General features: G+C 37.2%; 3 protein-coding genes and 1 long non-coding RNA gene across 9 annotated transcripts; 2 read left to right on the top strand and 2 right to left on the bottom strand.

Moving 5' to 3' along the window:
- Positions 1 to 5,421: 5,421 nt before the first annotated feature.
- On the top strand, positions 5,422 to 8,749 carry LOC136259251 (NACHT, LRR and PYD domains-containing protein 12-like). Its single transcript, XM_066052740.1, has 3 exons — positions 5,422 to 5,764; positions 5,950 to 8,509; positions 8,567 to 8,749. The coding sequence occupies exons 1-3, from the start codon at positions 5,422 to 5,424 to the stop codon at positions 8,616 to 8,618; spliced, it is 2,955 nt and encodes a 984-aa protein (XP_065908812.1). The 3' UTR covers positions 8,619 to 8,749.
- Positions 8,750 to 9,264: 515 nt separating this feature from the next.
- Positions 9,265 to 24,591, bottom strand: LOC136257503 (alpha-L-fucosidase-like). 4 transcript variants are annotated; one of them, XM_066050722.1, is made up of 10 exons: positions 24,480 to 24,591; positions 14,105 to 14,450; positions 13,394 to 13,500; positions 13,214 to 13,344; positions 13,028 to 13,161; positions 10,825 to 10,922; positions 10,635 to 10,767; positions 10,455 to 10,540; positions 9,695 to 9,779; positions 9,265 to 9,635 (listed from the first exon to the last, which is right to left on the bottom strand). In XM_066050722.1, the coding sequence occupies exons 2-10, from the start codon at positions 14,446 to 14,448 to the stop codon at positions 9,386 to 9,388; spliced, it is 1,368 nt and encodes a 455-aa protein (XP_065906794.1). In that variant the 5' UTR covers positions 14,449 to 14,450; positions 24,480 to 24,591; the 3' UTR covers positions 9,265 to 9,385. The 4 variants fall into 4 exon arrangements, with proteins under 4 accessions (XP_065906794.1, XP_065906793.1, XP_065906795.1 ...); XM_066050721.1 differs by lacking the exon at positions 24,480 to 24,591 and adding an exon at positions 18,739 to 18,887; XM_066050723.1 differs by lacking the exon at positions 24,480 to 24,591 and adding an exon at positions 18,739 to 18,872 and having other exon boundaries at positions 14,105 to 14,399.
- LOC136257504 (uncharacterized) lies at positions 18,989 to 26,490 on the top strand. Its single transcript, XR_010702036.1, has 2 exons — positions 18,989 to 19,154; positions 26,222 to 26,490. It is a non-coding gene; the product is annotated as an uncharacterized lncRNA (long non-coding RNA).
- Positions 26,491 to 27,320: 830 nt separating this feature from the next.
- Positions 27,321 to 49,986, bottom strand: LOC136257505 (alpha-L-fucosidase-like). 3 transcript variants are annotated; one of them, XM_066050725.1, is made up of 10 exons: positions 49,755 to 49,986; positions 37,738 to 38,083; positions 33,305 to 33,411; positions 31,037 to 31,167; positions 30,851 to 30,984; positions 28,907 to 29,004; positions 28,723 to 28,855; positions 27,953 to 28,038; positions 27,760 to 27,844; positions 27,321 to 27,701 (listed from the first exon to the last, which is right to left on the bottom strand). In XM_066050725.1, the coding sequence occupies exons 2-10, from the start codon at positions 38,079 to 38,081 to the stop codon at positions 27,452 to 27,454; spliced, it is 1,368 nt and encodes a 455-aa protein (XP_065906797.1). In that variant the 5' UTR covers positions 38,082 to 38,083; positions 49,755 to 49,986; the 3' UTR covers positions 27,321 to 27,451. The 3 variants fall into 3 exon arrangements, with proteins under 3 accessions (XP_065906797.1, XP_065906799.1, XP_065906798.1); XM_066050727.1 differs by lacking the exon at positions 49,755 to 49,986 and adding an exon at positions 42,856 to 43,161; XM_066050726.1 differs by lacking the exon at positions 49,755 to 49,986 and adding an exon at positions 42,847 to 43,161.
- Positions 49,987 to 50,882: the final 896 nt, after the last annotated feature.

Below are 50,882 nucleotides of genomic sequence, written 5' to 3' on the forward strand. Positions count from 1 at the left end.
TCAGCTAGAAGAAGTTACCTTGTAGGGAGTTCATGCAACTATGGAAAGGGATAGTTCAGCTAGAAAAAATCACCTTGTAGAGTTCAGCTACAAACAAACCACCATGTAGAGAGTTCAGCTACAAACATATCGCCCTGTGGAGAGATCAGCTAGAAGAAGTTACCTTGTAGAGAGTTAAACTATAAAGAAACCACCATGTAGAGAGTTCAGCTGCAAAGAAATCACCCTGTATAAAATTCTGCCACGAACAAATTGCCCTGTAGCAAGATCAGTTAGAAGAAGTTACCTTGTAGAGAGTTCAGCTACAAAGAAACCATTCTGTAAAGAGCTCAGCTGCAAACAAATCACCTGTACAGAATTCAGCTACAAACAAATCACCCTGTAGAGAGATCAGCTAGAAGAAATGACTTTGTAGAGAGTTCAGCTACAAAGAAACCACCATGTAGAGAGTTCAGCTGCAAAGAAATCACCCTGTATAAAATTCTGCCACAACAAATTGCCCTGTAGAAAGATCAGTTAGAAGAAGTTACCTTGTAGATAGTTCAGCTACAAACAGATCTCCCTGTAGAGAGATCAACTAGAAGAAATTACCTTGTAGAGAGTTCAGCTACAAAGAAACCACCATGTAGAGAGTTCAGCTGCAAAGAAATCACCCTGTAGAAAATGCAGCCACAAACAAATTGCCCTGTAGAAAGATCAGTTAGAAGAAGTTACCTTTTAGAGAGTTCTGCTACAAAGAAACCACCCTGTAGAGAGATCAGCTAGAAGAAGTTACCTTGTAGATCGTTCAGCTACAAACAAATCACCCTGTAGAGAGATCAGCTAGAAGAAGTTACCTTTTAGAGAGTTCAGCTACAAAGAAACCATCCTGTAGAGAGATCAGCTAGAAGAAGTTACCTTGTAGATCGTTCAGCTACAAACAAATCACCCTGTAGAAAGATCAGTTAGAAGAAATTACCTTGTAGAGAGTTCAGCTACAAAGAAACCACCATGTAGAGAGTTCAGCTGCAAAGAAATCACCCTGTAGAAAATTCTGCCACAAACAAATTGCCCTGTAGAAAGATCAGTTATAAGAAGTTACCTTTTAGAGAGTTCAGCTACAAAGAAACCATTCTGTAAAGAGCTCAGCTGCAAACAAATCACCTGTACAGAATTCAGCTACGAACAAATCATCCTGTAGAGAGATCAGCTAGAAGAAGTTACCTTGTAGATAGTTCAGCTACAAATAAATCTCCCTGTAGAGAGATCAGTTAGAAGAAATTACCTTGTAGAGAGTTCAGCTACAAAGAAACCATCATTTAGAAAGTTCAGCTTCAAACAAATCACCTGTAGAGAGTTCAGCTACAAACAAATCTCCCTCTAAAGAGATCAGCTAGAAGAAGTTACCTTGTAGATAGTTCAGCTACAAACAAATCTCCCTGTAGAGAGATCAGCTATAAGAAATTACCTTGTAGAGAGTTCAGCTGCAAAGAAACCATCATTTAGAAAGTTCAGCTTCAAACAAATCTCCCTGTAGAGAGATCAGCTAGAAGAAGTTACCTTGTAGAGAGTGAAGCTACAAACAAATCATCCTATTGAAAGATCAGCTAGAAGAAGTCACCTTGTAAAAAGTTCAGTTACAAAGAAACCACCATGTAGAGAGTTCAGCTACAAACTAGCCACCTTGTAGAGACATCAGCTAGAAAAGTTACCTTGTAGAGAGTTCAGCTACAAACAAATCTCCCTGTAGAGAGATCAGCTAGGAGAAATTACCTTGTAGAGAGTTCAGCTACAAAAAAACCATTCTGTAACGAGCTCAGCTGCAAACAAATCACCTGTACAGAATTCAGCTTCAAACAAATCACCCTGTAGAGAGATCAGCTAGAAGATATTACCTTGTAGATAGTTCAGCTACAAACAAATCACCCTGTAGAAAGATCAGTTAGAAGAAGTTACCTTTTAGAGAGTTCAGCTACAAAGAAACCATTCTGTAAAGAGCTCAGCTGCAAACAAATCACCTGTACAGAATTCAGCTACAAACAAATCACCTGTAGAGAGTTCAGCTACAAACAAATCTCCCTGTAGAGAGATCAGCTGCTAGAAGAAGTTACCTTGTAGAGAGTGAAGCTACAAACAAATCACCCTATTGAAAGATCAGCTAGAAGAAGTCACCTTGTAGAAAGTTCAGTTACAAAAAGAAACCACCATGTAGAGAGTTCAGCTACAAACTAGTCACCTTGTAGAGACATCAGCTAGAAAAGTTACCTTGTAGAAAGTTCAGCTACAAAGAAACTATTCTGTAAAGAGCTCAGCTGCAAACAAATCACCTGTACAGAATTCAGCTACAAACAAATCACCCTGTAGAGAGATCAGCTAGAAGAAATTACCTTGTAGATAAACAAATCACCCTGTAGAAATATCAGTTAGAAGAAGTTACTTTGTAGAGAGTTCAGCTACAAAGAAACCGTAAAGAGCTCAGCTGCAAACAAATCACCTGTACAGAAGTCAGCTACAAACAAATCACCCTGTAGAGAGATTAGCTAGAAGAAGTTACCTTGTAGATAGTTCAGCTACAAACAAATCTCCCTGTAGAGAGATCAGCTAGAAGAAATTACCTTGTAGAGAGTTCAGCTACAAAGAAACCATCATGTAGAGAGTTCAGCTGCAAAGAAATCACCACTGCCCAAATTTCAAGGCAATAGCTCTTTCCAATCTGAAGTTATCAATTGTCAAAGTTGGCAAATTGGATGTGTGGAAGGCCCCTTTTCGCAAATCCGGTCACATATGTATTATATGTGACCGGATTTACGAAAAAGGGTCTTCCACACACATCCAATTCTATGAACTTGAATGACCATACCTTTGTGCTCAAAGAAGATACTAACCTGAAATTTTGTTCATGTATTAACCTATGTTGTTACTCATCACTGTCCAAATTTCAAGGCAATACTAATTTCCTATCTGACATTATGAACTGCCAAAGTTCGTAAATTGGATGTGTGTGGAAGACCCCTTTTCGCAAATCCGGTCACATATATATAATTTGTACATTTACTGATAAAATATTTAAAGTACATCTACTTCATCTTTTCTTCTTCCTGTAGTAAAGAAAAAAAACATAGGTTAAAAAAGTCCCAAAGCTGGCCATAGGCCGGCTTTGGGGTATACAAATACAAAAAGAAATGAAATCTAATCCAAAACAGCCAAGCTGTATAAAAAGTGTGTGGCCCTCATAAAGGCTATGGTGAAAAAAGATGTGAAATCCAAGGTGGCGGCCAAGAAATGGCTGTGATGGTAGATTAATGGTAAAAATTTTAATAACAACAATTCAGGTGAATTTTTGTGCCGCTTCACAAAATTTACCTGAATTGTCATTGTTAAAATTTTTACCATTAACCTACCATCACAGCCATTTCTTGGCCGCCACCTTGGATTTCACATCTTTTTTCACCATAGCCTTCATGAGGGCCGCACACTTTTTATACAGCTTGGCTGTTTTGGATTAGATTAGATTTATCATGACATTAAATCAGTTTCAAGTTCACTCAAACAGTTATAGTCAGCAGAAATTCAACAACTGTCTGTTTAAGCATAGGCTAAGCTCCTAGCCAAGTGTGCAATCTAGGGCAGTACACAGCATAGCTATAATAGATAGCTATCTCTGTGAAACAATTATTATGGATTTTTTCTTCATATAAGGAACCTTACCTGTGTGTTAATAATAAGTTTTGTGTATTGACATCTTTCCTTATACGTGCGTTATGGATGCCACAGAGTTTATTTATAGCACTAATCAGGAGCTCACAAGTGCTGCAGGGTGTTAACTAGTGTCTAGTCTCGTGCATGGCCAGAGTACATATTCCATCCAGAACCTCACACAATGCCTATCATCAAGATATTTACTCTGGGTATCATATTAATCAGGAACTATAAACACCGCTGAGAAAGGATTTTCACCAACAGCTGGCTGGTTAGCGTATATATGCCACAGCTGGGGCTATTCATGCTGCATGATGAACGTACCAGCTAATCTATTTTCATCTTGCTTTAAGAGTTTAGTCTGTTGTCTTCTTCAAAGTGTTAATCTGGTTTACTTCAGTTTTTAACTGTCACTGTCAGTTAAATGTCCTTACAGTTGTAGAATGAACAGCTGCAGTTGGCTAGTTTAAACCTGCCATGTCTAGCATGTGACCAGCTGAGGGGTTGTAAGTTTGCAATGGTAACCTAACACACCAGGCAGCACAAAATGTAGTGATGAGTAACTTTCCAAGGTGTAGTGGCACGCATTAGTGGCATTTTTTACATTTGCTGGACTTTTTGACTCCACTTTTTAAAAAGTTGTAGTGCAGCACAGCACTGGACATATTTTTGCACTTTTGTGGACATTTTTTAGACATACTGTGAGTTACATAGTGATTTATTTTTCCAATCACACCCAATTTAACCAATCACACCCAATTAGGGCCCTAACAGTTAAAATTGCACTCATGCAACTTTAGCTGCTATTCATACACTTATTTCCTAATTGTACTCAAATGTGTGTCATTGCCTGTTCATGCTCATGGTTACTTAATAGTTATGCCATGGTTGTGAGGGATTTTGCTGCTTATATATACACCCAAAGTACGAGGGCCGCAGGCCTGAGGACTAAGGGTGTATATAACTACGTATCAACAATACCCGACGCAGTTGTAATTAAGTGATAATATATATACACTCCAGGCACACTCACCTGATAGGTGAAAGAACTACAGAGCACTCACCCTGTTCCTTTTATACATCAGTATCTGATGATCATTAGTGGTTTTAATAGTGTGGGTTAATAGCCATTATAACATTATTCATACGTCATTATGCTTTACATATAGTGCCAGAAAAATTGCGATTTTGGGATTTGTTTTTAACATTTTGTACTATATTAAGCCTACTAACTTGGCTATTGGGACAGTAAGTAAGTCAGTATATTAAGTAATCTAGTTGGCCTCTTTATGTTGTTCTGTGGTCTGTTCAATAGCTGACATGTGGTATGCAGAAATACACATCCATGCATTGCCTAAACAATTATTTTATTCACCATTCGTCTTTTAGTAACTGCCAACTAAATGAAACTTAACAACTACACTGAGCCAAACGTGTAAACCCAAACCCATATTTAAACTCTCCATGTCACTCGATATAACGAGTCAAAGCGTGTTGTATTTTTGACCTGGTCGGGCATCAAAGCCATGAGCAAACTGTGTTTCCATGATAAATATGCAAGTTAAACCCCAAGTGGTGCCTTTGAATTCCCAAGCTAAAGTGGTTATATAATTATGTGACAGATCTAGTGTCTACTCTTTCACAAGTGTGAGTCTATATCTAACAATAGCAAGCACATAATATAATCAGTGTGACAACATCTTGTAATGCTGGTGTAATATTGATTCTGCAGAAGCTACTGCAATGACTGCATTACAAAGCAAAGAAAAACTAGTATTCATAGATCACTACTCCAAGCTATGTGACACCATCACAGACATTGACAGCTTACTACCACATTTTGTGCAAGAAAACATCATTCCAGTAGATGACTTGGAAGATACCAGTTCACTAACAAAATTAGGAAAAGTTAAAAAGTTACTATCACACATTTCTGGTCCTCTGAAGGCCAATAACTTGGCAGGATTTTATACTATGTTGAGTATAATGGAGGAACATGGTACACAAGCCACAAGAGAGTTGGCCAGTACAATAAGAAGTCTTGTCACTGCTGATCATAGTCCATCTAAACATATCATGGCAGAAGGTTAGCTAGTACACTAAGAGACTGTACAATTGCTGATTCTGGTAATCCCAGTCAACCATTGAATGATGTAATGATTGTCCTATATATATGTATGTATGTGTCCAGAACATTGATTGACTCACAATTCTAGATACACGCATGCATAGTTGCTGTCTAAAAATTACTTGTACATGTTGTATACTTAGGTACTCTGAAGCAATGCAAAGATTATCTGAAATCGTCCTATCTTAACAGACCAAAGGAATCTAACAAGTGGTCTAAGTTAGGAGGAATTTCACTTCATATAGGAGTTACTATACTAAAAGCAAAGTATCTGGCACCATCATTTTTAGAAGAGCACAGTATGGGAATAGCTAATCACAGAAATGACCATTTTACAATTGAGGAGATATTGTCTAGTGGGTATGGAAAGATCATACTGATTGAAGGAGATCCTGGTGCTGGTAAAACAACATTAACCTTTAATATCTGTAAGCAATGGGCTAACGGTAATTTATTAGTAAATGATTTTGTGTTCTGGGTACCACTTCGTCACTACCAAAATGTGGCCAGTCTTACTGAGCTATTTGATAAGCTTAACTGTTGTATGATGAAAGAGCATGCCCAGCAGAATAATGGTAAGGGATTGGTGTTTATACTAGATGGATGGGATGAGCTTCCTGACTACTTACAATCACAATCTTTCTTTCATGACATCATCTTCGAAAAGACTGCACTTACTTGTTCTACCATTATAGTAACATCTCGACCTTCTTGTTCTGATTACATAGCTGAGGCAGTGCAAGATTACCATTACCAAATACTGGGATTTACTCCTGAGAAAGCTTTTATGTACATTGATAATTACTTTGGAAATGATTTGCAGTCTGCTAAATCTTTGTTAGATTTTCTCAAAGACCGCAAGCATCTTCATCGACATTTCTACATTCCTATTACAGTTGTGATAATGTGTTTTGTGTACCATAGAAGTGGAAATCAGCTGCCAGAGACACTGTCTAAACTTTACAAGTGGTTTGTGCTACTTTGTATTCGGTCTAACATTTCTGAAAGTCAAAAACTAAACTTTACTAATGTACAAAATGTACCTGAGAAATTAAAGCCACTATTTAGTAAGCTGTGCAAAGTAGCATTTGATATGTTAAAGCTTGGTAAGCTACAATTCCTTGAAAAGGAACTAAAATTCTCCCAAGAAGATTTAGAGCCATTTGGTGCTCAGTATAATGAGAGATTTGATGGGTTTGGATTGCTTCATATTGAGCATGTTACTAATGATTTTGCTGATAGGGAAAAGTGTTATAGCTTCATTCATCGTGCAGTACAGGAACTTTTAGCAGCCATGTCAATATTGGAATCAAACAATGTAGAAGAAACAATTGATCAGTACTTTCACGAGGACTCTTATTTGATGAATGTTTTTCCATTTTTATTTGGTCTGATGCCCAAAATGCTACTGGAGTCATTGTCTGACAACCTAATACAAATACTTGTACAGTCTGGTTTTAACAGAAAGCTGCTTAGTGTTATGTTACACTGTTTGTTTGAGGCACAAGATGATGGTCTTTGCTGCAAATTTAGTTTTGCTTTCAGTGAGTTTAAAAGTATCAACATTCAGCTAAATACACATTTAGAATATCGTTATGCATTTTACTTTCTCTCTGTTTGTCAGTGGAGAAAAATGAATCTCAACCTTTTGTCACTGTTTGCATTAACAGACAGTGATGCTGAAGTGATGGCCAAGTATTTTTGTGGTTCCTCAACTGATGTTGCCTCCCTAGTATTAGCTATCCAGTTATCGCAGAAAGGAATGAAGGACTTATCTAAACTGCTTTCATATCAACATAATTTGGTATCACTGAAGCTTTACTCTTATGCATTACACTCCAGAGGTTGTGTAAAGGTCCTTTGTGACAACATCTGTCAATATTGTACAGAGCTCACTAAACTGCGATTGCCTTGTGCAGAACTCAGTGAAGAAGATTTAGACAGCCTTTCTTGCCTTCTTAGCTTATCAAAATCACTAAAAGCTTTACAGCTGCATGGATGTGTACTTGTTGAAGGAGCATCATTAAGTTGTTTCTGTGGTGCACTTTGTCAGTCGATATCCCTCACAAGTTTAAGTTTTATTGGTTGTAGCTTGTCTCAGGCTGACTGTGAGACACTTGGGAAAGCATTAAGTCAAAAAATTAACTTAAGGGAGTTAAACATATTGGAAATGCTTATTGATGATTGTTTAGACCCAATACTGAGTGGCCTAGCAACTAACGTAATATTAAAGCTGTTTAGGGTGTCACCGAAATCGCCACAGTCTACCCATCTTGTTGGTCAATGGTTGGAGAGATGTTTTGTCTCCAATCATTCGCTTACTACAGCTGACTTCACTGGTTACCCGACTAGTTTAGACAGATATATTTTGTGGTCATCTTCACAGGTATGCTCTATCTGTACTGGTTTACAATCCAACAACAGTTTAGTAACACTGGACATTTCTGGTTGCTACATAGACAAGACAGCCAGTGATGCTGTGTGTGTCATGTTGTCACTAAACACATCATTACAACATCTCTTCCTTAATCCAGTCCACATGGAAAAACCAGAAGCTGTTGCTATAATTGACACTTGTAATACCAGCACCACACTGAAAGTGTTATCATTGGTTAAGTCGATGAAATCTAAGTTTCCATTTTTTACTGATCAAGAAGTTAACAATGTCTTGAGTTTTCGACAATCAAGTCTGAATGTTATCTGGTAAGTATTCCAGAATGTAATTATCTACTTGTATGTTTCATGGTACTATTTGGACAGGGAAGTTCAAGATTATTATGCAGCCAAAGATAAAGTACACTCAACACATTGAAGTATTTATTGCTTTTATTTTAAGAGGGTCTTATTAGTACAACAAAATTGAGTACACAAGCTATAATGCATAATTTCAACAATTACATCATATCACTGAAAAAATCAATTCAGAAAACTTATCATGCACCTTCTCAAGTAATGACATATCTGCTATACATATCTACATGTGGTTGATCTTTAGCGACTATCACTATACTGCAACATACTACATGAATTTTGGAGGCTGCTGTACAAACCAAGTAAATAATGATACCATACAAATACAGTGGAACCTCAGTTATCCGAATCCCTTGGGACCAGGGATGGTCCATAAGTCTGAAAGTCCGTATCTCTAAACTGTGTATAAATAACCTTAAAATAGCAAAGATTTTTTTTTAATATCAGTATTTCAACTACCCTAATAGAACAGTCACTACTCCAATAAAACAGTCATTTCCGTAGTTCAGTTAACCAAGAATCTGGATAAGTGGGGTCCGGATAACTGAGGTTCCACTGTAGTAGGAAGGTTTGGTGGGAAGAAATCACTTATGATGAAATTTAGGATAAACCAAGCAGAGATGGTAAAAATTTAACAGGTTTTAGTTTGGAAAATCATGATTATTTTATTTTGTTTCTCAAACTTTAATCCCACCAAACTAGACAGATAATTATTAACAAGAATTAACTCATAGAAAATTGTAGACAGCAGTCATACACAGTACAGTTACTTGGAATAGTTACTACATAGCAAATATATCCATTGTTGTCTAGGCACTGGTAGGCTGGCTACAGTACAGACTGGAATTTTAAAGTCCAGGCCCATTGTAAAGGTGTGTTGGGTGGGAGGTAGGGAAGAGTTGCATTAACTCCTGGAGTACCATTGTTTGTATATGTGATCTTTATGTCACCAGAATATCCCAGTAGATTTGCCACAGTTTGGTTGGTAGGTGTTACATCACCCAACTGTAACATGAAGTCACCAGGCCAAGAAAGGGAAATAGCATAGACAATTTTCCCATTAGAATCCATTGTGTACCTACAGTATGACATGTAAATAATCTGTTTAACTGATAAGAACTACTGGTGGTAACTAACCAAACATCCTTGTTCTTAGAGTCTTGCTGGTGTTTCCATGGTTTTGACTTATAAATAGCTTCACCATTTATCTTCAACCAAGATCCTACAAGAAAACAAGTATTGTATGTCAGGACATTTATGATCATAGACGGTGGGGAGGGGGAGGGCTAGGGGGCTGAAGTCCCCCCCCCTTCGGTCGGCTGAGGGGGTGCTTAGCCCCCCCCCCCCCCCTCAGAATGATATCACGTCGAAATTATCCTTCTCGGAGTGGGGCTGAAAACCATGATAAAGATCGAGATACTCTAATAGTGCAGTCACTCTAATAAAGCAGGCACAGTGTGTAGTGAGCTATGTAAGGATTTTTATATAGTTTATCAGCTACAAGGCAGCTATTGTAAGCTGGCTGTGACATTTTTTTGTTTGGTCTCACTTTACCAAACCAGAGACAAAGTAGTGCCTCAGGTCAGCCCCCCCTCATATCAACTACTTCCTACGCCACTGTTTATGATGATGTATTTACACATGTGTATGTGCAATGCCTTGGCTTATTATAAATGCAGTTTTACTTTATTCAAAATCGCTTTATATACATTCAAAAAGTGGCTGTACAAACCTGAACTTCTAAATCAATATCTAGTTTCAAATGATATCACATGCTGGTTGGTGTTAATTACTGTTTAAATGAAAGGTATGTCTCACAAGGTATGCTTATATTTCAACTGTTCTGTCACTGTAGAAATGTTCTGATAAGAAGGTTATAATTCAATTATTAACTTACCCATTTGCAGCAGCCTCTCTTCAATAATTGGCATTATTCTTCCATCACAACTGGGTCCCACACCCATCAGTAAATTACCATTGGTACTAACAGAGCAGGATGTTATAATGACCAGTATCTCTTGCAAACATACAACCATTTGTACATGTAATACACATGCAGGTACGTATACAAACATACCTAACAGTACTGACTAGTTCATACAGCAACTCTTCAATAGTAAGATAGCCACTTATATCTGTATTACGAATGTAACCCCAAGAAGTTTTTTGAACTGTCATAGCATTCTCATACTTGTGTGGAAATAATTTACCTGAAATTATCATTATGATACAATTAACATGCAAAGACCATGTACAGATGTACTCACCAGGGTTAAATCTGTCATGACAGGTATAGAATCCTCCATGAGTACAGTGGTCTGCATTACCCCAACGATCATTAACAACCACAGAATCTTTAACTGGGCTACACATAAGTAGCAATAAAATAATTATGTTGTGTGTGTATACATAGTTTTTGAACCAAGTGTGCACCAGCAGCCAGCCTTTGGCCACCTAAGGGAATTCATCTGGTTTAAATAATTTTGATATTAAACATTATAATATTATGCAACCAAATTATTGATAATTGTTAATATGCATACGCACCAGTGAGATTCACTTTTCACCATAATCAAGACACACGGTAGTGTGTCGTGTGGCCAAGGAAGCTGGCGACCACACCGTGAGTATATTTACATTTACAGGAAAAAAGAAAAAGCTTTTTCACACATGCATAGTTCCATGGCCCCTTCTCCAAAGCACACTATTTTTGCATTATAGCTGTCCTCCAGGTAAGGCACGCCACACAGCAAATTTGATTAAATTCGCAACAGCCATTTGCGAGATATGGGCGTCCAAAATTTCGTTTGAATTTCTTCGTTTTTTTCTTCTTATGCTGTACGGGGGGCTACGGGGGCTTCGATTTATTTTCGCACTTTGCAAAAATTGCTATAAAATGCAAATGTGTAACTCGATTGCCTCAATCTTTGGCACAAATGAAGAACGTGTAACAATGGACTCACATACAAAGTTTGTTGTAAATCTGAGTAAAATTCAAGGAGTTATGGACGTTTATTCACGTAAAAACAGATCAAACTTCTGTCACGGCTACAGGGTAAACCAAGTATAGAAAATTGGTGTGTAGATAAGCTGATCATCGTAGCAGTGCCTTTTGATAGTTTGAATAGCAATAGAGTTACAGCGACAGTTATAAAGCAAAAACTAAACCAGTGTAAAATCGCGGGATCGAGATACTCTAATAGAGCAGTCACCACGGGGTAAAAAAGGTGTGCAAAAAAATGTTGAAAAAAAACTTACCAGAGTTCGAACCAGGGACCTCCATACCTAATACCTGCATCCTTAACCACTGAACCACTGCTACCTTGACTGATCACCTCACTTAATTTCTGCTTTATAAATGAAATTTCTAGTTGAAATCTGCTTATAATCAAACATTTGTAATTTCATAGATCTACCAATAGAAGTACTAGATTGTTCTAGAACATTCTGTGTATGTTCTATTAGAAGTCTTCAAAAAAATGTGCACTCTATTAGAGTATTACAATAATATTATCAAATATTGAATTAAATCATGCAATGAAATACATTTATAAGTCTGTCTTCAATAATCATCATTGTATCTACATAGAAAAGAAGAAATGTGAGTAAAAACAAACCTCAAAGTCAGCCATAGGCTGGTTTGGGGCCTTATAAAGTACAAAAAGGAGTGAAATCCACACAAAAACAGCCAAGCTGTGAAAAAATGGTGCGGCCTTAAAAAGCCTGGGTGAAAAAAGTTGTGAAATCAAAGGTGGCGGCCAAGAAATTGCTGCAATGATGTTAATGCTAATAAATTTTAACAATGCACACAGCCTGGGTGAAAAAAGTTGTGAAATTAAAGGTGGCGGCCAAGAAATGGCTGCAATGATGTTAATGCTAAAAAAATTTAATAATGGCTGAGTGCATTGTTAAAATTTATTAGCATTAACATCATTGCAGCAATTTCTTGGCCGCCACCTTTGATTTCACAACTTTTTCACCCAGGCTTTTTAAGGCCGCACCATTTTTTCACAGCTTGGCTGTTTTTGTGTGGATATTATATACATTACATATTTGCACCACAGCCATATACATGTCATTGGTTTGCTCTGGCTGTATTTCATGAGTGGATTTCTAGAGACGTGTGCCGGAATGTTCTGGTGCCTTGACTGAATGCCACTGGCAAGCTGAAACATGAGGCTAGAGACATGGACAGCCTTGCACAGTTGCCCAGATGTTTTCTATGTAAATTTCCTTCATTTTAGTAGCATATGCAAGTGGTCTTGAGAACCCAATATTAAGGCTGGAGACACTATATGACCTACTCTGCCATTTTCTGTTCATATGCCAATCTCCTACCCACCATCACGCATGGTAATGTGATGTGCTTGAGTTACAGATACTTTTGTGTAAAAGGGCATTCAAAATCATAGTTTTATCAATAGCTAGCTTTACACCACACACAGTTGCATTACATAATACTATGCATACCTTTCATTGTAAAGCCATGCTAAGAACTCAGTACTGTTCCAGTAAGTGTCACTGGCTTCCCAGTCTCCATCTGACCATACCACTTCAGGTTTGTAAGCATTCACTATTTCATACATTTGAGGAAGCATCACCTCCTAATATTTACAATCGGCAAGTTTAATAATCTCAGCTAATGGTATCACTTACTGATACATAGTCTTGTGTTTTATATTTGTTTGCCTTATCCTGAAGGTACAGTGGATGAAACCATTCAAATAAGGAATAATACAGGCCAAAATGAATATCAGTGTTGTTGCGTATTGCAGCTGCAAGATTGCCTATTGGGTGACATCATTTACAGTATGTGCACATTTTTAAAGTACTCACCAGCAACATCTCTATGTGGACCAGTATCCATACTGTTCCAGTTCCATGAGTACTTGGATGGCCAAACAGTAAAGCCACTATGATGTTTGCTGCACAAAACTATATACCTGCAAGTTACATTCAGTTGTTGATTATAGCTATAGCTATATAGCATAATTTTTTACAAAGAATGATTTTCCGTGTTAGTGTGTGCATGTGCTATTTTTGTCATGCGCAGCAACAAATCTAACTATTTATTTGCATTTTGTCAAAAACTTTTCCCTCATAAATTTTGGTATTCAAATATTCATCAAAGTTTTTCCTTGTCAAATACTTGTGGTATTTGGTAATGTTATTCAGTTACTATACGTGAAAACAATTGGGGGTAAATGAATTCACAGGAAACAGCATACCGAAGGAGAAATGGCTTTCAAGATTCTTGCAAGTGACTTTCAATAAAGGGACATATTCCATGCAAGAATCTTGCTTGCAAAACTTGCCAAATCTTGCACATCATTTCATGATCACTTTACACACGTATGTGCATATTATAAATAATTTGATGGTCTCCCTCTGCACTCTAGCTAATCACCCTGTAGTTAGTGCTAGCTAGATAGTTGTAAATCAAGATTTTAGAATTCTATGTTGGCTGTACAAATTGTATTGAAATACAATTTTATGGATGTTTATTATTCCTTTGTCCTGCATAAAGGGTACATTAAGTCAACTTACTTTACTCCTGCATCTGAGAATAACTTAGCCCATGAGTCAGGGTCAAATAATTCAGCTTTGAGCATTGGTGCAAAGTCAGCATAAGAGAATCCTGGAGGATAATTCTCTGCCATAAAGTCTACAAACTCTTTTTGTGGATTGGGTCCTTTCCACCTATACCAGAACCACTCATTTCCAAAACTAGGAACACTATACACTCCCCAACAGATCAGAAGTCCAAATTTAGCCTCATCAAACCATTGTGGTAATGGACGACTGTCCAGAGATGACCAGTTTGGTTGATACTCTCCAACTACTATGCCAAACAAAGACAACAAAATCAGTGAGAACTGTGAAATCACCATCCCTAGATACGAAGATTTATCATAATTTCTTCCATGGCTAACTTGACAAAACAGTAAGGTAATAAAGTAACCAGATTGACAGTTTGTTCATTATCAACACAAATTTTTAGAAATATAATTCAGCCTGAGATTAAACTGTATAGGGACTAGCTAGCTGAACTGCCACAAAGCTCTGACTTGCATTAATGTATTGTAAATGCTCTGTTTTAAAATTTAAAGGAGAACAATACAAATAAAGATACAAAAAAATGTGAAATATAGAAATGTAATATAACAAAACAGCCATAACTATATATATATATATATATATATATATATATATACTGTATGATGAGAAGTTGAATTAAAGCTTTACTGCACACTGAGCTACACATGCATAGCAAAAAATAGTATAACTGAAGTTAGGGATGTTTAGTAATTAATGCTGCCACAAAGTTTGATAAAAAGTATTAGCTTACATATAATATCATAATCGCTACACTCACAATTGCCATAAAATCAGCATTTTATACCCGGTACCCATTAGTAACTTTGTGTCACATCATACACAAAATCATCTTGTTTATCACTGTAATATATTCACTGATATGAAGTTTGCTATAGCAGTTTATTTTCTATCCAAACCTTCTGGCATAACCTTTGTGCCAAAATAGGAAAACAATGACAAGGAATAACTTGTTGATTATAATCAGTATGACAAGATGCTATTTAAGGATGTCCATTATAGTTTTGTACAATTTAAACGTTTACAGAAATTCAAAAGTAGCTATATGTATAGCTAAGTACTTTGTACAGTGGTGTGCAGAACATGGAAACCCATGGTCTGTAGAATCATAAAGAGAATTGCAACATGCAACATAAGGCCAGGAAAACTGTTTCTCATCACTCAATTTTGATGCAGGTAGTCATTATTCAATATGGAAGCCAACCAAAATCACTGCAAAATCAATGTATCAACTTTACCTGGCTTAAGGACATACACATACTATGAATGTAGAAATTTGTTTAATTTGCAGTGGAAAAATAATTTCAAACATTTATCACTTCACCATTCCAGTAGTCCATGCATTCCATGCAAATCACCTGAACAGGGGCACAGGAGGTTTTGGAGGCCCATGGAACCCCCTATTCAGTTGGTTGAATTAAGGATTTAAAATCAAGATAAGCTTATTGAAGGTTGTATAGAGCAGTCACTGGACTTGACAACAGTAAAGTGGACTAATGGAGTGGATACTACAGGACTCTGGTTTTCTTTATAGCTAACAGCTGTATAATAGCTATTGCTACACTGAATGGAGAATATGCTGACGGACCTATGAACTTTGTGCCACCTGTTGATTTTCAAGTGCTGCACACAACTACTATAGTACTGTATACTAGTTTTGTTCAGCAGGTATTGTCGGTTTGCTAACTAGTGTTGATTATGTGCAGATAAAAATTAATGGTCTGGCTAAAAATATCACCCTAAAACCAGCCTCACTATACTTTCATGGCATCTTGGCAATATATTGGTTAGGTATAAGTATATGTAATAGGACAGATGGCTGTGGTATTCGGGATTAATAGTGCGAGCATTGTAAACAGGAAGAAGTAAAATAGTGCGAGGCGAAGCCGAGCACTATTTCCTTCCTGTTTACAATGCGAGAACTATTAATCCCGAATACCACAGCCATCTGTCCTATTGCAAATTAATCCGACAACCATAGCAACTGTTACTAGGCAACAGAAATTCTAAAATAACCACTGCAAAAGATCAATCACACTTAGCAACCGTTTCCTGGAAACCATTGCTATGGTCTCAAAATGAGTTTTGCCTTAGCAACGGTTACCTAGCAACCGTTGCTAAGCAACCACATTGTGTTATACCTTGGGGCATCTATCACTATGGTAACAATAGTTGTCAAGTCGGACATTTACTTCTAATAGAAACACACCACACTATTCTAGCCAATCAAATTAGTATTATAGATTTTTGTTAAGGGACCTTGACAAACAAGTGTAATACTAATTCTATTGGCTAATTGCTTGACGTATATCAATATAATACATCAAGCTGCTATTGAGAGTATTATACAGTAACACATTCAGTTGTTGGATTATAATTATAATTGCTAGCTACAACACTAAAGTCATCCAATTATCCAATGTCACTGGCATGGCATGAATCTCCAGTGTGTGTTGGCTACCATGAATTATTATGTATAGTATACTGTGAACTATAATACATCCTAGCACAAGTTATGCCAAATTAAGTGGGTGAAGTTTAGTCTAACTATTTGCTATTCCATCCATTGGAAGTCAAAACAGAAACAGCTGCATCTGTGCAAAGTTGATGTCTGTCTTAGTCCGGCTAAAGGCTCGCACTTTCTCGGGTGCATGTGGGAAAATTTAAACTAGCTATAGCTACGCCTACATAATTCTATACTCTGCATTCAGTGTATGCGTAGCTATAGAAATATGGGTAGCAGTTACTTGAATATTAATTTTTGCTTAAAAGCAGGAAAACATGAGTCTAGCTCAGTCCAGAGGTCCAAGTGTCTTGCCAATCTTTTGTCCATCTGAAGGAACACCTTTTACTCTTCCATAATGAGCTGGCTACGCTGCTGTACTTAGCTTTTCACTGTTGAGGTCATCACTAATGTGTATTTATGGCTATAGGTCAAGGTCTGGACACCCTATCTTCTCCTGTGGACCTCATGATTGCTAAGTCCAGGGTGTCCACTGTATGTGATTCCTTCCCCCCCAGTAGGTCTGTAGGTCTTTGTAGGTATCTTTTTCTGTAGGCATATATCCATTTTTAGGCTAACATGTACATAAAAACTAGCTTTTTTCATAGTGATGTGTGGGTGGAAGGGAGTGCCATTATAGGGCTGGTTAATTAAACAAGCACACAGAAAAATTTAGAAAGTTCAACTAGAGTAGGGACCATAACACATCGATAAAAAGTACTAAAACAAGCTGGAGTAGTGCACGATATTAATTCACAGTAAACTATAAGAAGTGTTATATCCCTACTGTGCATTTCCATTATGGTATCTTGAGCACAGTAGGGATATAACACTTCTTATAGTTTAATATCGTGCACTACTCCAGCTTGTTTTAGTACTTTTTATCAATGTGTTATGGTCCCTACTCTAGTTGAAATTTCCAAATTTTTTCTGTGTACTTGTTTGTTAACTTTTTTTGTAATTAATAATCATGACTGGTGAACCCACGCATACCGCATCTGAAATGGCGCTGCGCGCCCCAATTATCATCTGAAAAGTGAAGTATACATTACACTTCGTTGTCAGCTATGTTCAACCCGTTACGCAGCATTTCAAATCAAGAACTGTTCGAAAAGCACCTCTGCATCCACACATACTGAAAGAAAGAAATGGTGCCACACACCCCAGTTATATCAATTATTGCCTGAAAAGTGAAGTATCCATTGTGCTTCGTTGTCGGCTATGTTCAACCTGTTACACAGCAGTATGAATCAAGAACTGTTTGAAAAGCACCTCTGTTGACAAAATAGCCACTATGACAAATACGGACGATTTCCGTTACGAAGAGAAGCCATCATGTGCTATCGCCAAATCAACACTTTTCGCTGTCAGCAAAGATGAATGGGACACAAAGGAGGACACTGGCAAGTTCATGAAGAATGCATTGTACGTACTGCGGTATGCCAAAAGGCACCTCTCGGGCTGAAGCGACGTCAAACAGTGAAACAGTCAAGCCCGTAGCCTAGACATTATTGAGTTACGCTTGTCTGAAGGCATCAGTCAGTTACTTACTTACTTATACTCAGTCAGTAGAAAATTCCGTTAAATAAATTATTTTTAAGATTCCATAGCAACTTGTTGAAAGCGTTTCGGGTTGATCTGAAAGCTTGTTTGGGCTTAGTTTCACCTAACCAATACTGCCTGATCATCGTTAGGGGAAATTGAGGCTGTTTTTTGGGTGATATTATTTCGTGGGCCATGCCTACTCCTTTGTGGTCCCTATAGTGTATGATACTATCGTAGTGTATGATAAAAAAGAAGTTCAGTCAATCCACTCCATGCAGTGATTGTATAACCTGATGTAACTTTAGTGCTCAAACCGAAGTTCAAACAACTCACATTTGTTACTCAAAGTGGAACCCCCTTTTCAAAAGCCTGCCTGCAGATACCGGGTAGCTACTATACAGCCAGCAAATTATTGGTTAGGTTAATAGCAGCTATACTCCAGGCACTGGGGGGCGTGCAGTGCATGCATCATCATCATGATGCATCAGTTGATGTCGAGCATACGGTCATTACTCACCTTTGCGCTGTCCGCAGAATCGTTGTGGCTCACTACAAGATATTTGTATCTAGTGAGGAACACTACAATAGACAGGGTAGATCAATTTTTATTGCTTGTGCCGATCATGTGATTAGGGCGAGTTCTGAATGCAGGGCGCTTAAATTCACCAAGCTATAAGCGCACTTCATGAGCTCCGCCCCCTGGTCTGCAAGGCGCCTTTTTACCTTGCATTTTTTACTTTATTAATGAAATAATAGATCACATGAGATTATTTGGAGTAAAGAAACTAAAGTCGAATAAGAACTGTTGATAGTTGGGGGCTCATTGTTCTGACTCAGGCTGCTTCAATCACGTGCATTGTTAGGCATGCGCATTGATCGCTACTGATTTGAGGGTTCATTCAGACAGAGTGGAACAGAGGAAATCTAAGCACTGTGAGTGTGTAAAGATTCATTTCCAACCAACATTGTGTGTGTGTGCGTGTGTGTGTGCGTGCGTGCGTGTGTGACTGGTGACTGTGTGTGTGTGCGTGCATGTGTGCGTGTGTGTAGCATGACTTATAGCAAGCGAAACATGAATTTTCAAATTCAAACTGCCCTATCAGCCAAGATAAGTAATGTGATAAGGTTGGATGCATAGTCTGTCTATACTGTTGTTCTGGAAAAGATCTGAGACTTCCCAGAATAATGTTCACTCAGTTGGTGAATCTGAGTGAAGAGCATCAAAATTTTTGTGTGTCATTCCAAGGGATTCTCTCAATGGTGCCAAAATCCTTTCCAGCACTGCTGAAGCCACACTGGTCATCTAATTTTGTTTAGAATGATGATAAATGATGGTTCAAAAAGCATTTGGTAGTAGTTGCAGTTGGTGTTTCTTTAGTTTCATGTGATGTAATATAGCTAGCTACCAGCAGCTTCTCCTAGCTCGAATCGATAATGAAAGATTTAGTGCTTTGATTTGGCTTGTTTTGGGATATTTTGCAACATACTGGTGATGTAGGTGATCTAGTAAAGATTTGAAGCTGCTGTGGTGAAGTCAAATTTGGACGATTTAGCTTCCTCCCATTGTACATGTTGTGCATGATTTAGAGCAAGGTGTGGAAGCTGTGGATGAAATAATACTTGACAACCGCTGCTGCCAATATCCAGGGACATCTTATGCCACAGTTTTAGGTCATAATTAATGATTGTTGTGCCTGCAGAAGTGCTGGAAATGGCTAGAAAGTGTGACACAATTCTTTAATGCTGCAGAAAATTTTGACACTCCTCATCCAGATGGTGAAAGGTCTCAGATCTTTTCAAAACCAACAGCATAGACAGACTATGCACCCAACCATTTTGAAACACTGTGAGGAAGAGTTAGCTTCTCTTTCCCTGGTGGTAAATTAAAAATTCATATTTCTTTGTCTGTTTTTTTTTCAAAGAAAGCAACCCTGTGCCATACACCCAGCAAATCATTTGCTTATTTCTGTGTGTACTTTTTAACAACAACAACTCTGGATATGATCTGGCTAAGTAGCAAGTGTCATCCGGTCCTTTGTGTGGGGCACAAAATTTTAAGAATAAATTTTGCATCTTGCGAGATACTAAAAACAATAATTATTTATTTGAAGACAACAATCATGCCTCCAGTTTTATGGTTGATCTAGAACATTCCACAATGGTACAGGGATCGATTTGTGAAGGTTGATTTTTCGGATTCCGGACCCTAGCTATAACACATTAATAATAAATAAATACTGAAATAAACATAAATAACCAAAATATAACTTCCAATTCAGTAATGTTGTGCTAATTCTAAAAGCTAGGCACCATGTAGCTAGTTAGTTACATCAAGAGTTAATAATAGTGGGGAGGGTAACTCTTGGTTATATACTGTAGCTAGCCGGAATTATTCAACAGTGTAATGTTACATTTATTTAAAGTTTCTCTTTTGTAATATTATTTATAAATCATGCAATTAGGGTGGATCATAAAGGTTTGGGGTTTTCTGACCAAAAAAATTATTCATAAACCAGCTTCACAATATCATCCTGGTGCCTTGGCAGTATTGGTACATTTAACTATATACCACTACTGATATCTGAAGCCTCTTCAAAATGTATATGATTTGCAATACTGAGTACCACCCATGACTACAGTATTTTGAGAATATCACAACTAATACCGTTTGTGCAATTTTTTGCATAACTGTTAAATAAGAAACTGTACTGCACATGACCATACCACAGAAGCTTTGAACAGGGAAGAAGGAGACACCTTTATTTAGGGGGAGCTGGGGTGTATTCAGGGGGTGGCATCTCTCAGTGTACAAAGCATGCTAATCTAGGGGGTGTGGGGGCATTCCCCCCAGGAAATTAAGCCCTCTGAGATTGAACCTGGGAGCAATTTTAATAGTTTATCAGAATACTATTAATTTTGACTGTATTAGGGTGACAGCTCTATATTACAGTATCTTGATCTTGAGGCATTTATATTAGTATCCAGTGGACCTATAAAGGGGTCTGAGGGCATATGGCGCCCTCCCTCCAGAAAATTTTTGAGATTTAGAGTCTCAAAATTAAATTTGAGAGTGATTTTAGCAGTCACCATTAATATATTTCTTGGCTGTTGTATTAGGGTGACTGCTCTAATTCAGTATATCGATCTTGATTCATATAAACACAAGTATTTGTATAGTAAGCTATTTAGTGTAATACAATCAGCACAATTATTCAACAACATGCAGTTATAGATAATTTTAGGGGAGCTAAGGCCCTCCATAATCTTTTTGACAGCAGCTACAGCCCCCTTCCTCCTCCTCCCCCCCCCCACTTCTCCACTGCTCCTGGGCTTGAATTATATATCAATGTGTTGTTTAAATACACTAAATAAATTCTATAACATGCCTAATATTTTGTTTCAAAAATACCAGAATTTGAGCATACTGTAATACAATATTTGTTAAGCTTTGCTAAGCAAATAATTTATAGTGCCGCCCTAACCCCATTAAATATTATTTTGAATTTTAATAATACATGATCTATGTATATGCTGGTGTTACCACATGACATGGCTATTATTGCATGGTCACTTTCCTGAAAACAATCGCAAGTAGAAAATACCAGTGCTGCCCAACCCTAAAAGAAATACTGTGGAGCACTCATCCTCATTACCTTGCCTCTATAATCAGCCATGTTTTATACATATATCTATGTATATAGCTAAATTCATTGTAACTGAACTGGCTGTCTAAGACAATTAGCTGGCCTATTGTGAAACCCTGTATCTGTTGCCAACAGTCTCACTGCATGCATGTATTGGTAGCTACAGCTGATTGTGACACACTTGCACTGCTATTTAAAACTAGATTTTTAGTTTAACCTCACAGTAGTCGGCAAAACTGCTCTTCCCTACTAGAGCACACATATAACAATAAACAAGGTACAAAACACAACCACTAGACAATCATGATACACATACAATAATATAAATTATAGAACTTTGCGTGGGCGAGATCAAAGGAAAAGGTGTACTTTAAATTTCATAAAGTACACTCTCAGCCAGCCAACAGTGCTTCATTGACCATAAAGAGTGCTTTATTCGTTCAATAAAGCACTCTTTGTGGTGCAATAAATGAATAAAGCACTCTTTGTGGGCAATAAAGCAGTTTCACATGTGCCTTAGTGCAGGTTAATAGCCTGCGGGGCTCGTGCCAGTACGACTAATCACCCAAGCCGGTGAAGGCTGATAGCCTCGCCGCGCTGAGTGATCAATCACCCCAGCCAATACGAATTCTACCACTGGATTGCTTTTATAAACATACCTAAATGCTTTGATAATGGGTGGGAGAAGGTAACGTTGCTGTTATGTTTGTTAATGTAAACGGACAAGTCCTGGAGATATCACGGAAATACTTCACCATGTGACTCACAATAGAATCAATTGTGGGTTGCGAGCAAAACCTGCAAAAATACGTGATGAACGTCTACCATGCCAAACTATGGTGAATTATGAATTATGCATGAATTACTTTGTTAAACTAGTTTGTGTGTGTTCAGGCTGCTAATAATTCATGCAACACGTGTTAATTATGAGTCCTAGTGTATGGTGAAGCTACATGACTAGAAAGTTCCATAAATCATTTAAAGCATAGCCTTGCTTGTGCCATATGAAAAATAAAGATCAGTGATTGGCCTCGATGCTAATAAAGCACTCGGCTTCGCCTTGTGCTTTATTAGAATCTCAGTTGCACGTACCTCGTGCTTTATTTTTCATATAGCACTGGCGGCTATGTTTTAACATATACATAACTATACTACACAAGTTTATTTAAGTAAAAATCCTTAACAGAGGATATAAATTCATCATAATTACAAGTATGTGTGGCATCAGTGAGAGAATTCCACCAAGAAATGGCAAATGGACGGGAAAAAAGTGGAGGAGAGATGACAAGTTTGCAGGTTAGCAAAGCTGTCCTTGCAATGTGTATGATAACTATGTTGTGGTCCAAATGAGATTGGTGGATCAAGAACCAAGCATGGCTTAGTGTTTTTGTGATAGTAACAAAACATGGCACAAGTATGTTTGAACTTAATTTGATCAGAGACAGGCAACCAGTTTAATTGTCGATGATGCCCTGAAACATGATAGTAACACGGATGTACCTGTTCTGCAATCGTTGTAGACATGCTAACTGTAAAAGCTAAGTAAATGTAGCTAGTATGGCATACTGTACCACACACACTAGTGAACTGAGGGCCCCATTGTAAATGTCTGTCAAAAATAATTCCTAAATATTTTTGTTCATCCACTTCCTTAAGCTGGTGATCATCTACTAGGATTGTAGGAAGAACTACACTAGATGCACATTTTCGAGCAAACCACATGATACTAGATTTATTGACATTAAGTTTCATTCTGCTAGATGCAATCCATGCCTGGATTCTCTGTAGGTCAGAGCACAATCTTTCTTTCACAATGTCATGATTTTATTATTTTATTTTATTATTATTATTTATTATCTAGGACTGCGTCACATACAACCAAGTACATACACCAACGTGACAGCCCCCCGGTGAGGCTATTAGGTGGTGAATGCATTATCCCCAAATCAACTCAATATGTCACAGTAGTGACAGATATAACACAATAGTGGCATCGTAACTAAAGGCCACCAGTAGATAAGTGCCAGTACATCATTGGTGTGGTAGAAATGGCACAGTGATGTGTACAGAGTATATGTATACAAAACATACAGGAGAGAACTATACATTATTGCAGTATTGTATGCAGCAATACATTATAGGCAACATCACCATGCAGATAAAAATTATTAGCCAATATACAGCAATGCATATCGACATCAACTAGAGCTAAGTAAGGTTCATCAGTGATGTAGCAATGGCACAGTGATGGGTGACACACTATAGTTATGCATACACAACTTTCAGGAGATAGCTACACAATGCTGTAGGCGTATGCAAGCCAGATGAACCAGATAAAGGAAGACAGCCAAGCCACTAGAGCCTAGTAGCTACGCCAGGTGAAGGCAAAAAAGATTAAGCACGTATTGAATTGTCTGACACCAACACAAAGAAAGTTCGCCATGCCAGCTGCACAAGACAAAATTGTTTACTTGTATTTTATATGTAACTGTAAGCTTATTGTAAAGAGCGTGGCATATGTCAGTTTAATGTTTTCTTGTATTGTTTATTTACGTGAATGAATCCACTGGCAGCTGGCATGGAGACTTGAGATGTTACAAACATAAAAACTTACTTGTAATCTTCTTGTTTACACAAGTGGCTTCTGGCTCTCCTGCACGGGCATCACTAATCTTCTTCGCGCGTAAGTAATTAAGCAAGGGTGTGGTACTGGGCGTTATATAGAATTACACGTATAGTCAGGTCATCAGCACAAACAGGAGCGACGATTATACGTTTGTGCCTTCATTCACAGGCGAATCTATCCCCGGTTGGTTCATGTCTCTAGGCCTCGTAGTTTTCTCAAACATTAATTATTTAATTATTTATTTATTTATTTATGACGTAATTTTAACCGCGTTTCGTATTATTCTTAGTACTTGGTTGTATAATAACACTTTACAGTGACCAGCACTGAAGGTCTACAGCAACATGCGCTGCAGCCTTAGGATTACCTATTTTCACCGGAACATATCGATGTAGTGTCATCAGCAAATTGTAGTAACCGCTTTAAGAGTTTAACTTGATCTAGTGAATGTAATGCCTTTCTGAGATCCAGAAAACAGTGCATAATACTTGACCAGCATCTAAGGCTTGTGTTACTGAGTCCATGGCAAATAAAAGAATCTGCTCAGTATATCTGCCTGCATGATAAGTTCCCTGATGATGAGTTGGAATTGCTCAAAATAGCTAAATACTGAGTTGGGAGGCAACTAGCTTCTCTAATATTTTAGCAAGAATAAGGACAACAGAAACTGGTCTAAAGTTGGAAGGATCACCAGATTTATGGACAGCTGTAACATTGCTCTTTTTCCAATTGCTAGGAATGATCCACTATGTAAGGATGCATTATATAGTTTAGTTAGAAGCTCAGTAATGAAACTTCCTTTAAAAAAACAAGCTGAGAGACCATCTGGTCCTGTAGACTTGTGGATATCAAGGTGTTAGAGCTTACAGTATACAGTATCAGTGTAAATGGTGGGAAACTTGAAGGGCTAGGAAAGTGATGGAATAGATGGGGTCTTGAAGTGGCCAGCTGTCTGGTGAGCCTCAGAAACTGCAATATTACAGAAAAATCAATAAGGGAATGTGGAGAAATAGTGCTGCTTATACCACCATCACAACTCTTTAAATTTGGTCTACCTATAATGTTATTGACACTACTCCATAGCTGGCTGAATAGACATGGATCACACTTTGACTGTTTCATTAGTGCTTTTAAGTGAATTGACCTAAATATTATAGGAGTAGTAATGATACAGTCAATAAGAGTGGCAGATGTTGCAGTAACTCTGGATAATTATACAGTCAGAATAGGCAGCAGTGGTGATACTAGCTGAGAGTAGCTAAGTCAATGTTTATATCTCCACCTATATGATGATGTAATTGCAAGTTCAGTAACAGCAGTCATATTGTAATTTATCTAATTTGACACAGACATCAGTAGATGGTAATCAAAATACTGAACACTACACACAATTGGCTCACAATACTTATGTCAAAATTTCCAAGTTCAATTTTAGAATTTGTAAAATTTAATATTCTTGTCAGGGAATATACAGAGCATGTCCTATAGACAGAGCATGCTGAGAGTGCATCAGCTTCACTCATTTTACTAGCTTTATTGTTGTACACATCAACCAGTTGCCACTGGCCCCAACTTATCTCTATGCACTTGAGATCTGCACTCCTGAACAACAGTACTAGCTAGAATCTCTAGGTCTATATGTAAAGAATAAATATAATGTATATAGGCTATAATATAGCCATAGCCTCTGTGCAGTTCACATGATTCTTGATAACTGTTGAATTATTTAGAAGCCAACATGATGATACAGTTGATTATATCAAAATCTGATTGATTTCAATATATACTTCCTGATATAGCTGTTAGTTATAATGAGAATTGGTTATAGCTATGGATGGAAATACTGTAATAGTGTACAGAAATCATCATAATTAACAATAAAATGTGCACGTTTAGTGTTTAATTTCTAATTTATAGTCTTCTACACCCTTGTGTGAATTATTATAATAATATTATTAATTGTAAACTTCAAAAATGGATACAATACAATAATATATCAGTCATGGATTTTATCATGGTCTTGAAACAATGTACGGAGCAATCACAATGGGGTAATTTATTCTGTTGAAACAATGTACGGAGCAATCACATGGGGGTAATTTGTTCTGTTTGCTGGAAAGAAATTAAACTTGTATGGGTTCACAGTGATTGAAAGCATTACAGATTTGATACTGTTTCCACAAGTGATTCTAGGTGCTAATGTGATGTAATCTGGTATGGGTAATTCAACAAGCTTGTTAACAATCTTGAAAAACATAATTAAATGTAATTCCTCATGCTGTCTGCTGATGGATTGCCAGTTAAACGAGTTAATCATGGCTGAGATGCTGCTTGTTTGGTGGTAGTCTGACATCACAAAATAGGCTTACAGGCAGCATGACTTTGTATGGTTTCCAATTTATGGGTGTGATGTTGGGTATATGGTGACCATACAGTAGCTGCATAATTTAAAATTGATTTGATTATTTTTAAACTTTTTTGTGACAACGCTTTAGGTTGCAGAGAAGGAATGATAGAACAGAATTCGCTTTTCGACATGTAGTATTTGTGTGTTGATAGCTTGGAATCTAACAGAACTCCTACATATTTAGCCTCACTAACAATATCCAAATTATGTCCGTGAAGTGAATATTCAGATAGTAGCTGGTTTCTTTTAAAGTGATATGAAGCACCATATACTAAGATTCATGTTCCATACTTCTTCCCAGATTTTGAGCTGCTTAAGGTCTTCTTGGAGAGCATTTACAGGGAAGTCAATATGTCTACAAAATATAGTCATCTGCATAAAGGCGACAGCTGGATATTAAATTACTCTCTACTACATTAGTATAACAATAACAATTGACAATTTATAAATTCTACTCAAGCAATTAGTATAACATACGTACATCATAGATCTTACAAGGTTCATAGTTTCTACAAAGTAGGTATATAGTCATATTCAGATGCTGCTTAGCCTGTTACAGTACAGACTGGAATTTTAATGTCCAGGCCCATTGTAAAGGTGTGTTGGGTGGGAGGTAGGGAAAAGTGGCATTAACTCCTGGAGTACCATTTTTTGTATATGTGATATTTATGTCACCAGAATATCCCAGTAGATTTACCACAGTTTGGTTGGTAGCTGTTACATCACCCAACTGTAACATAAAGTCATCAGGCCAAGAAAGTGAAATCGCGTAAACAATTTTCCCAGTAGAATCCATTGTGTACCTACAGTATAACATGAAGATAATCTGTTAATTACTAAACACTATTTGTGGTAACCAACCAAACATCCTTGTTCTTGGAGTCTTGCTGATATTTCCATGGTTTTGATTTATAAATAGCTTCACCATTTCTCTTCAACCAAGCTCCTACAAGAAAACAGGTACTGACTACAATCTTATTATTGACTAGCTACTATCTTCAGGGTACACTAAAGTTCATTTTTAAATCCAATTTCTATAGTTCAGTTAACTTACCCATCTGTAGTAGCCTCTCCTCAATGATTGGCATTATTCTTCCATCACAGCTGGGCCCCACACCCATCAGTAAATTACCATTGGTACTAAGAGGACATATGATATAACACATATACACTCACTCACACACGATTCTTATACGTGAAAAGATACATACAGGCACAAAATACTCAAGTTGATAGCACAGTAGTTTATTGTACAACAATAAAAGTACTGAAACAAAGGAGATAACTATCTGGCATGCTGAAATAAACCAGGATGGCCAAGTAAAGATAAAATTCACTTGTCAGGTGATCGCTTTGCTTCTGCACTTGTACTTCTAAAAATATTTCTAAAGCTTATAATTGTTTATCTTTTCACTTATAAATGCTATCTTTTGGTGTAACATATTTCATCATTTGTGACAGCCAAAGCAATGTATGATGACTGAAAAATCAAACCAGTATATTATACTGTTAGGCATTGTTGAGTTACACTTGTCTGAAGGATCAGTTGGTTACACTGTATTTAGTCTGTCAGTATAATTTATAGAAGCTACTGCAAGCATTTTGAGTAGCAACGAAGGCATTTTTGAGCTTGACTTTACCAAATCAATACTGCTGAGGCACCATGAAGACAATTTGAGGTTATAGTTTCTCATTGGTGTTATTTTTAAATCTTCTTACCGTTTTTCTATATGCCTTCTTGCCTCTTTCCTTTTTGAATCTTTTTTTAGTTTAGTACAATCACTATTATATTAAGTGATAAAATTATGTACCAGAGAAACATACCTAACAACACTAACTAGTTGATACAGCAACTCTTCAATAGTAAGATAACCACTAATATCAATATTACGAATGTACCCCCAAGAAGTGTTTTGAACTGTCATAGAATTCTCATACTTGTGTGGATATAGTTTACCTAAGTAGAACATGAAAGCCCATCAATTTTATAGGTACACATACCACTCACCAGGATTAAACCTGTCGTGACAAGTAAAATATCCTCCATGAGTACAGTGGTCTCCTTTACCCCAGCGATCATTGACAACCACATAATCCTTCACTGGGCTGTATACAAGTATAAGGATTTTCAAGCTGTGCATAGCTACTGGCCTTATATATGCACATTACAAAATATAAGTTAAACTGTTAATGGACAAACTTCATAATGAAAAATCCAACCGTTGCCCCTAGCAACCTAAATTTTACATTATTTGTAGGTGTCAATGTCTTAAGTCACTTCTCCAAGTTTTAAAAGGATAGCAAAAATAAGTCATGAGATATGACATTTTGAAGTTGCAATTTTCCCATACATTGTCAATGAGAGGGGCAACAATTGCCCCTTCTCAGTAATTTGAAAGTGTTACCAACTGGCACACTAGTCTTATGGGATTCAAGGTGTTGTATTTATGGTCATATCGTATGACCTATATATACTATCCATTTAAAACTTGGAGAGATTATTCTTGACATTCACATCTACAAATTATGTAAATTTGAGATATATGTACTTTTGAATTTTTGGTTTTTGCACACATTAAAATACCTCATTTTTGTGAAGGGGCAACTGTAGTCCTCTCACATAGATATGTATGGGAAAACCACAAATTTCAAAATGTCGTAATTATCTTAATATGCTATTCTTTCAAACTTGGAGAAGTAACTTTAGATGTTATCTCCTAAAAATAATGGGAAATTCAGGTTGCTAGGGGTAACGGTTATTTCTATATGTTATGAAGCCTTATTATGGAATTTGTCTATTGTGTAACTAATAATACTATACAGCTGTTATATTAGACAGTTGCTATAGCATAAAAACTTCTAGTAACATAAAAAGAGATTTTCATAATAATATATGCTCTCTGTTATACAATGTAAACTGAGCTGTGAGAAGTATGCATGCACTCTTTAAAAATATTATAAAACAAAAATTATATCACTGAAATAATTGATGTTATGAATCTAGAGGGAATTATTGTACAGTGGCTATAAGTGGCAGATCTAGGTGGGTGCCCGTGATTTCAACAGAACCCCTCTTTTAAATTTACGTAGATCAGTGGCAGTCTAACTAGCTTTCTTATGGCTGTATTACTAATTCATCTCCTACTGTACTTCAGTAGAAGGCATGCAATTACATATAGCTAATATAGTGAACACTTTACTTTCCACCTCCCAATGCATTAAAATGCTTGAGATACACTAATAGAGCAGTCAAGTAACTACTCTAATAGAATAATCAAAACTACAGCTTAGCCTTTGTGTTAAAACATTGTGATTGTTTACAAAAAGTACCATATAATAAAATCCAGCTTCTAAAATCTTGTGGAGGCTTGTCCTCTCTGTGGAGGCTTGTCCTCAGATTCTCCTTGTTAAATTTGCTTCACATTAATTTTCAGAAACTCCCTTTTAAAAATCCCAATACTACTTGTACAATTTACGTGCAAATATAGCATAAAAATTTTTAGAACTTTTTAATGCTACGAAAAAGCCAATTTATGGTTAATTAGCAGAAAATTTTGAAGGGAGATTCTTCAACACATTACATTGAACGGTAAGATATTTTGCCATGTATAAGCCTTAGCTAGCTACAATCAATCAATAATTTTATCTACCATACAATAAAATGTTGATGGGAGGAAATTTAACTCCAGGTTGAATTTGGTGGATATTACTTTGGCAAATGTTTGTGTCATTCTGCTAAATAAATTGGCTAAATAATGGACAGGAACTTTTTGGCAAATTGAAGTCAGTTTGTCAAAATTTTCCCATCACAATTTGACATCACACAGTAAATTACAAATTTCTACAGGTGGGAATTATGCAAGTTGATTACATATACATGTACACATCCAGTCAGTAGATAAGTAGACTGGAGCTACTGAGTGGAACATTGCTTAATTATATGGGACTGCACCTTTCGTTGTAGAGCCATGCTAAAAACTCAGTACTGTTCCAGTAAGTGTCATTGACTGACCAATCTCCATCTGACCATACCACTTCAGGTTTGTAAGTGTTTACTATTTCATACATTTGAGGAAGCATCACCTCCTAATATTTACAATCGGCAAGTGTGGTGATCTTAACCATTGAAGGAACTTACTGATACATAGTGTTGTGTTTTAAAATTGTTTGCCTGGTCCTGAAGAAACAGTGGATGGAACCATTCAAACAAGGAATAATACAGGCCAAAATGAATATTAGTGTTATTCCGTATTGCAGCTGCAATATCACCTATAGAGTAACATCACAATTTTATAGTGTGTGTATATAGCACAAATATATACATATGTAAGTTTACATTAATTGAGTATGGATCACAGAAACAAAAAGCCAAGAAACAAGAAAGGTTGCTAACATCTGTACAGCTTATCTACAGTGGATTTATTTATTTATGTATTTATTTATTTGATAATGGGTAGATAGATATATATAGCACTACTGATGTTGCCTAGGGACTAGCTTTGTTCCAGACTGCTAGACATAGTGTCTCTGACTAGCTATAGCTATGTGCTACAGGTATAAGTGACCTCCCTTGTTTCATGACTTTTATTTCTATAATCCCTACTCAAATATAAAATTTAAATTTTCCTTACACTGGTTTGTGTAATGATGAGTGAGCACATACCACATCAAAGCAATAAATAGCACCAGACGTACTGTAAAGTTAATTGTTTTGTTCCCCAACTGTCAATAACAAAGTGACTATTTTCAGCCATGTTCTGTCCATGCATTATACAACAAAGAAAAGTATGAGAAGTACTTCTGTAATCAATCCACTCACTAGGGAAATTATGAACAATTCTTGTGACAGATAGTACAGAAATGATTACTACATTACTCATCAATCAACACCTACACATTACACAGTAGTGAGAAAGAAACGGAGCATGAAGGAGTATGGCCATATATGATGGATTCATTGTAGCTACATCAACAGTCAAAAGGCATGCCTTGGGCATAACAACAAAAATGGGTCCATAGCATTTTATGAGTTATGTTTGGCTAAAGGAATCAGTCAGTCATTTAGTTAGTCAGTAGAAAACATGTTTTTAAATAAACAATTAAAATTGGTAGCAAGGCATTCTGAGTAAACCTGAAGACCCCTTTGGGCTTGACTAATACTGCCAAGCCATCAAAGGAAAGGCAAGGATAGTGTTTTTAGTTTTTGAGTGATATTTATGGCAGGAAAGCATACATCTTTGTGATGAAAGCAAAGCCTCTTGCAGCTACTATGCGAAACACAGCTATTGCCGCCCAGTGAACCAGCACTGGGATGTCAATACACCACTCAGGCACTTAAGTCTTGTGCAGGCAAATGCTCCTGAGGCAAGACTAGTAACCCACAGGAATACTGTACAGGTCTAGAGAACCCAAGGTACTACAACAACCCCAACACCGCTATGCAAGACAAGGACAGTTGGGCATTTGGTTCCGTCATCCAGCAGGGACCCACTATACACTAATTCACCAAGAAATTTCACATCATCTAGTCCATGCTGTACAACCTGCATGTAACCATTTATGCAGTGGCATGCTGATAAAGCAAAATGCTAAAGTAGTTCACCATCACCTGGTATAAAGTGTGCCCAGTAAACACCAGAGATACCGATTGATGTTACAACTGAGTGGGCTGCTTCCATAGTTGACACCAGGATACCAGGTACACATTATACAGTTGTAGTTGATGTGAGGGGGTGCATGACCAGAGTATAGAATATCTGGCAGCAGGGGGTCTGGGGGGTGCAGCCCCGCAGAAGTTGTAGCTTTCACAATGTCTCAAAGTTCACCAGAATTAATTTATAGGTATAATTTGAAGCATTTCAACTAAACACACCAACTTTTTAAGTCTAAAGTATTTCAAATAGGCTATTTATATCAATAAAACTCTTTTGGCACTGGTAAATGAACATAGTATAGCATTTATAAACAGTACAAAACAACCTTTCTACACCTGGAAACACTTGGTGAAGTGGTAAGACACCAAATCTTCAAGTAAGTGGTCAGTGGTTCGATTCCTGCTGTAAGCAATTTTTTCAGTTTTAATACTTAAAGGAACACATTTTTATGAAGCGATTTGACTGCTCTATTAGGGTATTTGAGCATTCTATTAGAGTATATCAATCTTTTTCACGGTTTTAGTCAGCCCAGAAGGATAATTTCAGTGAGATATCATTCTGAGGAGGGCCTAAGTCCCTATCCCCCACCACCTGTGGGATAGACTGAAGCAATCAATGTGAGTAAAGTTTGAAACAATAACAACAATTAGGCATAACCAAGCACTGATCCTGGAATCTTTCAATTACCAGGCCAATACTCTAGCCACTGCTATGCTATCTTACAAATTGATCACTATAAATATGATACTGACCAACAACATCTCTATGTGGACCAGTATCCATACTGTTCCAGTTCCATGAGTACTTGGATGGCCAAAGAGTAAAGCCACTATGATGTTTACTGCACAAGACTACATACCTGCAAATTATGATATATTATGTAGTTTCTGTACATAAAATAACATTTGTATAATTGACCTTATGTTATTATATCAACTTCATGCTCTTACTGGCTTTCTCGATCACAATACACAATCATAATTATGTATTGTTTGTGATTTTGTGATCAGGTACCTTATCTCTGGACTCATACCATAGATACCTTGTTTTTGTGCAAACAAATGGACACTATATAACCACTTTTGCTGCAGAAACTCACTCAAGGTGCTAATCCAAATTTGAGCTGAATTTACCTAGCCATCACTAAGATACAATACGCTTATCTTCATATGTACCACCTAAACTCCTTAAACATAAACATACTGAGCTTTCTTATACCCTTTTTAATGGAACGAGAGTTGAACTGAAGTTTGATTAAGTAGATACAATGCAAAGTCAAAAATATGTTAATAACAGATAAAGTCATGCTGAATACCTAATTATAAAGTGCTTATGCAACTTGCCGAATTATTTTACAGATGTATATAGATAATACAAACATTAAATTAAAAAAAAATTGTAGCGAGTGAGTAATCTATATACATTGCTACGATCCACAATCACATGTCTAAGGGGGTCTAGGTACTTTTTCATTCTTTTAAGGAGTCAGCAGTGGACCTAGTTTGTGTGGAGAGTTGCTTGAACCTGACTGGTTAATTTAATTTGTGCATTGTTTGTTGTATTATGAAGTGTATTATGCTTGTTATTAGGTTGAACCCCCTTTCCTGTAATGTCATCAATAGCTATCACAAAACTATCTTTTCAAGTATAATCAAAGCAAAAAATATAGAAGATATTATAATGTTGCTTAGTTTTGTTATTCACCTGTAAAAAAAGAAAGATATATAAAAGACCCAAAGCCAGTTTGCATAGACTGGCTTTGGAGCTTGCATTAAAAAAGAAAACAAATTAATTGACAATAACATTACTGCGCCATTTCTAGGTTATTATACCCTTTGATACATATCACATCTCTTCCATGCTAGACTGATTTTAAATTACTGTACTCTTTGTGGCTGTTTGGATTATATGTGCAGTAATTTACTACACTGTAGATAAAACACTTAACAATTATATGTGTAGTTTATGTATCCAAACAAATTTACATATTTAAAGCAAATTAGAGCTTTAAATATGCATAGACTCATTTCCACACTAGGTTTGTGTGACTAGTAGTTTCAATCAAGACACACGATAGTGTGTCGTGCGGCCCAAGAAGCCGGCGCGCCACACCATGGGTATATTAACAGGAAGAAAGAAAACGCAATTTTCACACATACAATAGCTCTGTGATCCCTTATCTGATTGGAACCAAATTTGCTAGAGTTGTGCCGCCCAGTTAGGGGAGTCTACATACCAAATTGTAAGAAAATCGCTCCAGCCATTTCCGAGATACGAGCGAACTAAATTTCGTTTTAATTTCTTCGTTTTTTTCTTCTTCATTTCGCACACTTGGCAAAATTCGCAAAATTCGCCATAAAACACGAATGCGTGCTTGGATTGGGCTGGAATTTGGCACACTTAAAGGGCTCATTAAGGCGGATCTCCGTACCAACTTCGGTAGGAATCCGATGAACATTCACGAAGTTATGACCGATTATTTCGTAAAATAAGGTCAAAGGTCTGTCACGCCTACAGGGTAAACCCCTTGGAGGAATCAGTTGAAACTTGATATGTAGATGGAGCAACCATCGTAGGAGTGCCTTTTTGTGGTTTGAAAGGAATCGGGATAAAGACCATGGAGATATGACACAAAACCCAACCTGTGTCAAAATTACGCGATCGATTTTTACGAATAAAAAAACTATTAGTTTTCGTGTCTACCAGGCAAACCGCTTAGAGCAACGAGCTGAAAATCAGTCTGTAGCTGGAATAATCATCATAGAAAGTTCTTGCAGTAGTACAGAAGAATCGGATTACAAATCACTGAGTTATGATTCGAAAGGCAACTACGTGCAGCAAATGCGAGATCGAGATACTCTAATAGAACAGTCACCCTAATAAAGCATTCAGCTGCATTTATTTATAATTTACTCAGTTATATTGCATTGCAAGTTATTCTGTAGGGAATTCAGCTACAAACAAGTCACCCTGTAGTCAGATCAGCTAGAAGAAGGTACCTAATAGAGAGTTCAGCTACAAAGAAGCCATCATGTAGAGAGTTCAGCTCAAATAAATCACCCTGTAGAGAATTCAGATACAAACAAGTCACCTGTAGTCAGATCAGCTAGAAGAAGGTACCTAATAGAGAGTTCAGCTACAAAGAAGCCATCATGTAGAAAGTTCCGCTACGAACAGATCACACTATAGAGAGTTCAGTTAGAAACAAGTTATCCTGTAGAGAGATCAGCTAGAAGAAGTCACATTGTAGAGAGTTCAGTTACAAAGAAACAATCATGCAAAGAGTTTAGCTGCAAACAAATCACCCAGTAGAAAGTTCCGCTACGAACAGATCACACTGTAGAGAGTTCAGTTAGAAACAAGTCATCCTGTAGATAGATCAGCTAGAAGAAGTCACTTTGTAGAGAGTTCAGCTACAAAGAAACCACCATGTAAGAGAGTTCAGCTGCAAACAAATCACCTGTAGAGAGTTCAGCTAGGAACAAGTCACCCTGTACAGAGATCAGCTAGAAACAAGTCATCCTGTAGAGAGTTCAGCTAGAAGAAGTTACATTGTAGAGAGTTCAGCTACAAAGAAACTACCATGTAGAGAGTTCAGCTGCAAACAAATCGCCCTGTAGAGAATTCAGCTACAAACAAATCACCCTGTAGAAAGATCAGTTACTGTAGAAGAAGTTACCTTGTAGAGAGTTCAGCTGCAAACAAATCACCCTGTAGAGGGTTCAGCTACAAACAAGTCACCCTGTAGAGAGATCAGCTAGAAACAAGTCACCCATAGAGAGTTCAGCTAGAAGAAGTTACATTGTAGAGAGTTCAGCTACAAAGAAACTACCATGTAGAGAGTTCAGCAGCAAACAAATCGCCCTATAGATAATTCAGCTACAAACAAATCACCCTGTAGAAAGATCAGCTAGAAGAAGTTACCTTGTAGAGAGTTCAGCTATAAACAAATCACCCTGTAGAGGGTTCAGCTACAAACAAGTCACCCTGTAGAGAGTTCAGCTGCAAACAAATTGCCCTGTAGAGAATTCAGCTACAAACAAATCACCCTGTAGAAAGATCAGCTAGAAGAAGTTACCTTGTATAGAGTTCAGCTACAAACAAATCACCCTGTAGAGAGTTCAGCTAGAAACAAGTCACCCTGTAGAGAGATCAGCTAGAAACAAGCCACCCGTAGAGAGTTCAGCTAGAAGAAGTTACATTGTAGAGAGTTCAGCAGTTTAGCTGCAAACAAATCGCCCTGTAGGGAATTCAGCTACAAACAAATCACCCTGTAGAAAGATCAGCTAGAAGAAGTTACATGTACCTTGTAGAGAATTCAGCTACAAACAAATCAAATCACCCTGTAGAGAGTTCAGCTACAAACAAGTCATCCGGTAGAGAGATCAGCTAGAAGGATCACCTTGCAGAGAGGTCAGCTACAAAGAAATCACCCTGCTTCATCTTTTCTTCTTCCTGTAAGTAAAGAAAAAATGACAGGTTAAAAAGCCCTAAAACTGGCCATAGGCCAGCTTTGGGGTATACAAATACAAAAAGATGTGAAATCTAATCCAAAACAACCAAACTGTAAAAAAAGAGTGTAGCCCTGAGAAAGGCTATGGTGAAAAAAGATGTGAAATCCAAGGTGGCGGCCAAGAAATGGCTGTGATGGTAGGTTAATGGTAAAAATTTTAATAACAACAATTCAGGTGAATTTGATGCCATTTCGTCTTGGCACAAAATTCGCCTGAATTGTCGTTATTAAAATTTTTACCATTAACCTACCATCACAGCTATTTCTTGGCCGCCACCTTGGATTTCACATCTTTTTTCACCATAGCCTTTTTCAGGGCCACACTCTTTTTTTACAGCTTGGCTGTTTTTGGATTAGATACTATTATGCACTATATAAATAAGATTTAAATGCACTGTACCGACTGATTTAGAACAATGGTAGTAATGCTTGCAACTCAATAGAAATCTAATTGAGCTAACAGTGTTTGATAATGGAAAGCCTGTTTGGCATAATGCAGGAAATACTAACATTCTGTTATAGAATTTTGCTTACAACATCACAGCTATTTGCAACTTTTTCTCACTGTAAACAATAACAGTTAATAATGTGATTTTTAACAAAGATCACAAATTTTTTTTATGGTTATTAACATTATTTATGCATAATATACTGTAAGTAAAATCAACTTACTTTACCCCTGCATCTGAGAATAACTTAGCCCATGAGTCAGGATCAAATAATTCACCCTTGAGCATTGGGGCAAAGTCAGCATAAGAGAATCCTGGAGGATAATTATTTGTCATAAAGTCAACATATTCTTTTTGTGGATTAGGTCCTTTCCACTTATACCAGAACCACTCATTTCCAAAACTAGGAACACTATACACTCCCCAGCAGATCAGAAGTCCAAATTTAGCCTCATCAAACCATGGTGGTAATGGACGACTATCCAGAGATGACCAGTTTGGTTGGTACTCTCCAACTACCATGCCGAACAAAGACACCAAAACCAGTGAGAACTGTGAAATCATCATCCCTATAGATTACAAAGATTTATCATGTATGAAATGTTCACTTTTAGAACTGGAACTGTAGTAAGTGGATAGTGGAAAGCCTGGTTAAGTAAGCGTTGTTTTCAACTTTATCTTAAATGCCAAAGCTTATCTATGTACACAGCTTAGTGTGTACACACAGATCTCCATAGTTTGACATGGTAAACTTGATTACTTGTTTCTCATCCACAGAATTGTGACTTTCATGTAGGAAGAAAGTCATTTTTCATTACAGTGAAACCTTTATAATGTAATGCTTGTTTGGTACTCGAATAATATTGTTTGCCGAGATGTCAGATTTATGAAGTTTCACCATATTTTTTTATTAAAAAAAATGCTGAAAAACCCAATCCATTTGCAACAGTGGACTAGCTGTTATGTACTACATATGCATTATGCAAGTAGTAGCTACTTACATTTTACTGCCTTTGTTAAATAGCAAGTGATGCTTTCTGTGGAAATAAAAGTTACCCTTCTCAACAGGCTCACATTATTGATAGCAGCAATAATAAAATTTGAAGTAGTTGGGTCCATGTAGGCAGGTTGGATAAGAAACGATTAATCAAGTTTGTTTGACCTATTAAAGGTCACAAAAGGCTGTGTTTACCTATTGTAAAAAGACTTGTATGTACTTTGTTGGCTGCATCTATGTACAGAACTATATGTATCAGCTCCATGCTACAGTCCAGCTAATTATGCCACACCTTGTGGCATATGTTATTACTTACATGCATATTGCTACAGCATTGTTTTGACAAACAGGAGCATAGGGAGGGATATCCGAGGAATTTAGTAAACCCTCTTTTAAAATTTACATTCCTAAGACTTCAAAAGTAAATAAATTTGGCAGAAGTGAGTACCAGTGTGCAGTATAGCACAACAATATATGGTAACAAAAAACTTATATCCATTTCTCAAGAATCTGCAGATAAGACGTGAGTACTCTTAAAAGTTTTGGCCTTAAGGCCAGGCCAAGTTGATTCACAGTTTATCATAAGGGATATTTGAAAAAGTCGTGCGGGCGGCAACGTCATTTTTCATATTTCATAATTTTTAACGTGGAAAAACATTTAATAAGTAGCTTCAAACACAGTAACTAGCTACATATTTTAACAATAATTGCAAGCTTATTTGATTACATCACTAATTGTACTTACTCGTTTATGCATTCTCTCTTTAGAAATCCATTGCTGAAGGTTCTAACAAGTCCAGGCTGGGAATAATCATTACATTTGTTGCACATACCATGTTTCAATATACAAAAATCAGTTTGAGAGTGTAAACAATGATTATCATGTGAGAAATAATGAATTACGAAATTATTGCTCTATTCCTAAAAACCCATGCGGGTGATGATGATAAACTGTGAATCAACTTGGCCTGGCCTAATAGAGCAGTCATATAAATCAAGACACACGATAGTATGTCGTGCGGCCCAAGAAGCTGGCACGCCACACTGTGAGTATATTAACAGGAAGAAAGAAAACGCAATTTGTGATCCCTAATCCGATTGGCACCGAATTTGCTACAGACGTGGTGGCTAGTTAGGGGAGTCTACATACCAAATTTGAAGAAAATCACTCCAGCCATTTCCAAGATACAAGCAAACAAAAATTTCATTTTAATTTCTTCGTTTTTTCTGCTACTTTATTTCGCACACTTCGCAAAATCCACCATAAAACACGAATGCATACTCCAACCGATCTGAAATTTGGCACACGTAAAGGGCTCATTAAGGCAGATCTTAGTACTAACTTTGGTAGGAATCCGATGAACATTCATTGCTATGTGGATGGAGTAACCATTGTAGGAGTGCCTTTTTGTGGTTTGAAAGGAATTGAGATCAAGACCATGGAGATATGACACAAAACCCAACCTATGTCACAATTACGCGATAGATTTTTATGAATAAAAAAACTATTAGTTTTCACGCTAGTCTCGTGCGCCCGACTCTTTAAAAAATGCATGAGACTATTTTCACACCTACCAGGCAAACCGCTTAGAGCAATGAGCTGAAAATCAGTATGTAGCTGGAATAATCATCATAAAAAGTCCTTGCAGTAGTGCCTATTATGCTGCTTCGATTGTGGGTTGCAGCATTAAACTACCTCCGAGTATTTCTTCGTCCTCTGGTGTTGTAAGACCTCAACTATACTGCTGAAATTGAAGAATTACGTCGAGAAGAAACCGCAGATGCCAGACGAGGAAGAATCTTATAGTCCCGGACATCGGACTATTCCCACCAAAACGTTTACCCTGTTGTACCATGGCTAACATCACTAACAGTACCTGTAAAGGTTCGACCATTCTAAACAATTGAACTGTGTGTTTTCTGTCGTTATTTTGCAGTCACCATGCAAAATACATGAGATGAGTACTGCAAGTCGATGTTCTAGAAAGATCAAACGGAAAAAGCCCATTCATAACACTCCTCCTAACAACAGTGTTGTTAAGAAGATTAAGAAAACGCAGGATGACAACCAGATTGAATGTTTAATTTGTGACAACATCATATTAGAGCCTAGAGAAAACACAGATGGCCACGACACTATATTCTGCGAAGGGGACTGTCAAGGGTAGACTCATAGACATTGTGCCGGCATTACTCGTCCTGTGTTTGAGAAGTTATTAAGTGAGTCCGCTCCATACTTGTGTCCACACTGCACCCTTGGCAAACAATATAATGAAATCAGTGCTTTAAAAGAGACCATAAAGACCCTAACTGACAAAATAAGCAAGCTAGAAGGGAACCAGACTAGCCATCCTAAAACTATACACCAGCAGCCAATGTTTCCTAGTAACCAATTGCCTGGTCCCCCAAACCAACCTAAAACTTCCCTCATCAATCAGCAAAGGTCATCCGACAGGAAGTGCAATGTAGTATTTTATGGTATCGCAGAATGTCCTCCAAACACATCTAAACCTGCTAGATCACAATCTGATCTTAAAAAACATCCTCTCAGCTGTACCAATATCGAAAGCTCAGCAAAGATTTACACCAACTAGGGAAATTCAAACCAAGTCAGCAATGCTCAAGACCACTTTTAGTACAGTTTCTCCATGCACTAGATGCTCAAGCTGTCCTGTGTGACAGAAGTAAGCTTTCTCCTCCTATACTTGCCAAGCATGATATGACACCTGAAAAAGAGAAACACTGAATCCTTGCTACTTAAAGAAAGATGGAAGCTAATCCAACAAGGCCATTCTTGCAAATCTATCAAGATTCGTAATGCTCACATTTATGTCAATAATTAGCCACATGGCATAGTCACCAATTCAAAGTTCAGCCAGCTTGTTCCTCTTTCCTCTGACGCTACAAGAACAAATACATCTCAGCCTGAGCCATCTCAAACTATGGACACTACTTCCACTGCTTCCCAATGACTAAATTCTGATAAATGAAATTATTGTCCTGATGATTTTACCCCTACAGAATCAATCCCTAGTCACAACATAATAGGCATAAACTGTGGTAGTTTACCCGTAAAATCCAAACGAAAATTTGCTACAAAATCTTGCAATTGTTAACTTTTGCAGCATAACAAATAAGCACGCTGAACTAGAAGTATTCTTACTTCTACATAGTATACGTTTCTTAGTTGGTACAGAATCACATTTGCATCAAGAAATTACAAATTCAGAAGTATTCCCAAAAGACTATCATGCATACAGGAATGACCGAAACAGTCATGGTGGAGGAGTGTTCATATTAGTTGACAAAATATTCCATCTAGTCAAGTGTTAAAAGATTTTCCATGTGAAGTAGTGTGGGCACAAGTACATGTACAGAACCATCCTGATATAATTTTAGGATCCTTCTACTGTCCTCCACATTCTCCAATATCAATTTGGGAAGAACTATCTGAATGTATACAACAAATTCAACAAAATTAATGTTTCCTGATGCAGTACTCATTCTTGGGGGTGATTTTAACTCCCCAGAAATTGATTGGTCTTCTGGTTGTCTAACTGAATCTTATTTGCCAGCAGCATTTAGAGAATCATTAATTTTGCTATCCCAAGACCTTTCATTAGAGCAAATACTTACCGAGCCTACTAGAGAAGAAAATATTTTAGACCTATGTTTTCTATCACATCCTAGCTATGTTTGCCAATCTAGAACTGTTTCCGGCTTAAGTGATCATAATGCAGTAATTGTTGATCTGTTAAATTGTATTCCTTGTAATAACAAACCTAGAGAGAAAATGTACTGTTTTAAAAGAGCAGACTGGGTCTTTTTCCGTGACAAAGTAAGCAGCATTTCTGCAGATTATTTTCGACTAAATGGAACCAACTCGAGATCTGTTGAAGAAAACTGGAATTATATACGTGGAAACCTCTTACAAGCTGTTGACACCTACATACTAATGAAACATATTTCTAGTCAGAAAAAACTTCCATGGATGACACCTTGCCTTAAAAGACTAAAAAGGAAAAAGCAAAGATTTTACAATAAAGCAAAGCGAACCAGGACATGTACAGCTACTGATTGGGCGCAATTTAAGAACATTCAAAAACAAGTACGCCGATCCTTCCGACTAAAACATAACAACTACCTTACCAACATTCTTAATTCAAGTAAACTGAAAGGAAACAAGCCCTTTTGGAACTTCATTAAATCTCAGAACCACTGGAATTAGTGTACTACAAACCCCTGATGGAATAGTTATTACACCAAGCAGTAAAGCTGAAATTCTCAATAGTACATTTCAATCAGTGTTTACAGTGGAAGACCAAACTTCCTTACCTACATTACCTGAATCAGTTCATCCACCCATAGAAGAGATAGCCATCACAAAAACCATCACAGAACCTGGTGTCTTTGCTCTCTTATCTCAGACAGATCCACACAAAGCAGGGGGGCCAGACAATATTCCAGCTCGAATACTTAAGGAACTTGTATATCAGTTAACACCAATGCTTACACACCTATTTCAACAATCTTTGACTACTGGCGATATACCATAGGAGTGGAAGTCTGCATTTGTAACTCCAATATTTTAAAAAAAGGCAAAAGATATGATCCAACTAACTATCATCCAGTGTCCTTAACATCAATTGTCTGTAAAACATTGGAACATATTTCAGTCAGTCAGATTATGAAACACCCGGAAACAAATAGTATATTGTGTAACAACCAGTACGGATTTAGAGCTAAATGCTCTTGTGAATCACAACTCCTGCTAACAATTTATGATTTTGCTCGTGCATTAAATAACAGGTTACAAGTCAACATTGGAATTCTGGACTATTGATAAAGTTTCACATACCAGGCTTGTGAAGAAATTAGACTATTGTGGAGTACGAGGAAAAACATTTCAGTGGATTACATCTTTTCTACACAACAGGTCACAGCAAGTAGTCATTGAGGGCACATACTCATCCCCATGTAAAGTCACTTCTGGAGTACCTCAGGGTACAGTTTTAGGACCAACACTATTTCTACTATATATTAATGATCTAATATTAAATATTCAGAGCACTGTTCGTTTATTTGCTGATGACTGTCTTATCTATCAACCAATAAATTCTCCTAACGATCATCAGTTATTACAACAAGACTTAAATACACTAAATACTTGGGCTAAAACATGGCAAATGAAATTTAATATTGACAAGTGTTGCATTCTTCAGTTTTCCAAACACCACCATAAAACAAAATTTCCATATGACATGTCAAACAAAGCCCTCAAAGTCGTTGAACAGAATTCTTACCTTGGAATAATAATAGATTACCATCTTTCTTGGGTACCACAAATTAACCATGTATGTAACAAGGCAACCAGACTAATTGTTTTTTTACAACGTAACTTAAGAAACTATTCATGTGCACTTAAAGAACTAAGCTATAAACAATTTATCTTACCTGTGCTGAAATATGCTGCTGCAATTTGGGACCCTTACCACCTAAAGGACATAAATAAAATAGAAATGATACAACATAGAACAGCTAGATTTGTCCTGAATCGACCATGGAGAAGGAATATGCGAGATAGTATAACTGAAATGCTAACATCATTAGAATGGCTACCACTCCAATTAAGGAGAAAATGTACAAGATTAACTCAAGAATATCCACAACCTAACTGAAATACCTAACAGCTACTTACCAACATTATCACCTGTCACCATTACAAGATTTAATCATGAACAAAAATTCCTACACTATCATACATCAATAGACATAAGTACTCATTTTTTCCAAGAACAATTCCAGAATGGAATGGACTACCGCAAGACATCATCAACCAACAAACTATTGACAGCTTCAAACAATTATTATACAATCACTTTTAATTTTAATGTACATTAGCACTTATGCTCCAGGCGGGCTCTGCTAATTAAACAATATAATAATAGTGCAGAAGAATCAGATTACAAACCAATGAATTATGATTCGAAAGGCAACTACGTGTAGCAAAGGCAAGATCAAGATACTCTAATAGAACAGTCACCCTAATAGAGCATTCAGCTATGTTTATAAATTACTCCGTTACAGAATGATATTACATTGCAAGTTATTCTGTAGGGAATTCAGCCACAAACAGTTAATCTGATAGACAATTCAGCTACAGGAAAGTCACCCTGTAGAGAATTCACCTAGAAACAAGTCATTCTGTAGAGAGATCAGCTACAAGAAGTCACCTTGTAGAGAGTTCAGTTACAAAGAAACCACCATGTAGAAAGCTCAGCTGCAAACAAATCAACTTATAAAGAGATCAGCTAGAAGAAGTTATCTTGTAGAGAGTTCAGCTGCAAATAAATCACCCTGTAGAGAATTCAGCTACAAACTAATCGCCCTGTAGAAAAATCAGCTAGAAAAAGTTACCTTGTAGAGAGTTCAGCTACCATCATGTAGAGAGTTCAGCTGCAAACAAATCACCCTGTAGAGAGTTCAGCTACGAACAGATCACCCTGTAGAGAGTTCAGCTACAAACAATTCACCCAGTAGAGAGATCAGCTAGAAGAAGTTACCTTGTAGAGAATTCAGCTACAAAGAAACCATCATGTAGAGAGTTCAGCTGCAAACAAATTACCCTGTAGAGAGATCAGCTAGAAGAAGTTACCTTGTAGAGAGTTCAGCTACAAAGAAACCATCGTGTAGAGAGTTCAGCTGCAAACAAATCACCCGGTAGAAAGTTCAGCTACAAACAGATCACAGTGTAGAGAGTTCAGTTAGAAACAAGTCATCCTGTAGAGAGATCAGCTAGAAGGATCACCTTGTAGAGAGTTCAGCTACAAAGAAACCACCATGTAAAGAGTTCAGCTGCAAACAAATCACAGATCAGCAGAAGAAGTAACCTTGTAGAGAGTTCAGCTACAAAGAAACCACCATGAAGAGAGTTCAGCTGCAAACAAATCACCTGTAGAGAGTTTAGGTACAAACAAATCACCCTGTAGAGAGATCAGCTAGAAGAGGTCACCTTGTAGAAAGTTCGGCTACAAAGAAACCACCATGTAGAGAGTTCAGCTGCAAACAAATCACCTGTAGAGAGTTCAGCTAGAAACAAGTCACCCTGTAGAGAGATCAGATAGTAACAAATCACCTTGTAGAGAGTTCAGCTAGAAGAAGTTATACCTTGTAGAGAGTTCAGCCACAAAAACAAATCACCCTTTTGAGAGACAAGCCAGACAAAGTAACCCTGTAGAAACAAATTAAATCACCCTGTGGAGAGTTCAACTACAAAGAAACCACCCTGTATAGAGTTCAGCTACTGTGTAAACAAGTTACCCTGTAGAGAAATTGGTTAGAAAAAAGGAGAGATCAGCTATAAACATGTCACCCTGTAGAGGGATCAGCTAGAAACAAATCACCTTGTAGAGAGTTCAGCTACAAACAAAATCACCCTGTAGAGAGTTCATTTACAAACATCACACTGTAGAGAGTTCAACCACAAACAGATAGCCCTGCAGAGAGTTCAGCTAGAAACAAGTCACCCTGTAGAGAGAATCCTGTAGAGAGTTCATCTACAAGCAATTCACCCTGTAGAGAGTTCAGCTACATTTCAAGTAACCCAGTAGAGAGATCAGCTGCAAACAAGTTATCCATAGGGTATAATTGACATATATGTATTATGTATATAATTTGTACATTTACTGATAAAATCAGAATTAGTTAAAGTATTTAAAGTCTGCTTCATCTTTTTCTTCTTCCTGTGGTAAAGAAAAATAGATAGGTTAAAAAAGCTCCAAAACTGGCCATAGGCCAGCTTTGGGGTATACAAATACAAAAAGAAGTGAAATCTAATCCAAAACAGCCAAGCTGTAAAAAAAGAGTGTGGCCCTCAGAAAGGTTATGGTGAAAAAAATGTGAAATTCCAAGGTGGCGGCTAAGAAATGGCTGTGATGGTAGGTTAATGGTAAAAATTTTAATAACAACAATTCAGGTGAATTTTTTACCAAGACTAAGTGGCACCAAACTCATCTGAATTGTCATTATTAATTTTTTTACCATTAACCTACCATCACAACCATTTCTTGGCTGTCACTTTGGATTTCACATCTTTTTTCACCATAGCCTTTCTGAGGCCGCACTCTTTTTTTACAGCTTGGTTGTTTTGGATTAGATTTCACTTCCTTTTGTATTTGTATACCCCAAAGCTGGCCTATGGCTGGCTTTATTGTTGGAAATGATGTAGAGTGTTAAACTTCAGAGTTTTTTTTTATTGAAGAAGGAATATTTGTAGAGACCAGCAATTGTCTACGAGCATTGTAATGGGTGATGCAAAACTTTATGTGACCGACACAATCGCACATTTTAGTTTTCAAATTCCTGTTTAAATATTTATATATAACTAAGTGTATGCTCTGGCAAAGTTTCAGTCTCATATGCCAGTAACTTTGTGAGTTACAGCCCTATAAAGTGGCAAAAGCAGAAAATATTGATGCGTACAACAAGTAGCTATAAGGAAAATAAATTACAGGTACTTACCAAAACAGTTGTAACATACGAGCAGAATGACATACAGAGTTGAAATTTAAACCATTAATGTTGTGTTCACCATGAATAGAGGAATTGAGGTTTTTCTTTTTGTTTCTCTTTACTACATACAAAGGCGAAATGTGAAAATCGATCATGTACTATCATTGAATGTGATGTAACATATTCTTGGGTCTATTGCAATGAAACAAAGATTTTTGAACCTCCTATTGAGTAGGCAAATAAGATGATATCCAGGTTTTTGTTCTTAGGCCTAAGGACAAAGTTTGATAATACACAAGTGTTTCACTCATTATATTCAACGCTTTTAGGCTTGTGTGATATTGTGTTGGATATTGATCACAAATAGCTATACTACTAATCCGCAGTTTTGTCATGGAAATAGATAGACCTCCTGTATTTATATCATACACTTGGGTGTACAGACACATCCTCATCAATTGTAATTAAAAATCAAAATAATATTTTGATTGTTCTCAAGTCAATCCATATTTGTCGGTGGATTCATACCTGTATGTGTAGACCCACTAGCTACATATAGTCAGGGGGTTAACTACATTTATAAACATGATAAACCATAGGCGGCGGAAAGGGGGGGCTAGGGGGCTAAAGCCCCCCCTCAGAATGATATCACACTGAAACTATCTTTCTTGGAGTAAGGCTGAAAACCGTGATAAAGATCGAGATACTCTAATAGAGCAGTCACTCTAATAAAGTAGTCAGTGTGTAGCGAGCTATGTAAGGATTTTTATGTAGTTTATCAGCTAGAAATGGTAGCTGGTGAGGTGGAAAGCTCTTGTCAGTTGGTTGTGACCTTTTTTTTTTTCTTTTTTTTTTTTTGGTCTCACCTTACCAAACTATAGAAATAAGTCTGGGTCAGCCCAGCCCCCCCTCATATCAACTACTTCCTCCGCCGCTGTGATAAACTGTCACAATAATTCTCTGGAACAACACGGTCAACCAAAAGGTGAACCAGTACATAGAACACACACACACACACACACACACACACACACACACACACACACACACACACACACACACACACACACACACACACACACACACACACACACTCTAAATTACTGGCCTTCATGTTTTATATTGTGTCATCAACTCAGCCATCAATTTTAGACACTAATCAACTTCCACATGTAGCTAATTTTGCAAAGCCCTACAGCATACATTAATTTTTCATTCACTAAATACTCATTATATTCATGATTGACTTTTAATTGAAACTCAACACATTTGGCAGGGCCATTCCTCCATGTGAGAGTATACAACATATAACACCATAAAGTACAATAACAACAGTCATACAATACATGTAATATTATAACAACAAATAATGCTTAATATATACAACTTAAGTAGAATACAATAAGTGATTATAAAGAGTGGACGTATAAGTCCCACTCAGAAAAGATTTGTCAAGAAAGTTGATTCTACCACTTTGCTCCATATTTGCTTGTGCCATAATGCTCGAGCATCTATCTAGTAATAACAGTTACATGGTATTCAAGCAACACCGTTTGCACAGTGCACTCAGAAGGTATATAGCTACATTTAGCTATTTATTGAAGAGAGACTGTTTCAGTATACATACATACATACATTAACATACACATAATGCGCCTATCAATGTAATGCCCGACTACCACAGATACGAGCTGAGGGTGGGAAAAGGTCGGGAAATTGATCACTAAATTTCCGAAATAGTGGGGATTTGTCTTCACAAAAGAAATTCACTCACTCATGCAGCAAAAGTGTGGTTTAGGAAGTAGTGTCTCGGGTGCTAGCTACTACTTTCATACTAGCCTGAGAATCACTACTGGACATATTGCCCATGAAAATCCAATGGAAAAATGTTCAACCTGTGGAAAGTAAAGTCTTCATTGGGTGGCCCCAATAAAATTTTATTTTCATAGCATTTTAATTGGGCAAATTAATGGAAAACCTAATGAAAAATTACCATTGAAAACTCTGTGAAACGCTTTTCATGGATTTTTCATTGGTAACTTTTCATCAGTTTATCATTGGTTTTTCATTAATTTGCCCAATTAAAATGCTACCACCCTATGAAAACTTTACTTTTCACAGGTTGAAAATATTTTTTCACTGATTGAACATTTTTTTCACTGATTGGATTTTCATGGACAGGATGTCCAGCAGTGAATCCACTCATCACTATACCATTGCCACACAACCATGCAAATCCGCTCCTAGCCCCAGTATTCCCAGGTTTAATTGCAAGTCGAGACTTGGTCGGGGTTTGCATCGCCAGTATTTCTCCAGTAGGTAGGGAATCGTAATTTTCAGTGATGCAAATCCCCACTAGCTACCTTCCCCACCTCCGCCCGTGTCTGTGGTGGTAGAGAATTACATTGTATAGTGCACTATCAAAGTTTTGCCCCACCTACCCCCATGCAGGCAAAGAGGGGAAACAGGAGGGGACTTGACCAAATTATAAGTCTAATTCCCCTACCCTGGAGCAAAATTGTAGGTCTAATCCCCCTCCTTCTCCATTATACCATCACAGTACTTTGTTACAAGCATTGTCTAAACCCCAACACCTGGGACCAAAATTTTTATCAAATATATCCCCTCGTTATCGGTTTGGCCGCATGGGGGTAGGTGGGGCAAAACTTTGATAACCCAGTGGATAGTTGGCACAGTCAGTATTGAACTCATTACGTGCAGTTATCACTCACTGTTTAATATCTTCTGTCCACAGAGTCGTTGTGGCTAATAAAGCACAACCTACTTATAGGGCACGTCCTGTTAGCAGGGCGCCTGCTGCGCTTATTAATTAGCCACACCCCCACTCCTTTAGAGTATAATAAATAGCACTATCTATCCTTTAGAATAATACCACTATCCAGTGTCACGTGATAGCATAACCTAGTCCTCAACACTGGTGTCTAGTCTGGTGCCGCCCCTTTAGTGAAGGGGCGGGCGGTGCCAGAGTACAGTGCCGGAATCTCTCTTATCCGGGCGGTCTGGTACATACTACTCTCAGGAATATCCGTAAATAAGAATAACATGCTGTTATGCTAAAGTGACTAACTTGAATACAAGTAATGTTGTTATTGCTATCAGATAGTGCTATGCAGTTTAGTGGGCAGAGGGGGAAGTCACTACCGGAGCATTCATGGTCACTCCCCTGGGCTGTAAAAATGCACTATCACCTAGCAACCAAGTGGTAGTTATTAGTAATAGAATAAACAAGCCTCCAAACAGGTAAACAGCAACCTTTAGCCTCCCTCCTTGTGCTTTTAAGATATCCACTAAGAGACCTTGGCAGAGATTCTCTAAAATGTTTAGACACCTCCTAGCAAATAATAGGTATCTGCATAACCCCAATTGAAGGAGTCAACACACAGTACTCCTCACTAGTGATCACTGATGTGCTGAATGGCTAGTGGCTTAAGAGGCATAGTCATTGTGCAGTTGTTTTCTTTCAAGGTGGAAAATGATTGTGGGTTTATTACATGCATGAAATTATACTCAACCCACAATCAATCAATCTATCTACTAGTATAAATAAATTCCCACCATTTTAAAGAGACCACTCACTCAGATCTTGTGTTAAGTATCACTTTGGGTTATTATCACAAAGATTATAACTTAAATGGTGTATTAGACTTCAGTTATATTGTTTTAGCTGGTTGCCATAAGTATTACATGACTGTAACAGAGTATAATTGTGTGACTGTTCTTTTAGATTTTTATGACTGCTCTATTAGAGTATTTTGATCTTTTTGCCAAAATGATGCAAATTTCTCACTGTTAATGCTACTTCAAAATTCCAGCAAAATTCCCAATTCCCATACACACAT

Source organism: Dysidea avara, chromosome 6 (genome assembly GCF_963678975.1).
Source record: "Dysidea avara chromosome 6, odDysAvar1.4, whole genome shotgun sequence".
NCBI classification, from domain to species: Eukaryota; Metazoa; Porifera; class Demospongiae; order Dictyoceratida; family Dysideidae; genus Dysidea; species Dysidea avara.

What these genes read in the sequence shown, in the direction of transcription:
- LOC136257505 (XM_066050725.1), bottom strand. Translation starts at nt 38,081, where the DNA reads ATGATGATTTCACAGTTCTCACTGGTTTTGGTGTCTTTGTTCGGCATG. An exon ending in CAACTAGTTAGTGTTGTTAG is followed by an intron (nt 28,039 to 28,722) that starts GTATGTTTCTCT and finishes ATGTCCTCTTAG; the next exon opens with TACCAATGGTAATTTACTGA. An exon ending in GGAGAGGCTACTACAGATGG is followed by an intron (nt 27,845 to 27,952) that starts GTAAGTTAACTG and finishes GTTTTCTTGTAG; the next exon opens with GAGCTTGGTTGAAGAGAAAT.
- LOC136259251 (XM_066052740.1), top strand. Translation starts at nt 5,422, where the DNA reads ATGACTGCATTACAAAGCAAAGAAAAACTAGTATTCATAGATCACTAC. An exon ending in TAAACATATCATGGCAGAAG is followed by an intron (nt 5,765 to 5,949) that starts GTTAGCTAGTAC and finishes TTGTATACTTAG; the next exon opens with GTACTCTGAAGCAATGCAAA. An exon ending in TCAAGTCTGAATGTTATCTG is followed by an intron (nt 8,510 to 8,566) that starts GTAAGTATTCCA and finishes CTATTTGGACAG; the next exon opens with GGAAGTTCAAGATTATTATG.
- LOC136257503 (XM_066050722.1), bottom strand. Translation starts at nt 14,448, where the DNA reads ATGGTGATTTCACAGTTCTCACTGATTTTGTTGTCTTTGTTTGGCATA. An exon ending in AAACACAAGACTATGTATCA is followed by an intron (nt 13,162 to 13,213) that starts GTAAGTGATACC and finishes TGTAAATATTAG; the next exon opens with GAGGTGATGCTTCCTCAAAT. An exon ending in GCATGGCTTTACAATGAAAG is followed by an intron (nt 10,923 to 13,027) that starts GTATGCATAGTA and finishes ACTTATGTGTAG; the next exon opens with CCCAGTTAAAGATTCTGTGG.